The sequence below is a fragment of the Silene latifolia genome, chromosome Y (genome assembly GCF_048544455.1).
Source record: "Silene latifolia isolate original U9 population chromosome Y, ASM4854445v1, whole genome shotgun sequence".
Classification (NCBI taxonomy): domain Eukaryota; kingdom Viridiplantae; phylum Streptophyta; class Magnoliopsida; order Caryophyllales; family Caryophyllaceae; genus Silene; species Silene latifolia.
In genome coordinates, this window is record NC_133538.1 from 192,654,655 (window position 1) to 192,726,743 (window position 72,089).

Below are 72,089 nucleotides of genomic sequence, written 5' to 3' on the forward strand. Positions count from 1 at the left end.
CTCAACCTCCGATTTCTCTTCCGTTTCTTAACCAAATTCGATAATTTTTGCACCAATAGCTTCCTCTCCTCGTCCTCCTTCTTTGTATGTAAGAAAGAGTCAAGCTTTCATCTTGTTTCATTCGACCGTCTTTCAATGGATGCTGATTTTGGGTTAATTTATTCCATTTTTGAGCTTAGAGTCACCCCTGGGCAGTACCTGTGGCGTTTAGGAGAGCAAAAAAAGGTAACGGTGATAGGTTACTCGACAAAATGTCGAAATTCCATCTTATATGTCGATTTATGTGCTCTTGTTGATAAAGTTTGATCCTTTATGTTTTTCTCATTTGTCGATAATTTTAGTCTCAAAATAATGTTTGAACTAGGTTGTTTTTATGCGCTCTTCATTTTGACTAGTTTGGGACGATGTTTATGTTTTTCGGGTCAAAACCGAGTAATCTTAGGACGGTATTGTGCAGTAAATTGGGACTGTTTTTGAGTCCGCTTTGCAGTACTTCGGGATATTTTTTTTGGGATTTGTTAAAATGTGTTGAGCGTGCTATTTTAGGTCTGTTTTAGTTGGACAGTTTCTTTGTGTATTTCGGAAATTTCATTTTTAGTCGGAGAGTGGACTATTTCTGGGTCACTTTGTGCGGGTCGTTCATGGTTGTTTATGGGCGGTGTTGAGACTGTTTTGGGATGCTTTACTCGGAGTTTTGGGATTGTTTTGATGCGACCGAGCGATGTTTTTATAATTTACAAATTGGAAAACCGTGAGTGCAATTGTTGTGTAGGACGTTTTTGAGTGCGATTTCGGCGCCGGCTTTGTTGCTGGTTTGAGTCAGTTCGTTAGCTTCTATCCTGGGTGCATACACATGTGTGAATTGGGTTAGTTGTGAGGGACAAATTCCGTCTTAAGATGGTGAATAAATAGTCTTTTGGGGATGTATATGAATGAGTTTGTGGACTGTTTTGGGAACGGTTTTTATTCAGTTTTGGGATAGCTTAGAAGTAGTTTTACATGTTCATGGGGATTGTTTTGGTACCAGTTGTAGTGCGGCTTGGTGCAGCCTTCAGATCGTTTTGGGACAGTCGAAATGGAGGCCGTATGGACTACTTTTGGGACTCTGTTTTGGGGTCGTGAAGGGGCTGTTGAGCTCGGTTTTGGGTGGTCGTTATGGTGTTTGATGGGTGGCCTGTGACGGCCTGGTTACACCTGTTTTGGGCGGCTGTTTACAGCTATTTCTGGGCAGCCGCAGGTGGTCCCTTGTAGGAGGTATAGAACCTGTGTCGGAGTATTTTTGGTAGTAAAAACGGATTAATAGGTATGGTAGGATGGGTGTATATGTATATGTATAATATCCGTCTTAAGTTTGTCTCGTTTTGGTTGTTACACGATTTTGTTGATGGACACATTTTAGAATTGAATGATGATGCTCATGTTACGATATTGCTCGAATTTCAAAAGTATTGTTTTTGTTCATGTAGCCTGCCATCTATTGTGAAATTCATGTCATTATTGATGAGTTTGAGTACTGACCAGTGACCACTGAGCTTTATAGTTCTATGTTGAGCTCCATAGTTTTGGGAAGTGTTCATACTATAAAGATTTCATATTTCTACAGTTAAGAGTTAGTTATCTCTTACGCAGACTTATGCTTACACTTAAATGTCACATTTGTGTGTGAAATATCCGGTTAAATTTGATAATTGCAGTCTTTTGTTGGAAAAGTTACAATATTTTTCCAACTTGTTATGTAGATCAATTACTTGGTTTCGACAACCTAATTTTGCATTGATGAATCTTTCTACAACTAGATTTTTAACTTTTTTTTTTGTAATTCGTTAAATATCTGATCATTTTTATATCCTTCTCACATGATTTATAATTATGAAATACATTTATTAATCATCCCATTTGTCTAGGAAATGACACGCTTCCATTTTAATATGAGTCCAATTTAATTATTCATGCCTTCTATAAATGGTTTATCCTACAATTGAGTCATTTATAATTGAACGCTTGTTTTGCTTTTTATAAATGGTTCATTTCCGTTTGTTTGCATTTTTATTCAAGTGACAAGTAGTGAAGAAATGAATTACTTGTTTACATTCATGAATATAATATGGCGTGAAATGTCTTATTTAGATTATCATCGGCTCATTTTATTAGTAGTCTCTTTCCAAGTTGATTCGTATCGCTTGGTTGAGTCGTGTTCATTTGATAATGCCTTTATGCTATACCGTATTGCTTGACTTATCTTTACGCCTCTTTCGGACTGTCCTGCCGATTGTGGGTTTAGCTCATATCTTACGCCTCTTTCGGACTGTCCTGCCGATTGTGGGTTCTTGATTTCCGATCTGTCTTCGAGTCTTGGATGCGGACTGTTCAGCCGCATGTCGAATCGGGGACCGTTCTGCCCCGAGAGTCTGGCCAGATTTAGACTAGGACTGAGTCTTGGGAGTACCATTGTCGTCCTACCAGGGGAATTATATTTTTATATATGAGTAGTAAAGGTCTTGCTTGGTTATAGATATTGGTATTTATCTTTCAAGGTAAGAGTTATGCCTTGTGTTGTCTGTCTTGGTCCTATCGGATACTAGGGGTGAGCTATAAGCCCTCTAGTTGCGATATGATCATCGGGATTGATGATCTCATTTGTTCTTATGGTGAGATGCAAGCCATAAGTATGAATGTGACATTAGTAGCCACGTCCCGTGCAATGTTTGCTAAGTGGTTTTCCAAGTAATGGCTACAGTTTCTATCCTTATAATTTGCATTGGTTGATCTCTTACTTAATTGCTTCACATGATTCGGATTCTAATCTTATATCTATGTTGTATTTTCTTGAAATGCGTGCCCTTGTATAAATGTCTGTATTCTCGTCTTTCATATTATTTAATTGTCTCACATGAACCGTTACAATGCTAATGTCGATCTATCTTGTTCCATCTCATTTAATTACCATGTTTAAACATAAACTTGATATCCATATTTTTGTAAGAGTCTTACATGACTTACCTGTTTTAGTCCTTTGTTATGTTCGTTTCGACATTTTGTGGCTGGGAGAACCTTGAGTTACTCCCCACTGACTGTGGCGTTCATGTTTACATGGATGACAGGTATTAGTTGGTGCATTCATGGGGTGAAGACATGTGTGAGCTAGCGAGCACTTTGGCCTTTTAGTCGGTTTATTAGGATTGTTTAGACTCACTTTTTTTTTGTATTGTCATTCGAGGGATATCTTTTCCCTCACCATGACTATCACGTTTGTATAATTTAAACTTTATTTCCGCATTCCTTATTTATGTTCTAGATTTTGGTAAACCCGCGCTTTAAATTTTAAAAGTTTTAAAAATTCCTTAAAATTCCGCATTTTATTAGTTATATTTTCCGCTTTATCGCGGGGTGTCACATAGCCACTCACACCTATTTACCCGTGACAATACGTGAAGACAAACACAACTCCCTCCTCACACTTCACGGCAAAACCGTGTCCAACCCCTCACCAACACCCACCTATCATGACACCTATAGCCACCGTAAATACCACCCAAACCAGCCACGCCCTAGCCTGCACCATGGCACATCCCGACAGCCTCCTAGCACCTGTTAACACACCCCCTGCAACCCGCACATACACGCCCTAGACCATCCCCGAAAACCCGACACACAAAACTCAAACACACCCAACACGCCTACCACCAGCACCACCATGATAGCCGTGGCCACCACCGTGGTCTCCCTTGCCCCACGGTGGAAGCACCACCTACCACCGCTACCCATAAAGTCCCACGACCTGACACGACAAAACGACCCAGTCCAAATCCCCTATTTTACGGTCTTCTGACCACCACCATCACCAACCACCATCCCACTGCCACCTATGGAACCGACTAACCCCCACGAACCCAACCAACCCAGGTTCAAGCCAAGCAAGTCTCGAAAAAGGTATAAAACCGCTAAACAACACCCTTGCCCTAAACTCGTAATTCCGGCAACCATCGCGCAAAACACCAGAAACAACCACCAAAGGCCACCACAAAGTGGTCGACTATCACCCCTGGTGTCAACCCATCCTAGCCCAGGTCCATTTAGACAAGTTTTGTGGGTCAACATCCGTATAACCATATATTGTATACCCTCTTCAACCACCCTCGAAAACCCACCTGAAACCGCCCTCTCCCGTCAGTCAACAGTGGTCAAATAAGGTCAGCGGTGATCCTTGGTCATCCACGGTCACAACGATACTTACGGCCTGATCTATGGTGATCTAGATAACAAGTTATAATATCGCAAAGTATATACATCGGTCTTAAAGAATTACCTTGAGCCGATAATAAAATTAATTCGTTTGCTTTTCTCTTCCTTAATTCTTTTCTTCTTTCTTTTAGATCTCCTCCTTCTTCTTTTATGAATTATTTTCAGATTTATTACGTATTTATAGTCTATGTTTGGGTGTATGAGATACCAATTAGGAAACTATTACTATTACCTTATTACTATTATACAATTATTATTACCATTATAAATTTTATTATTATTATTATTATTATTATTATTATTATTATTATTACATATTATTATATTGGTCTTTCCACAAGTAAGATTAATACATACTTCCTTTACTAATTCTATTATATCACCAATATTATTAGGATAATTAATATTATAATTATTATCACCTTCACATATTATTATTTCCATAATATATTATTATTAATTCCCGACTACTACTCGTACTAAGCAATTAAAATCTATCCATACAATTATAGCACACGGCCCAATGCCTTATTATTAGCTAAGCCCAATTTCCGACCTGCTTACTTATTTAATTATTTAATTAACGTCTTATTCACAACTTATTATTAGAAATGCCATTAATTATTTATTTAAATTACATAAATTATTCTCATAAATTTTTATTAAATTATGGGGTATTACAGTCTTTCCCCCTTAAAATGAACTTCGTCCCGAAGTTCGCCCACAACTATCACCACAACACCTATAAACATTCTCATAACTAAGCACCATCCAAGACAATCATCCATTTACGATTATCACAGAGTATCTGTAACATTCCGTTTGATGTTATGGGTAGTTTGATATTGGATTTGCTAGTGGATGATATATTACGGAGCTAGTTGGTAGTATATGGAGTTAGTGTTAAGAGAGATATAATGGAGTTTATACGATATCGTGAGCCATGTTGTGGAGGTAGGAATAGTTAGTGGAGTTGGTGTTACGAGTTCATGTTTGGTTGGAGTTTTGTTTTGAGTTCTTAGTCACGTTGTTGTGTCTTGATCGAGTTAGTATGGTTGTTTTTTAGTATGGGTTGAACTTCAGGGACAAAGTTCTTTTTAAGGAGGGAAGAATGTAATAGTACGGTTTTATGAGTCTCTGGGTACTCTATCGAGTAGGCCTTACTCTGTCGAGTAAGGGTGAGTTGCGTTTTAAAATAGTTTCTGACCTGTTGGGTACTCGATCGAGTAACTATGATACTCGATCGAGTAAGGGGGCACTCGATCGAGTACCTTAGCTACTCGATCGAGTAGCCGGTTTACGGGGAGTTATTTCTCGGGTTTTGTTAATTATGCGATTAAGGTATATAATCTTTTCCGTCATTGTTCTTAAACACTTTTCAAAACCTAAATTACTGTCAAGAGAGAAAGCAAAGTACGTTCATCACTTTAATCGCATTGTTAGCAAATCCCGGAGTTTGGAAGGTCGGATTTCACCTTTCGTTATACCGTTGAGATCCTTGCGTCGAGGGTAAGATCTATGTACCGTTTTTATAGTTTTTCCTTAAAGTTGGTTAAACCCTAATATGGGGATTTGGGGGGTTTTTGTGTAGATTGTGATTTGGTAATGTCTATGTGTTTGTATGATAGGAGGAGGTTTTGTAGAAGAGGCTTTTTGATACAGTTGTTGATACCGTCTGACTGTTGTGCTTTCCAGGTAGGATTTCCTATTTAGTATTAGTCCCATAATGGGATGATTGTTGATGTGTTGAGATTGATTGTTTAATATCGTAATTGTATTGTGACGACTGTGATTGTGATTGTGATTGTTTGTCTCTGGTTCTCGAGATGCGTTCTCGGCTGAGTGGAGTCACTTGCGGGAGTGGCTTCACGCCCTAGTTTCGCCTCCTGTGGAACCCGCCATAGGAGGGATGTGCATATTAATGGACAGGGTTATCGCTCGATATGATGAGCGGGGCTTAGGTGGGAACGGCTGCGGTCCCCCACTGGCAGGGCTGGTCCAGTGGATAGTCGGTGATTGAGATTGATGGGACTGGTGTGATTGTGTGTGTGACGGTGTGAATATCTGTTTAACGTATTGTGGATATAAATATAGATTGTGTGATTAGTACTGACCCCGTGTTGTTGTTTGTAAAACCTGCGGTGATCCATTCGGGGATGGTGAGCAGTAATTGAGCAGGTTTGAGTTGAGTACTGGGATAGCTAGGATGTGCCACCGTCTGACGATAGAAGTCTTCCGCTGTAGCTTTGCTAGTTTTATAACATTTCAGTTAATTCAATAGACAGTTGGTTTTGAGAACATGTATCGTATTTTGGTATTTGGTTTCATTTGTAACCTTTCACTAAACTTATATTATTTAAAGTTGTTTCGTTATTATCTTATGAATATCATGCCTCGGGTAACCGAGATGGTGGCATCCTTATACCTGAGTGGTCCTGGTAAGGCACTTGGAGTATGGGGGTGTTACAGTATCACAACAAAAACTCAGACATTCGTAGTATTACATTCCTTCCCCCTAAAAATAAACTTCGTCCCCGAAGTTCGGAATATCAGCCATAGGAACAATCAAATCATTATCGTAATGCCATAAAACATAAAGCATACATTGTAATATAAAACAACTTTCATTTCCAGCAATAATTAATGGTTAAATGAATACAAAATCTTTGATCTTCTAAATAGCAAAACCAACCATATACGATATTCGAACTAATTTTAATTTATACTTTAACTAATTACTTCAGCTATCGGCGATTACATTGCCAAACTAAATAATAATCCATAACAAAATACGCATAATTGTTTAGTTTAACCTTTTCTTCATAATGATATCTAACTTAGACATGTTTACATTTAATGTGAACATATATATAGTCTTAAAGAAACACATTCCGCATATCACTAGACATTGTAATCTACTTCACACAATTCACAATATTAAAATATCAAGAAACAAAAACTTTCATTTGTTCAAGATTAAGGAAAACATGTTATAACTAATAATCATAAATAATTAACAACATAATTAGTTGTTGAAACTTATACTTTTTTTTTTGAAAATAAAGAGAGTTACTAAATCATGAGCGAAATAATCAAGTCAAAAACTCATAAGGTCAATTTATAATGCATTTACAAATTGTTTGGTCGAAACATAAATTTTACAGCAACGTCAGAAACTTAGGTCAACTTTTAAAAATCACTATTAATTGTCAAAGATTTACCTTGCAACGTGGATTATCAATTTAGAAACATATACGAGTCTCTTAAACATTGGGGTTGGAATTATAACAAATAATTACGTAGTTTTTAAATGGCAAATTTTACAAAAACATGGCGCAAAATCATCACTGTATAGGAATATTCTGACCAATGTCCACTAAAATATTTATTTCTCCTAAACTGTATATTATTTGAACATGAGACCAGTGGCATATGAAATCTAACTCATAAGGCTATTACAAATAAAAGTTTCAAATACGGATTCTAAACAGGCAGGAAATGGAAGCAAAAACAATCAAGGATAAAATTACGAGAAATCAACCAAGATCACATTCGTCACAATTTCATCAAATTCCATAATACTTCTCATGTTACCCATAAATACACCTCCCACATACATGCCAACATATTTTCTTATACCCACATGCTTATACAAATGCTTAAAATTATCCCTAAAAGCAAAGTTACGTCCCCGTAACCACAATCATTAATGAAACAACATTCAAACAAGGCAACAAAACTTTCAAGACAAAATAAGCAATATTCCTTTTAAATCACCCCATACTCTCAAGTATTCTCTCAAGGTTCCCGGTTCAAAACTGAGAGGGCCATGGTACGAATTAAGGGCGCCTTATTAACCGCACTAAAAGGGGCACCTAACAGTTTCGACCCAGGGTTCATTTTATTAGACACATCCTAAATTCATTATTGTTCATTAGTTAGGCCTGAGGATCGTTTTGCTCTGATACCACTTTGTAACACCCCCATTTACTCGGGAGCCTTTAGCTAGACATTCCCAAGTAAATAAAAGCATTACCATCTCGGTTTCCTGAGGTAGTAGATAACAAAGTCCAACTCACCAAAGTACTTTAAATAAAATTTTAATGATTACATGTGGTTTACAATTTTATTCCACTAAAACTTAATATAAAAATAAATACAACTCGCAGGGGAAATTAAATAAGTGATATAACTATATATGTGATCTAGACTTCTTCTAAGGTTCCAAGTTTGGCTCTCATCCCAATACTCCCAAGTCAGCTAATCTTTGGTACCTGTCAAATCAGCTCCTCATAAAACGGTTCACCGCAGGTGTTCAAGAATACACTGTCAACCACGAGGTTGAGTAGGAATAAATACTAACAACAAAAACATACGATAAATAATCTAATTTCCTTTTTGATATGTTCATTTTATATATACTTTTACCCCTCATTTTAGCTCGGTTTCTATTGATTATCATACTTTAATTAGTATATTTTTGAGCTAATTTTGTTTTCTAGGTGTATCGTTGTGTTTGTTACGGTTTTGTAGGAATCTAAGCATTTAGAGGCTTTTTCCTATGATTTTGTACACCAAGTTCATTAAGCTAAACAAGGTCAAATATTGGACTAAGTGTGTGAAGATTTCTTGGGTTTTGCATGAAGATTAGTGGATTGAAGTAAGGAATTACAAATGAAGCCAAATGCAAAGTCAAGCCCAAAATAAAGGTCCATATCAAGGTGCAAGCATTGGATGCCAAGAGAGCTTAGGATGCTAGGAATTTAGAGCATTAACCGGGTGATTAATCGCACAATTAATCACCAACATTGGATACCCTTTGCAATTAAGAGGGGAATTAAGAGAATTAACCGAGGAGAACACGACCCCGATCGGGGTTGCATGCTCGTTGGTTCTTACGTTTTTATCCTCCTCTCCTATAAATAGAAGAGGTATTCCTAGGTTTTAGGCATCCCATTTTACGTCCAAGTTTACTACATTAAGCCTCAAGCATTATAAGTTTTCTCTCATTAGTTTTCATTCCAAGTTTAAGTTGTTTAACCATTCCTTAGTTAATCTTTCAACAATTTGTATTTCAAGAGATTCTCAAGCATTTGTTATTCAATCCTTTGGTTTTTTGGTTATTTGTTCTTCCATACAAGTCTTCTTTATTAAGGTATTTCTTATTACAAGTTTACAATTTACATCATTGCTTTAGTTATCACATAGTTATTATAATCAAGTATTTCATATTTACTTTAGCTTTGTTCTTTTCGTATGTTATATCACCTAACTAATATAATTCATATAACCATGTTCAACATTCCTTGCAATTTAGTTTACATTTTACATCTTAGTATGAGTAGCTAAATTCTCTAGTCTAAAGGCTAGGGGAGCGATGCAAAATCAAACATATAATATTATTAAATAAAGTTCCTAATAATATTGATCAATTGTTTCCATTACATGCTTGTTTTGTTACGCTTAATCTTTGATTATCGGCCATAGTCGCAGATTATATTTGTTCATTCGTTCTAAAGTCGAGAGGCACGGAATTGAATTAGACTAAGCATGTGTGATAGGACGACCTAGTCATGGACGAGAGTTTCTCTAGGACCCGGTCTATGGTTGACACTAATGCCGTAAGGTGGGTGTCTTTAAGCCTAAGCAATTGACAAGATTATTACTATCAAGTTTATCATGTTATTATGTTTACTTTTGCATGAGTGACCCGACTCCTTTAGACTACCTTTTATCATATTATTTACATTGCATTTTTATTAATCATCAACCAAACAAATCAAACCCAAATCGTAATCGACCTTGATAAAAATCTACCCATAGCAATTCACGACGTAATTCCCGTTTCCTTGTGTTCGACCCCTATTACTACATTAAATTGTGTCTAGGGAAATTATCTTTGTATAGGTACGCGATAAAACCTATCAAATTTTGGCGTCGTGGCCGGGGAAACGGTTTTATTGCTTTTTGAATTGTTGATTTTTATCTTGTTTTCCTTTGTCTTGGGGAACACTTGTTCCTTAAGACCGTTACTTATCACTTCTCTAAAAATTGTTGTCTTATGCCCAGGTCCTCTCGTAGTGGAGAATTGCTTTCACCGGATTCCGATCCCGAGATAACATTTAGGAGAAGACGACGTTTTTGGAGGGAAGTGAAAGAAGCCACTTCTCCCATACAAGTTGAAAGTGCTAAAAGTCTTACTTAGACGATCTAGAGGTTCTTGAAGAGGAGGAGGTTTCTTGTTCATCAACTCCACCACCACCACCATCTACTACCAAAAAGATGGTGAGACTTTCCGATCACTCAAAGCCCACCGCGGCTAAGCTTCCGGCCGGAATCATAACCACTCAAATCACCGCGCCGGACTTCGAGATTAAACCGGCTATCATTAGCCTTGTGGAGAGGAAGCAATTTGGGGGAAGTCCTTTGGAGAATCCCAATTTGCATCTGCAAAACTTTTGTGACTATTGCTCCATGATCCGTCAAACGGGCGTCACCCAAGCCCAAATAAGGGAAATACTTTTCCCTTTCTCTTTGAAGGACAAGGCCAAGTTTTGGATCAATAGCCTTGACCGCACCACCTTGGGAATCACCAATTGGGAGACATTGGCTCTTGCTTTTTACCAAAAGTTTTTTCCACCGGAGAAAACTCAAACTTTGAGGAGCCAAATCACCGGATTCCGTCAACAAGCTCTTGAGAGCTTATATGAAGCTTGGGAGAGGTACAAAGAGCTTCAAAGGCAATGCCCACATCATGGGCTAGATGATTGGTTTCTAGCAATAACATTCTACAATGGATGTTGTGCCGAGTCCCGAAGGATTCTTGATTCCGCCAACAATGGGCGGTTTGATCAAATTGACACCGATCTTGCTCATTCCACGATCGAATCCATGGCGATCCATGATGCCCAATATGTCAATTCCCGAGTTGTGCCATCTAAAGGTAAAGAAGAATCCTCTAACAACTCTGTTTTGCTATCTCAAATTGCTTTGCTCCAACAACCATTGGCGGAGAGGGATGCTAGAGATTCCATTCAACAAGTCAATGTCATGTCCTCAACAAGCCAAATTGTTGTGTGTCAAGATTGCGGAGGTGCGAGTCATTATGCCGCTCATTGCCAAGCTCCCATTGAAGAGGTAAATGCCTTTTTAGCTTTAAGACAAAATGCACAAAATGCTTATCCACCGGGTACATTCTCAAACACGTATAATCCAAACTCAAAATTCCACCCGAATATGTCTTATAGAAGCAACAATGTGCTAAATCCTCAACCACAATCCCCACCACAAGTCAATGCCTATGTCCCTCAACAACAAAAATATATCCCTCCATCGGGGTATCAAAATCAACAAAGGCCCCCACAAAACAATTTTCAACAAACTCAACCTCCACAACAAAATGCCCAACAAAATAACCAAGAGGGAGGTAAGCTTGAGGGCTTGATAATCCGTATGCAAAAGGAATTGTTGGCTCAAATCCAAAAGAATGAGCAAGCTCAAAATGCCGCAATCAAAATGTTGGAGCAATAAATGGCTCAATTGGCCTCATCTAGCTCTTCAAGGAAATCGGGTCAACTACCCCCTCAAGGTGAGCAACCTCATGCTACCCTTAATGCTATCTCCTTAAGAAGTGGTACGAAATATGATGGGCCATCCATGCCCAAAGATGATGAGGAGGTACTTGTTGAGTTGGAGGTCTCTCCAAATGATAAGGAAATTGAAGAAATTCCCAAGAAAGTGGATGACCCACTTGTTATTGTTGAGAAAGTCAAGGAAGTGGAGGATGCTCCTCCAAAGAAAGATGTTGAAGAAAAGATTCCGGAAAAAGTCAAAGTGCCATTTCCTCATAGGTTGGCAAAGCATCAAAAGAATTCTCAATTCTGTAAGTTCATGGAAGTTGTGAAGAATTTTCAGGTAACCGTTCCTTTTACTGAATTAATCTCTCAAATCCCATCTTGCACTAAGTTCATGAAAGACATTTTAACTAAGAAGAGGACTTTTGATGAGGTTGAAACTATAGCTCTCACCGCCGAGGTGAGTGCTCTTTTGCAAAACAAGTCCCCTCCTAAGTTAAAAGATCCTGGTAGCTTTTCTATTCCATGCACAATTGGCACCTACCAAATTGATAAAGCTTTATGCGATTTAGGTGCTAGTGTGAGTGTCATACCTTACTCTATTTGTGCTAAGCTTAATATGGGAGTCTTAAAATGCACTAGTGTCACATTGCAAATGGCGGACCATTCTATAAAACGCCCTTTGGGAGTTTTGGAGGATGTTCCCGTTAAGGTTGGTAAGTTTTTCATTCCGGTTGATTTTATTGTTCTTGACATGGCCGAAGATGCCCAAATCCCAATCATTTTGGGAAGACCATTTTTACACACCGCGGGTGCATTGATTGATGTCAGGAACGGTAAAATTACATTGGAAGTGGGTGACGATAAGATCACATATAATTTGAATAGTGCCATGAACAGTCCTATGATAGAAGAGTCTTGTTATTCTATTGACATTTTGGATGTTGTTGACGTTGTTATAGAAGACTCTACACCTCGATCTTTGTCTAAAGATCCCTTGGAGGCACTCTTACTTTTAGAATCATTTGCAGGTGATGATGAGATTGGAAATGAAGAGATTGATGCTTTGGAGCAAGAATTGGATGGAGAGGAGCTATCATTGGAGGAGAGCTCACACTTTATAGGCTTGGTTGCTACACCCCAAGATGTTGAGGTACAAAAACCCGAGCTTAAGCCCCTTCCTTCCAATTTGAGGTATGCTTTTCTTGATAATGAGGGGATGTGTCCGGTAATCGTTAGTGCTAAATTAGATGAGAGTCAATTGGCTAAATTGCTTCATGTCTTGAGGTCTCACAAGAAAGCCATTGGTTATAAACTTGACGATTTAAAAGGCATAACTCCCGAATTTTGCATGCACCGAATCAATCTTGAGGAAGATCATAAACCATGTGTCCAAGGTCAAAGACGACTAAATCCTAACATGCAAGAAGTGGTCAAAAAGGAAGTGCTTAAATTGTTAGATGTGGGAATTATCTATGCGATTTCCGATTCTAAATGGGTGAGTCCGGTCCAAGTGGTTCCTAAGAAAGGAGGAACCACCGTAGTCAAAAATGATAAAAATGAGTTAATTCCAACTAGAATTGTGACGGGTTGGAGAATGTGCATTGACTATAGGAGGCTAAATCTAGCCACCAAGAAAGACCACTAACCATTACCTTTTATTGACCAAATGTTGGAAAGGTTGGCATGTCACAAATACTTTTGCTACCTAGATGGTTATTCCGGGTTCTTTCAAATACCCATTCACCCGGATGACCAAGAGAAGACCACGTTTACATGTCCCTATGGTACATTTGCCTACCGTAGAATGCCTTTTGGTCTTTGTAATGCTCCCGCCACTTTCCAACGTTGCATGATAAGCATCTTTTTCGACTACATTGAGTCTATTATGGAGGTGTTTATGGATGATTTTAGTGTCTATGGTTCTTCTTTTGATGCTTGTTTGACTAACTTGTCCAAAGTTTTGAAGCGTTGTGAAGAAGTTGATTTGGTGTTGAATTGGGAAAAGTGCCACTTCATGGTAAATGAAGGAGTGGTACTTGGTCATATTGTTTCGGAAAGAGGAATTGAAGTGGATCGTGCTAAGGTCCAAGTTATTGAGCAACTACCCCCACCGGTAAATCTGAAGAGTGTAAGGAGTTTCCTAGGCCATGCGGGTTTCTACCGCCGTTTTATTAAAGATTTTTCTAAGATTGCCAAACCCCTTACGGAGCTTCTTTTAAAAGATGCTCCCTTTGTGTTTACTAACGATTGTCTTGAGTCTTTCAATAGGATCAAGAAGGCTTTGATTTCCGCACCTATCATCCAATCATCGGATTGGAACTTGCCATTCGAGATCATGTGTGATGCAAGTGACTATGCGGTAGGTGCCGTGCTAGGACAAAGAAAGGACAAGGTTCTCCATGCTATCTACTACGCTAGCAAAACCTTGGATGCGGCTCAAATCAATTATGCCATGATGGAGAAAGAGCTACTTGCCATTGTCTATGCCTTAGACAAATTCCGCTCTTACTTGATTGGTTCCAAAGTCATTGTTCATACCGATCATGCCACATTGAAGCATCTCCTAGCCAAACAAGAAGCTAAGCCAAGGTTGATAAGATGGATCTTGCTCTTGCAAGAATTTGATCTTGAGATTAAAGACAAGAAGGGGGCCGAAAATGTTGTTGCCGATCACTTATCCCGTTTGAAGTTCAAGGATGGAGGTATTGAGTTACCTATTGATGATTCGGTCGCCGACGATATTCTAATGATGTTGGAAGCCAATACTCCTTGGTATGCCGACATAGCCAACTACCTAGTTGGAAGAGAATTGCCACCCAACCTTTCATATCAACAAAGGAAGAAGTTCTTACATGATGCCAAGTTCTTCTTATGGGATGATCCACATTTGTTCAAACATTGCTCCGATGGGCTATTCCGGAGATGTATCCCACAATGGGATGTGAAAGGTGTGCTAGAAGGATGACATTCTTCTCCTTATGGTGGTCATCATGGACCATCCAAGACCGTTGCTAAGGTGTTGCAATCCGGCTTCTATTGGCCAACCATGTTCCAAGATGCCAAAAATTTCGTGATGGCTTGTGATGCTTGCCAAAGGACGGGTTCCATATCAAGAAGACACGAGATGCCTCTCAATGGAATCTTGGAAGTAGATGTGTTCGATGTTTGGGGCATAGATTATCAAGGACTGTTTCCTTCCTCAAAAGGGAATCGGTATATTTTGGTTGCCGTTGATTATGTCTCTAAATGGGTAGAGGCCATTGCTACTCCTACCAATGATGCTCGCAACGTGATTAAATTGTTCAAGAAGATCATATTCCCGAGGTTTGGTGTTCCAAGAGCAATCATTAGTGATCGTGGTACTCACTTCGGTGAGAAACAACTTGATGCTTTGTTGGAAAAATATGGAGTCTATCATAGAAGAGGCTTGGCTTATCATCCACAAACTAGTGGCCAAGTGGAGGTTTCCAACCGTGAGATCAAGTCAATACGTGAGAAAGTTGTTGCCAAATCATGAAAGGATTGGAGTATGAAGCTCGATGATACCTTATGGGCCTACCGTACCGCGTTTAAGACACCTATTGGTACCTCACCGTATAGGTTGGTCTATGGAAAGGCGTGCCATCTTCCCGTTGAGATGGAACAAAAGGATTTTTGGGCAATTAAGGAGCTTAACATGGACCCGAAATTGAGTGGAGAGAAGCGGTTGTTGCAACTCAATGAGCTCGATGAATTCCGCTTGCAAGCTTATGAGAGCTCCCGTCTCTACAAGGAGAGAACAAAGAGATGGCATGATAAGAAGATCTTGAACAAAGAATTTCAAATTGGTGATAAGGTCTTGCTATTCGATTCCCGATACAAGCTATTTCCGGGAAATTTACGATCACGGTGGTCCGGTCCATATACCGTCACAAATGTCAACAAGTTCGGTTCCGTTGAAGTAATGACCACCAAGGGCGAAAAATTCAAGGCAAACGGTCATCGTTTGAAGCTCTACCATGAGAATGTGATCGTTGGTGTGATAGAGGAAATGACCGTTCAACCTCTACCAAAGAAAGCTTAAACCGACTCAAGCTTTTTCGTCGTGCGGGACGTTAAACCAGCGCTTCTTGGGAGGCAACCCAAGCTTTTTATTGCTTTTGTTTATTTTCATTTTTAATTTTCTGCAATTAATTGTTTTTCGTAGATTAGTAATAAAAATACTCAACTTAACGTTATTTATTTTGTGATTTCTAGGTGAAAATGAAGAGAGGAGGAATTGGAGTACACTTGACACGCAGCCCCATGCAAAAACCCCGTTCAGGGACGTGGTTTTTGAAAAACGAGAAAACAATTCACGTCCATAAGCGAGGAAGTCAAAAAGCGGATTGGCAGTCAACCCCGATCGGGGTTGGTGGCCCCGATCGGGGTCGTGGTTCTGTAGCTGGGCTGCGTTATTTGACGGGTAAGTAAAAAAAAAAAAAGCTTTTCTATCATTCTCTTCACACCCGACGGTACTCTTTCTTCCCATTCTCCATCATTTTTCTTCACTTTTCTACCTAAAATCACAAGGAAACTTCAAGTTCTTCATTGATTTACAAGCTTTATTCATCCATTAACATCAACTTGGTAAGATCTCTTCTCTTTTCTCTTTAAATTCATCTATTGCAATCAATTAATTGGATTATGCAAACCCTAAATCAATTTGGGGGAATTCGATTTTGTGCTTTTTGGTACTAGAAATTGGTTGTAGATTGTTTATTACATGTTTGTAGTGTGGATTAGTTCACTAATTCATACTATTATGCCTATTGGGATGGATTTTGGTTTGCCTTAAGATGAATTTTGTCTTAAAATTTCAGAAATATGGCACCAAGAAAAGCTCCTTCACAAGGTGCTTCTAAGAGAAGGAGAGGTGAGGCGGAGCCTTCAAATGCAGCGGCGGATGTCCAAATGTAGGAAGTTCCACAATGGCATGACCCGGAATATCCGAATGTGATCTTCAATTCACTAGCTCAATACAACAATTGGTTTATTTTGAAAAGCAAAGGTATGGAACCAACAAAATTCATCAACCAAGCATCTTTAAACAACATTGGAATAGAGAAAAATGTTAAAGCTTTGTTTAAAAATCTTGGCATGAAATCTTGTTATACCATGAATTATAAGACCTTCCCCGAACTCACACTTGAGTTCTTAAGCTCTTTCGAGTTTCATAGGTCTAGGAAACCCGGTTTCATTCTTTTTGTTACCTTTCGCTTATTTAATGAAAATCATAAGATGGACTTAGCGGATTTCGCCGCTATCTTTGATTTGCCTAGCAAAGACTTTCCGACCAAATCACCCGATGATTATAACCCCGTTTTAACTTGGGATGCCATTTCTCACTTGACTTTTCCGGGTTTTGATCATACACCTCATCAATTTATTCATTATCCCGACATAAGGATTTGGCAAAGGTTTATGGGATGGACTTTTTTTGGTAGAAATGAACCTCCGGTGAGGAAGATTGAGTTAGAAATCTTGGGTGCTTTCTTGAATGTTAATGGTGATGAGAAGTGGGGAATCAATATCCCCTACCACTTTGCGGTCCACTTGACCAAACAAACTAACACCAAGAATAGTTGCATTGTCTTAGGTGGTTTGGTCACCAAAATTGATCACCATTTGTGTAGGTTTAACCAAGAGACTACCGGTTTGAGACCTTTACTTGAGTCTAGGGCTAAGGGGGTTGGTCTTGATTATGAATACTTTCTTTCTTGTAATTGGTTTAAAGATGCTCATCCCAACATGATTTGGAAGATAGGTAGGCAAGACTCCATTCGTCTACCCGAGGAAAAGAAAGAAATAAAGGCTTTGGTTCATACTAAGCCTCGTCGTGGAAGTGACCCCTTTATTAGACCGACCTACCATTTAGCCCTTAGAGGTGAGTCAACTACCACCGTTGAGAGACGTGTGGGAGGTTCATCCTCCCAAGCACGTCACTCCACCTGTAGCCTTGAGTCACCATCTAGCATAGAAATGATGAACATGATGCGAGAAATGAACTTAGGTGTTAATCAAATTCGTGATGACCAACGGCTTGCATTACATCCTATTTATGATCATTTTGCTAGGCAAGGAGTTATCCAACCCGAGGGGCCACACCCTTCATTCTATACTTATCCTCCGGGTGGATTTCCTCCTCCATCTCCTATTCCCCCTCCCGCTCCTCACCATGATGCAGGTACATTTGCTCACTATGAACCCGGCCCGGACTGTGGTTCGGATTATGGGGTTGAGGTATTGCAAGGAGGATATGGTGGCTATGGAGGATATGGTGGCTATGGTGGGATTAGTAGTTATGGTGATAGTCTTGGTAGTGGCCAAGATATTGGTGAGTATGTCACTCCTCTTCAAGGGGATGACTCAAGTGGAAGTGGCCAACAAGGAGAATCAAGTGGTAGTGGAAAGAAGAAGAAGAAAGGATGGAAGGGGTTCAATTTTTGGCCCTTTTCTTAGTTGATCAATGAAGAAATCCCCCGAATTCATGCTAGCTTGGGGGGGGGGGGGGCTAGCAAGTTGAGTAAGTTTTTAATTGCTTTGCATATTAGTTTAGATCTTGCAACCCATTAAACATAACCTCTAGTCCTTCTTGTTTTGTGCTTTGAGCCATTTTTATGGTTTGATTGGGTGATTTGGATAGTTGGCACATTGAGGACAATGTGATGTTTAGCTTGGGGGGAGATTGCATTTGCATATAGTGTAGTTTGCATGTAGTGTAGAAAATCTGAAATTTTTTGAGAGAAATTTTTGCTTTGTGCTTGGTTGTTGCCTACTCTCCTCTTTGCTTATCCTAACAATAGCTTGTTGCTAATGATTTATTCTTTAATGATGGGATATTAGCTACATGGGGATGTCTTGACATAGTAGGTGGGAGATGGAGAATGAACCGAATAGGCTTGATCTTGACTTTTGGCAAGCTACAAAATTGATAAGGTAGAACCTTCTTTAAGGCCATTTCATCTTTATTTGGTCTCACTTAGGTGAGTGTAGGTGTCTCCTTATAATGTGTGTTACATCAAAACGCACAAGTATGGTCTTCATGTCATTTCTTGGTAAGCATGCATTCATTTATTTTAGCATTTTGGAGTCATTCACATGATATTTTAACCTTTTTGACCTCTTCACAAAATTTATCCTTAGCTACATCATTGAAATTGCCTACCCTTATTGAGCTAGTAGCTTAGTTGGATAGTGTTTGGGTGCTCATTGGGATATATTTGGTTGTTTGAAGTCATGTGAGCTTGGTCTTAATGCTCAAAAAAAAAAAGAGAGAAAAAAAAGAAGAGATGGAAAAATTGGAAAATGAAAGAAAATGAAAAAAATGAAGAAAGAAAAAACGAATGAATGATAAAAAGCATGAAAAAAAAAGTATGCATTGAAAAAGAAAAGAAAGAGAAGAAGAAGAAGAAGAAGAAGAAAGAAGAAGAAGAAGAAGAAGAAGAAGAAGAAGAAGAAGAAGAAGAAGAAGAAGAAGAAGAAGAAGAAGAAGAAAAGAATTGAGAAATTCTCAAGCATTATTCATCATATTTTGGAGAAATTTCTTATGGTTTGAATTGCAAAATTGGGTTAGAATTGGGATTGAGCATCCTTACATTTTGGTAGTTGCTAGCTTGACTTAGCTCCACATTACCATAATTCTTTTGTTTCCCCTTCTTACCCATGTTTATTCGCCTTCTTCCTACCCATTTGGCTTCTTTATCATGCTTACATGTGATTATCTTTGCTTGCTAGTTTTGACATGTTTACCATATTAGATTGCGAGCACATTATTATAAGTTGAGGATAGTTGAGTGTTCACTCACAAAAATTGTCCTTTCACATATAAAAGAGTTTGAGTGTCCCGTGAGAGTCCATAAGTCAAAAGATCATGCAAGAGGTTAAAGGTTCATTCAAAGTTTTCTATGCTACGCCGTCGTGTAAATCTCATCCATGTCTTGCTTTATTCCTTGCCCATGTTGTTTCGGGTTTTTAAATCGTTATGCTTAGCTTGTTTAGGATATAGCAATTGATGGGATTTGGTTTCTTGCTTGAGGACAAGCAAGGGTTTAGCTTAGGGGAGTTTGATATGTTCATTTTATATATACTTTTACCCCTCATTTTAACTAAGTTTCTATTGATTATCATACTTTAATTAGTATATTTTTGAGCTAATTTTGTGTTCTAGGTGTATCGTTGTGTTTGTTACGGTTTTGTAGGAATCTAAGCATTTAGAGGCTTTTTCCTATGATTTTGTACACCAAGTTCATTAACCTAAACAAGGCCAAATATTGGACTAAGTGTGTGAAGATTTCTTGGGTTTTGCATGAAGATTAGTGGATTGAAGTAAGGAATTACAAATGAAGCCAAATGTAAAGTCAAGCCCAAAATGAAGGTCCATATCAAGGTGCAAGCATTGGATGCCAAGAGAGCTTAGGATGCTAGGAATTTAGAGCATTAACCGGGTGATTAATCGCACAATTAATCACCAACATTGGATACCCTTTGCAATTAAGAGGAGAATTAAGAGAATTAACCGAGGAGCACACGACCCCAATCGGGGTTGCATGCTCGTTGGTTCTTACGTTTTTCTCCTCCTATAGGAGAGGTATTCCTAGGTTTTAGGCATCCCATTTTACATCCAAGTTTACTACATTAAGCCTCAAGCATTATAAGTTTTCTCTCATTAGTTTTCATTCCAAGTTTAAGTTGTTTAAGTATTCCTTAGTTAATCTTTCAATAATTTGTATTTCAAGAGATTCTCAAGCATTTGTTATTCAATCCTTTGGTTTTTTGGTTATTTGTTCTTCCATACAAGTCTTCCTTCTTAAGGTATTTCTTATTACAAGCTTACAATTTACATCATTGCTTTAGTTATCACATAGTTATTATAATCAAGTATTTCATATTTACTTTAGCTTTGTTCTTTTCGTATGTTATATCACCTAACTAATATAATTCATATAACCATGTTCAACATTCCTTGCAATTTAGTTTACATTTTACATCTTAGTATGAGTAGCTAAATTCTCTAGTCTAAAGGCTAGGGAAGCGATGCAAAATCAAACATATAATATGATTAAATAAAGTTCCTAATAATATTGATCAATTGTTTCCATCACATGCTTGTTTTGTTACGCTTAATATTTGATTATCGGCCGTAGTCGTAAATTATATTTGTTCATTCGTTCTAAAGTCGAGAGGCACGGAATTGAATTAGACTAAGCATGTGTGGTAGGACGACCTAGTCATGGACGAGAGTTTCTCTAGGACCCGGTCTATGGTTGACACTAATGCCGTAAGGTGGGTGTCTTAAGCCTAAGCAATTGACAAGATTATTACTATCAAGTTTATCATGTTATTATGTTTACCTTTGCATGAGTGACCCGACCCCTTTAGACTACCTTTTATCATATTATTTACATTGCATTTTTATTAATCATCAACCAAACAAATCAAACCCAAATCGTAATCGACCTTGATAAAAATCTACCCATAGCAATTCACGACGTAATTCCCGTTTCCTTGTGTTCGACCCCTATTACTACATTAAATTGTGTCTAGGGAAATTATCTTTGCATAGGTACGCGATAAAACCTATCACTTTTTCATTGCACAACCCCTGACAACGTGCTCCTTTCCTTTACTTACTCGTTACACTAATCATCCCGCCAATCCCTGGCCGGGGCAGCCTCAACCCGAAGGTGAGTAAACACACACTACATTACCAAAAGGTAATGTCTGCCTCAACATATAGTTGATTGAATATCCACCAGATGGCCTGCAGACCAATCTGGGGCCTGCCTCGAGTAATCACGATTTAAAATCGTCTGCCATAATAAATCTGAAATACGTCACCCGAAGGCTCTTACCATGACGTCTGTCAATATAACCTCAATAATAATCTACATCACCACGAAGGGATGTCTATCAGTATTAAACTGAATAATCAATGCAATAACAGTAACTCCATCATAACTAATCCAACCAACATATACAATATAATTCTTCCTTCCAACAATTTCAATGATATCAACCAACACAATTCTCATATGATCAATTCACTTTAATATAAATCATCCAACAAACATTATCGAGTAAAAGTTGAGTAGGATTTATCCCTACCGGATAAGCAATTCCAATTAAGCAGTTCAAGCAATCCAATAAATAAAGCAAATCCGATCCGATTATAATTCTTCACAACCGTCACCTAATCAAAATATTATAATTCAATTCAATTATTTATTATCACACTTTAATTATTATTTATTCAATTTAATTCTTTATTTACTATTACTATGTTCAAACCCGCTTCAATTACAAAACCCGACTGCAACACGACACAATCACCCAAACTAATTACTTTATTAATTATTCAAATTATAATTTAATTAATTAATTCCGTATGAATTAGCATTACATAAAAACCCGTCTCAATAAACAAATAGAATTAGGCACTCACATCTATTTACCCGTGACAATACGTGAAGACAAACACAACTCCCTCCTCACACTTTACGGCAAAACCGTGTCCAACCCCTCACCAACACCCACCTATCATGACACCTATAGCCACCGTAAATACCACCCAAACCAGCCATGCCCTAGCCTGCACCATGGCAAATCCCGACAGCCTCCTAGCACCTGTTAACACACCCCCTGCAACCCGCACATACACGCCCTAGACCATCCCCGAAAACCCGACACACACAACTCAAACACATCCAACACGCCTACCACCAACACCACCATGATAGCCGTGGCCACCACCGTGGTCTCCCTTGCCCACGGTGGAAGCACCACCTACCACCGCTACCCAGAAAGTCCCACGACCTGACACGACAAAACGACCCAGTCCAAATCCCCTGTTTTACGGTCTTCTGACCACCACCATCACCAACCACCATCCCAGACCATCCCACTGCCACCTATGGAACCGACTAACCCCCCACGAACCCAACCAACTCAGGTTCAAGCCAAGAAAGTCTCAAAAAAGGTATAAAACCGCTAAACAACACCATTGCCTGAACTCGTAATTCCGGCAACCACCGCGCAAAACACCAGAAACAACCACCAAAGGCCACCACAAAGTGGTCGACTATCACCCCTGGTATCAACCCATCCTAGCCCAGGTCCATTTAGACGAGTTTCGTTGGTCAAAATCCGTATAACCATATATTGTATACCCTCTTCAACCACCCTCGAAAACCCGCCTGAAACCGCCCTCTCCCGTCAGTCAACAGTGGTCAAATAAGGTCAACGGTGATTCTTGGTCATCCACGGTCACAACGATACTTACGGCCTGATCTATGGTGATCTAGATAACAAGTTATAATATCGCAAAGTATATACATAAGACGGTCTTAAAGAATTACCTTGAACCGATAATAAAATTAATTCCTTTGCTTTTCTCTTCCTTAATTCTTTTCTTCTTTCTTTTAGATCTCTTCCTTCTTCTTTTATGAATTATTTTCAGATTTATTACGTATTTATAGTCTATGTTTGGGTGTATGAGATACCAATTAGGAAACTATTACTATTACCTTATTACTATTATACAATTATTATTACCATTATAAATTTTATTATTATTATTATTATTATTATTATTATTATTATTATTACATATTATTATATTGGTCTTTCCACAAGTAAGATTAATACATACTTCCTTTACTAATTCTATTATATCACCAATATTATTAGGATAATTAATATTATAATTATTATCACCTTCACATATTATTATTTTCATAATATATTATTATTAATTCCCGACTACTACTCGTACTAAGCAATTAAAATCTATCCATACAATTATAGAACACGGCCCAATGCCTTATTATTAGCTAAGCCCAATTTCGACCTGCTTACTTATTTAATTATTTAATTAACGTCTTATTCACAACTTATTATTAGAAATGCCATTAATTATTTATTTAAATTACATAAATTATTCTCATAAATTTTTATTAAATTACGGGGTATTACACTTTCCTCTCACCATTTTTATTAAAACTAAAGATGAAGATTGATGTCCAAGATTGCCAACTACCCAGGTTTCAAACTTGATTTCAAAGTTTCGGATTTTAAAACTAAAACTCAATACTTCTAAATTTTAACTAATTGTTTTAAGTTAAATATTTATGTTTTATATTGAAAACTTCCAATTTAAAGTTGAAAACTATGGGTTTCAAATTAAGTTGAAATATTTACATAATTACACAATTAACTCACACTTTTAACTGACTATATGCATAATTAAACTTCTAAAAAACTTAATTTTAAAACTCACCATCTTAGCTTGAAAACTTCAAGTTTAGAATATTGCTTAGTTCAAGCATATATGGTTTTTAAATTAATAACTAGCAACTTAAGTTTGAAAACCAAATGTTTGATTAACAAATTCATCAGCGTGAGATAAATATTTGAGGATTATTGTAGTCGGTAAATCTAAGAGGTTAGAGTATAGGGCCATCGATGGCTTTTAATGGTTGCCTGGTTGATACTTGTGGAAGACAGAAAGGGAGATGCGATGAGTGAAGGCATGAGCTAGTTAAGGCTTCTTTTATTTTCCTGGTAGTTATGTGTTAGTTTTTGGTATGATTTGGGCTTTTTTTCTTATAATGGACTAGTCTTATGTTAAAAGACCGTCCTATTAAACAATTTGTGATGTTTATTATGTTTGCTATGTTTTGAATATAGACACATCTATACTTGATGGGGCATATTCTGCACCCGCTGACCGAGTCAACATATTGAGCAAGGTCAAAGATATCCACGTACAGCAAGTCAACGTATTAGACAGCGAAGACCGACGCAGCCTGTCGGCCTGTCACTTGGGTCTCGGCTAGGCAAACCATCCAGACGGGAGACATATCCGCGTACTCACATCCAAGACCTCTCGGCATGGAGTCGGCTCGGCCACCCGGCCCGCCATGGGTCCCTCGGCCGAGGGTAGAACGATCTTTCCACCGCTTCGCCACTTGGCACTACGTGACAAAAGGTGAAAGTCTATAAATACTCCACTTCTCTCATTGAGAAAAGGATCCGAAAATAATCCACAATTCATCTCACAATACACTAATCTGGTATAAACTCCCTTATCTCTCTACAAGATACTTTGTGCCAAGTAACACACAACTTAATCCCTTTTAAGTTTACTGACTTGAGCGTCGGAGTGAGTTCGCTCGGTACCAAGCCGAGCCCTCAGTTTGTTCATTGTTTCAGGAGAGGCCGAAAGGAAGAGTCAAGCAAGGTCATCATTCTACAAGCTTACGTGGTAACAAATCCTGCTCCGGAATTACACCCGGAACAATATTAAATAATAAAACAGAAACCAATACATGATTTTTACCGCTTGATACTTTCACTCTCATACTGAGTATAACTTTTATGATCCACTATAGATAAGCCCAGTAATCCAATACACAATTATTTACAACAATTTATCCTAAAAGCCTACAAAACAAACCTTGCTTTTGGTTTTCTTCCCTTTACTTTAATAACCCATTTTGTCTTTCATTGCTCTTCTTAATTTATTTTAACAAGAAAATTCCAAATCTTTTTTCAGGGCTAATTATTTACTGCGTAATAATTTGTTTCACTATATGAACTTTACCATTGTAATTTGGTTGAAAACGACAACCTTTTATTGTAACTGATGTACAAACGATAAGTGATTAAGATATTTCACCAAAATAATTGATTTTCGATTAAGTAAATGAAAGAATTGACGATAAGAATTATAAGTATATGGAAGAACCCTTTTTTTGTAATTCCTATGATGCAATTGGAGCTTATTGTCAGAAAAGAATCAATTTAGATAGTCCTTTGTGGCTTCGGTGGCGACTATATCAACGTATTATTGCTTCAAGAGAAGCTCCTGTCGAAGTTCACTATGAATCCTTGGGCACATATCATGAGATTTATGCACACTATCTAATAATAAGAAATACTCCCTCCTATTCTATATTTTCTTCCCTATTTCCTAAAATGGATTATTCAGGTTTTCTTCTCATTTCTTATTTTGGTAAATTTTTACTATTATTTTATTCATCTCTCTCTCCTATCACCAAACCCCGCCCAACTCTTTTACTCATATTTTATTACTTTTTTTTTATGTTTTGGCCCCACAATTCTTTATTTAACTCCTAATTATTCATCTCTCTCCTATCACCAAACCCCACCCAACTATTTTACTCTTATTTTATTTTCCTCCTTAATATCCGTGCCCACTAACAAAGGGAAGAAAATATGGAATTGGAGGGAGTATAAAAAAAGATTATTTTTGTATATATTCGAAATACTGTTGGTCATATTTATCTTTTTCGAGAGATTGAAGAAGCTATACAATCTTTGTTCCCAAACACAACATTAATCAATGGTTTCTTAATTTTTACAAAATCGGAGTACTGAAGTAGTGATTTTCACTTGCAAGCCGGCATCATTGTTTTATTTTTTTATTTTTTTTTTGGGCGCGCAGATCATTCTCACGGGTTATAACATTGAACCCTTACCATTGCAAACATTTTTTCGCTCCTTTTCGACTTTGTTTTGTTTGGCAAATGTCCTTTTCGACTTTTTTTTTTGTAGAAGCAATTTATGACCTCAACAGATGAGTATAATTTGCTAACATTCCAAATTATCAACGTGTTATGAGACAAAGTATAAGCATGGTGGCTCATTTGTGAGACACAAGTGTAAACATGATACGACTTACGAGACACGGGCGCGAGCATGTCTTGACTACAACTAATTTATCGATTACTGAAACAATTAGAACATATTATATGCTCTAGATCCATCACATGCGATAGCAATTAGAGGTGGTAAATGGGTCATTCGGGTCGGGTCAGTTTGGGTCGGGTCAATTCGGGTTTGTCGTACATTTTGGGTCGGGTCGGGTCACTTTCGGGTATGGGTCATGTTGGGTCGGATTGCTTTCGGGTTAATGGTTAAAGTACTTTAGTTAGTACTATCTTGATTAAAAAATGTTATTTTGCAAATTTAACTATTTATTAGGGACGGTTGTAACTATAAAACTCTATTTTGATGTATATAACATTAATATGATTTAGTATCAACGTTTCGGGTCATTTTCGGTCACTTCAAGTCATTTTGGATCGTCTCAGTTATGAGTCGGGTCTTTTCGGGCCGGGTCAACATTACGTCAATCAAAGTTCGGGTCAGTTCGAGTTTCGGGTTAAGCAAGTTCGGATCACTTCGGGTCTCGGGTCAGCCTTATCGAATCGGGTCAGTTTTGCCAGGTCTAATAACAATGTTACAAGTTGTTTGGATTTGTTCATTATAATTCTTTTACTTTGATTTTGGAGCGATTACCTTTTCCTAAATTGTAAACCACTTGCTTAATATGTTCATCCGAACTAATATAGTGTTATAATTATACATATTTTAAGACTAATTTATATATGTATTTTATGTATGTCCGTGCAATTTTGCACGGGTCTATGCTAGTTATTAATATTGCCATATTATAGATAGATCTTTCATGCACAAGCTCGCTAAGAGAGTGTCTGACAACAAGAATCTTATCTTTATTAATTCAGAAGACAATACTCAATCCAGGACGTGCCACGTCATTAATACAACCTTTTTTTTTGGAAATTCATGTTATGTGGGACCCGTTAGTGTGCAAAGTATTTATTTCTTCAGAATTCCGTCAATACAAACATGCGACAAATTCCGTCTTAGAACAATTACTATGAAATAATTTTATACATTCCGAATAAATGAAATTAATGGCATATAAACGGTATGAATTACAAATCGGAATAAATGAAACTAATTACAAATTATAGAATTTACATAATTTTACAAAAAAAATTGAATAACAATAAAATTACATAATTACGAGAAGGATTTATATTTAATTATGTGATTGAATTACATATAATGCGAATAAATTACAAGCATAGAATGGAAGGCAATGACTATGGTATTCAATGTTTATCTTTATATGATATGGCATCAGAGAAACATCACCAGACTCCATCAGTCTGTTGTGAGGCCTGAACTGTTAGTTGCTCAGATAGAGGAGATGGCAGGAAGAAGAGGGTGCAGCAAAGTCGCCCTGGGATGTCTAATGACACTAATGGGTGGTTACGTTGCTTGCAATGAGGCTTGGTTATCTGTTGTTATCTTTGTCAGACGTTTTTTTTTTTTTTTGTTTGATTTTGAGCTTACCAGGGTTTGAACCCCTAACCTTGTATATGTATCTTGGTTCCTTGATATAATATATATACTCACATTTCACCTAAAAATAAATAAATTACAAGCATACTTTTTTAAAACTAGATAGTGCGATATATTTGAAAAAAAAAAATCATGACGGAGTATTTACTTACAGTTAAAAACTCGGCAACTTAACTACTAGCCGCGCACATCGAAAATGATAGGTGACAATGATAGGCTACCGAGTAAATTTACTCTTCAACAAACGTCGGGAATGTTCATTTCCAATTAGATCACTGATCTACATTAAACATGTAGATCACTGATATAGAACTATTAGATAATTACAGTAGAAATATAAAAATTAAATATTCATCAAAAAAGATTCATACCGTCCTAAATACATACCCGTGCAATTTTGCACGGGTTTAAAACTAGTTTAATTTGAAATGTCTCATTTTAAATTTACCAAAGTGAAATAAAGATTTGAAATGAGGGGGTTAGAGAGTGGATTTCAAATGAGTTTATTTTAGCCTTACTTGAATTTGGTAGGGATTTGGAAATCCAAATCTAATAGGTTTGTCAAACATGCAAATTGGTCCAAATCTGAATTTGAGAATACAATATTTGTTCCCGAACACACCATAATTGCAAATGAATTAATAACTCAAATCAAGAATATTAAATATGATTCTCTAGAAACTTAACTATGATTTTTACATTATTACTCCATGATCTATTTACCTAGCACGAGTTTATTAAAGCAAATTGGATCATTCAAAAGCCCACAATCTTTGGCAGTACGTAAGAGAGTATTGTTTGGGAGTATTCATTTGACTATATTAAGGATTTAAGGTAATAGCATTAGATAAAATTGATAGTGGCCTATGAGAAACAGGGGGGATTTCAGGTCGTAAAAATGTTTAATATAGCTATATTTTTGTTGTATAAATATTCAAAAATTATTTCTGATATTACCCGGCCATGAAATCTAGTAGTCTATGAACTGAACAATTTATACCCCATACCGACCTACCTTCAAGATCTACTTGTAATTTATCATCATCCCTTTCAATTCAATTCAATTAAGTGAAGTAGACAACATCAAATGTCGGGAGCGGCCTCAGCGCTGTTCCTTCTCGACATTAAAGGTAGGGTTCTTATTTGGCGCGATTACCGTGGCGATGTTACCGCTGCTCAAGCCGAGCGTTTCTTCACCAAGCTCATCGAGAAAGAGGTTTTGCTTCTTTTTTATATTGATCTCATTCATTCAGCTTGTAATTCATGTTCATTGTTTACTTTTGAGTTGCTATAGGGTTTCATTTTCGCTGATTTAGCTAATCATTCCTGATATAGCTACTGCCTTGAGAGATTAATTGACCCTGATTAGTTAGATCCGATTAGTACTTTGCAATTCGAGCTTCAGTCTGATTAATGCTTTTGTCGAATAATACGAGTGTGCGTAGTTTGGGATCTGATGTAATTTCGCTTCTCAGTATAGTCAAAGACTCATTATTTGGTTCCGTACTAGGATGGAAGGAATTAGGCAACATAGATCAATAAACGGGCCGAGCTTCTTTATGTGTCCATGATTTCTTTTTTTTGCTTGATTCATTATTCAGGGTGATCCTCAGTCTCAAAATCCTGTCGCTTATGATAATGGAGTTACATACATGTATATGCAACACAACAATGTGTATTTGATGGCAGCTGCCAGGCAAAACTGCAATGCTGCAAGTATTCTTCTCTTTCTCCATCGTCTAGTTGATGTAAGCTTCATTGGTAATCATTGTACTTGCCTTACGTATCACGTCTTGGTTTCGCTGTAACGTGTCATTTATGTTGAAAGAATTTATATTCGCTATAGAGGCTTTATTGGGGACGTTGGTGCAGGTTTTCAAGCATTATTTTGAGGAACTTGAAGAGGAGTCACTTAGGGATAACTTTGTTGTAGTGGTAAGAGAGATTTTTTACTTTTAATTTATTTATGCTAACCTTCATATAACCGCTATTGACATGATGTTCTGATATGTTACTTGCAGTATGAGTTACTTGATGAAATCATGGACTTTGGCTACCCTCAATTTACAGAAGCAAAAATTTTGAGCGAGTTCATTAAAACTGATGCTTATAGGATGGAAGTCACACAAAGGCCTCCAATGGCTGTAACCAACGCAGTATCATGGCGTAGTGAGGGAATAGCTTACAAAAAGAATGAAGTAAGTCTGACTTTGTTAAACTTTTACTAGATGGTGAACCATGAAATGCTAAGGTGGTCCTCTCTGGTGTAGGTATTCTTGGATGTTGTTGAGAGTGTTAATATACTCGTAAACAGCAACGGGCAAATAATTAGGTCCGATGTGGTCGGGGCACTGAAAATGAGAACATATTTGAGGTATACTGAACTACCTGCTCTGTATTTTTACTTGTGCTTTCTTTGCATAGCTTAATTGTTGTCCCCTCTTACTTTGGAGTTGTGTATATCTATAGAACAAGTTAACATTTTACTCTACTGTAATGCTTTGAGTAGATGTATTAGCTTGCTTAGTGTGTGTATATACAACCCTTCCCCTCTCCATTAGTGGGATCCTTTAGGCATCGGAATTATGCTGTTGTATGTAACCAATGAATAACTTAATTGGGTCAGCTTAAGAGCCTTTATGATTTGTGGTTCTACGGAATATATTTGAAAACAGTAACGTGAATATTAATTTCATTTACATGTTCGTTTTTGCTATTCCTTTAAACGGTTGTTAGATGTGAAACTCCTAATAATTGCTACATTCGTTAATCGTTATAGTTCATGCGGTCTTATATCCGATAAAAATTTAGGACCTGTTAGCCACTTTTGAATTGATATTTTCTGTCGCAGTGGTATGCCTGAGTGTAAATTAGGCCTGAATGATAGAGTATTACTTGAAGCTCAAGGGCGGACAACTAAAGGAAAAGCCATTGATTTGGACGACATCAAATTTCATCAGTAAGTCATATAGCTACATTTGTTGCTAGTAATAGACTGATCGTCAATGAAAGTCAGATTTATTCCATTGATAGTGTTCTTACTGCGGGATTGTTTATGTTTTTTTTAATTTTTTTGCAACAGGTGTGTGCGTTTAGCACGCTTTGAAAATGATAGGACAATATCATTCATACCACCTGATGGAGCCTTTGATCTCATGACATATAGACTCAGCACTCAGGTTCTTTTCTTCTCTTTAGTTGTATAGCCTCTACCTCTTACGTTAAATTGTCTGTTTCGTGAAGGCTGGTAATTATTTGGCATCAGGTAAAGCCTTTAATTTGGGTGGAAGCCCAGATTGAGAGACACTCAAGAAGTCGTATTGAGATTATGGTGAAAGCCCGAAGTCAGTTTAAGGAGCGAAGGTATAATGTTGTTTGTTACTGGTTTTACCCACTGCAGTTGCCTGTTTCTGGTCGCGATCACTAAATACCCTTTGTGATTTAATATTGACAGCACTGCAACAAATGTTGAGATTGAACTGCCTGTGCCATCTGATGCAACCAATCCAAATATTCGCACATCAATGGGTTCTGCTTCGTATGCACCCGAGAAGGATGCTTTAGTCTGGAAAATCAAATCTTTTCCAGGTGGCAAGGTTGTATTTTGCTATATTTGGCATTGAGTTTTGACTATACCTGGAGAATGGATAATAAGTAATTAACCTATTGTATCTGAAACATATCCTAAAGCTCTTTTTATTTGGCAATTTTCAGGAATACATGCTGAGGGCCGAGTTTAGCCTTCCTAGTATCCAAAGTGACGAAGCAACTCCTGAAAGAAAAGCACCTATTCGTGTGAAGTTCGAGATTCCCTATTTTACTGTGTCAGGAATTCAGGTAATTTGGTATCTAGAAGACATGAAGTTCGGTGATTTTTTTTTTTTTTTTTTTTTTTTTTTTTTTTTTTTTGCTTCGTGTCACGCTTTATTTAATCTAGAATAATGATTTAATTCTAATAAAAAAAGTTGCTACTGTTCCCGATTCTGCTTGTGTAGGCATTTTTTATCTATATATTACTCCCTCCTATTCTAAATAAACTTCCCAATTTCTTTTTTCGTCTATTCACAATAACTTCCCTATTTCCTTTTTTGGGAAGTGTTTGTGTGGTTCAAATTTAATTGTATGATGAGGTAGTGTATTTGTGTGGTCCAAATTTAATTATATGGTGGGGTAATGTGTTTCCTACTTTCCTTAGTTTTTGTGCGAAAATGAAAGGGGAAGTTTATTTAGAATAGGAGGGAGTATGTCATAAGACTCGTAACTAAAACCTTCACAAAGAGAAGAAGTGTCTGTTTGTGCACACCCATGAATTTTAGTTTGGTACTGCAGAAAAAACCTACATAATCGAGAAATAATTTTTCTCCTTCTCTGATGCATTATCGTTGTCTTCATTCAAGCACCAATGCACCATCTGTTTTCTCATTCCACTAAACTTGTCCGTATTTGAAATCTTTTCGTCTTTAAATTTGTAACATCCAGCTAGAACATTGGTGGGTATCTTGTAGCTCTTAAGTATTTCTAGTAAATTCATGTTGGTTTAATGCTATAAAATGTGGAACTTCTTCTGATTATTTTTAGGAGGTATACTTCTGTGAATTTGTGGATTAGTGAGACTCAGCTGTATCACCTTCTGTTGTAGGGAGTCCTTTGCTAATGAGTAATGACTTGGTGTGTTGTTGATTTATGTGAAGAAAGAAAAGTTGTGGTGGTGTGATCTTTATAAACTTTGATTTAGGATGGCCACCATTTCCATTAGTTTGTTTGAAAGGGAGCCCTGATAGCAAATGCTAGTGATAATGTTGCTATCACTGTTCTTGGCAGCATATAATCATTTTAGAATTTAGAATATATTATTCGTGGTTTATACACCTTTATTAGATAAGTAATAAAGTAAGTAGCTCAAAAGATTAAATGCCCGAGGATTCCTAATGAAAATAAGTAACACTTTGCTGTGCAAATGATATTAGTTGTGGGACTTGAGGCTAAGCAAGGGTGAAACCTTTCTTTCCTATGCCTGTTCCCTAAGGAATCACCATTGTGCATTGTCGTCCAAGATGCTAACTATTCTTCTAAACTTCAAGTTAGTGCGCAACGACTTCTTATGAAGAAAGGATTCACCATTGTCCATTGGTACATACTCGTGAGATTAAGAAAGATCGAATCACAAGTGAAGGATTCAGATTTTTTTTTTCCTGCCAGAAGAGAAAAAGGATAAAAAAGTATTTCCCTCTCGGCCATTCAAGATTATCAGAAGAAATTCTGGACGGAATAAAATATTTGACTTTACCTTTGTCTACGCAATAAACTTCACGAGAGTGAGTGAAAAAAGCAAAGAGCTATTTTAGGAAACCTAGGAAGAAATGGAATGGGGATATACTCATTAACCAACCTTTGGAGAGCTGGACCTCGATACAACCCCGTGGTGGTGCTAGGGTGACTAGTAGTTATTGTCGGCCGTCTTAGTTCATAAATGTATCCATTGCCAAAGGAAGTGCTGAAGTAAAACACTCAAGACTCGGTTTTTGGACGATTAAGACTCGATTTTAACAGTGAAACGGACTGTTTAATTGTGAATAAAATGACTAGATTTTGGACAGAAACTCTAGAACTCGTTTTGAACACTCAAACGGACTGGTTATGACCACGACTCTGATTTGGAAAACACTCGAATTTTGGATTGCAAGTATGATTAGAATTGAGTGACTTGGGATATGACTTAATCTAAGCACTAAGCCACTAGATTAAGCTTAAGAGGGATCCAAGCACTAAGCAATGGAATCACTCAACTCTAAGCACAAAGCAAAAGAGAGTTTTCTTGCACTAAGCAAAGAAGATTAGTAGAAAGCAAAGCTTCTAACTTGTGTTTTTCATTCATCAATTCTGAATTTTGCTAAAGGTAAGCTTTGCTTTTATAGACCAAGCAAAGTAATCCTCACCTTACATTCAAATACTAATCTAAGGGCTCATAGAGACCCACAAAAAAACCGTGCAAGCTTGGTCCCAAGGACCTTACACAAGTTGAAAATCAAAAGCTAAAAACAAGGAAAGTAAACTAATAAGACAATGATTATTTAAACATAGAGTAAACTCTTTTGGAAGCATCAAGGGGTCCGGCCAAGCTTGTATAAGAGTAGTAGAGCAGCAAAAAGAAGCCTTGGTGGTGTCTTGGTTAGTTTAGGAAGGTTGAAAGTGACTTGAAAGCGACCTTGTACCTTCCTCTTGCAAACCGTGTAAGCTAGGGCCACCCGGTTTTGTTTCATGCCTTTCTCTATGATTATCACCTTTCCAAGACACAAGCTCCTAGACAAAAATACTCTAAACTCATCATAGAAGAGTCCTAGGCCATAAAATGCCCCATGTTCTTAGACGGATTTCGAATTGGACCCTATTTCGGTCAAGGGACCAAAACCGGGTTCAAGCTTGCTTGTTGTGGATTGTTTTGCTTCAAGTGCAACTGTGCAAGAGGCTAAATTTGAAGTCGTTAATTCACGCCCCATGAATGATCTAGACCAATATGGAATCACTCCAAACATTATGGAAAGCTTTCGTAGGTTTATGTATTGTGTACACAAAGTCTTGTTTTATCCTATATGACTGTCAAATATGCTAGTCATGCAGTCATTAATATTTTCTGTTTCTGTGTCAAACTACCCTCTTTTTTTTTTTGGCAAAAATGTCTCAATAAGAGGCCATGGTGGTCTAGTGTTCTAGGTATTGACAATTTTAAAACCAACCGTCATTCACTTGGTATTGGTAATGTATAGTTAAAGTAGATTGTTACACACTCCAGATGTCTTCTTGTGGCACTATGGTGCGAGGGAATGAAAATTGTCGTAGAGCATTCTACAGGCTACAGGTGTACATTGATTGTGGGGATGACAATTTTAATCAGTATCAACAATAAAATGGAGTTCCATGTCGCCTGCAATCAAGTATCCGCGTGACACAAAAGTAGTCATCGTTGTCAACCTGAAATTTTTCTGATACTATCGCCCGTAATGGTCTTGAAACGATAGAAATGAAGGTGACTTCCCGTGGCCGAAATGCGGAATCGCTTGATATCTATCGAATATCTCTTTTGGGCATGTGTTGTCTCTATTTCTAGATTTCTTCGATGGCTAAAATGACACATTACTTAAGAAAATAATAAATAATTCAAAAATAGCGAGGAGAAAAGTAGGTGGGTCATTGACATGGGAGAGAAAAGAAAGACCAAAAGTGAAAGTAGAAGAAATCAAAGAAATGGACCAAAATAAAATAGTGGAAAAATTAGTGACAAAGGAGGGAGTAGTTATCCTTCTAAATCATAATTAAATTGATATGATGTATACTGTCATGTGGCCTTATATATTATACCTTAGTGATCATTGATGATAAGAAGCCATTTTCTTGAGCATCCTAATAGTGTTAACTAATCTTAGTGCTTTGGTATCCAAACGATCTAAGGTGTGGACGTGTGGGTCTCTTGGCCAAGTGAAGGCCATAAATGATCTTAGGTAGTTACCTGAAAAGGCCAAATTTGAAGGTGATAATTAAGTTCGGGATGGTTTCCAGGGAAACTATTGTTGAATCACTTTGAATATACGTGAAGCTTTCTAAGAGTTTCACTTTATCCAAGATGACTAAACATCGGCTAATTTTGCCATAGAAGAGGAGTTAGGAGAGCTATGAGTCAAATTACCATTTTTTTTTTTTTTTGCAAAAATAAGCCTCGAGTAAGGGTAAGGTGGTTAAGAGTGTCATTCTAGCGTAGCAAATTCCGGGAATGGTAACAACTTTAGTAGTATTACCCTAGTGTCTCAAAGTTTCTTACAAATAATAGGGTAAAGGAGGTCGAATGTACGAAATCTTTCATGGTTATACCCTTTTTGGATGAGCATTATGAAAATTATGTAAAATCGAATGACCGCTACTTTACATTAATAGTGAGGACAACTAAATTACTGACCCCTTTGACTTAATTCTACCATTAAGACTTAAGAACCCATGGTTCCGAATTGAATGAAAATAATTGTGAAGCATTTTACGGTGCACATTGTCTGGGCGCTTATTGGTAGTAATAACAATTGATCTAATATCATGCAATAAAATGGTGTACACCGTAAGTTGGGAGTTGGTAAATCCCATGTGATAGGGCATGATGGATTGAAACGCCGCTAGATAGCTTACCAAGCTCCATGCGACACAAAGGTAGTCATTTTGTGGATATGAGTAAGTGTTCTTCAATCCTTTCTGCCCCGGTCATCCGAAAGAGTTCTGAAAGGTTAAATTTTAAGAATGTAAGTCATGCCTGACACGGCTTCCCAGGCCTGTGTGATGAAATACTTGAAGATTGTTAGATGTCTTATGAAACAAATTTGAGCCCTTTTCAATTACAACGGCCTTAGATGTCATATCTTACTATTATTGTTCTGTTTGAGTACATCATATGTATCAGTGCATCAGTGTCTTTTCTTCCCCTACCCCTTGCCTTGCACAAATGGTCACGAACAGCCAACCTTGTGTTATTTTTTGTGGTGTGCCATGTGCATCCTCTCTTGTCTGCCTGATAGAGTGGTGGTTTGCTCTGAACTATGTTGAAATTTGAATTTTTGTAATTTATACCCTCCATTGGATATGCAGGTTCGTTATCTGAAGATCATCGAAAAAAGTGGATACCAGGCTTTGCCTTGGGTGAGGTACATAACTATGGCCGGGGAATATGAGCTGAGGCTAATGTAAGCACCAACAGTGAATCAAGTGCTCCATCTGGGTTCAAGACTGGAGAGTCTGTTAGGACACTTCCCAGAAAAATTGGTTTCATTACTTTGGAGAAGTCTCATAAATCACTTCACCTTGACCCTATCAGAATCCCTGATAGTTGCGGCATGTATGAATTAATTGTGAAGGAAAGCCTCCGGGACGATAATACTGCGTTCTAGTCCTCTTGCTAGGTTATTGATTGAGTTTTTGCTCGTTGGTTTTGTTCATTTTATTCTACAGGTGGTGCTTGCAAGAGGGTTTTTGCTTTATAGGAGTATTATGTTTGTAACTACATCTGTTTGTCTCCATACTCGTGTATTTTGCATAAACTCCAATTTTTAACGTTTATGAACAAAAAAGATCAAAAATTGTATTGAAGTGTTGCCCAGAGATAATTGTTGATTGATTTTCGGAATCGCAGATGAAAATAGAGGATAGGGCCTTCACCCTTTTTGTTAGAGTTCAAGCGTTATAGGGATAATTGGACACTTCCAAAGGACTCAATTAGTTTTACACCGATGAGAATTTTATGGCCTGCCTTCTCAGTTCTCACTATGAGAATTTTACTGCTATAAGCATTTTATGTCTATTTAGTATTTACGTATGGCTGTCATCATGTGACTCGTTGAGTCGTTGGTTGAGACTTGAGAACTTGGTGCATGAACCACAAATCCATGGTTCCAAGGCTTGGTATGCACATTTATGTTCAGGTGATAGTAATGATATGATGATGACCAACAAAAAAAGTATGGCCTCCCTTTCCACTTAGAAGTGCTTTCTCATTTCTTTTGAAAAAAATGAAAGGTCTATAAAATAGACGATAGTCTGGACTCTAGAATGAATTAGGTAAGAGCAAGTCTCTTGTAAAATCCAATGGTCATGAGAAACACATAGAAAGGTACAAATTATTCCCGCTCTTTCACACATAAAAAAACAGATTTGTTTTATGTTGATTTTAGAAAAATCGATTCATTTTACATCAATTAATTTAACGTTTTTTGATTCGTGAATCAAATCAAAGGTTCTTCAATTGCTTGTTATTCGATATTAGTAGTTAGTTTCGATGAGTCGAATAAATTGCTTATCGATAGTTGAATTGAAATATTTGGGGTGAGACGGTGAGACTTGAGAGGGATTTTGGGAAAATTCATTAAATATTGCGGACATTCGGAGTGATATGTGAACGACGAATATGAAGCAGAAGTCCATAGAATTGGGCTCAATTTTAATACGGTAATAGCAGTATTGACTATTGCGTATTGAGGATCGACCCACCCTATTGGCTATTTGAAAGAAACCCCCGTAGAACCCTAATAACCACCACCATCTTCCAATTTTTCCCAGATTCGAAAAATGGCGACAACATCTTCTAAGGTTCCCCAGATTGGAAAAATGGCGACAATCACACTGAAAGGGAGGACCAAAAACATCGTTGCAAACAGATCAAACAAGTACGTTGAAGAAGCTTTGTTCCTCAAGCTTTTTAGACAAGGCGGTGATGAGGTCACCGTGCGTCATCAATTGAACCTATTTCTCAAGTCTAGAAAAAGGGCTTTTAAATGGGAAGTTGGTGATACCATCAAGAAGCTTCGTGATCGCAAACATTATTATGCTGCTCTCAAGGTTCCGACTATTTCTTATTCTCTTTTCATTTTATTTTTAAACTTATACGGATTCGGATGATGATTCATGTTCGCCGACTCCGACCTATGTTTAGGTGGTCACTGTTGTTGTTGTCGTCGTATGCTAGGTGGTCACAATTTAGGGGTGGAAATGCCAAATGTTGTCTCACATAATTCAAGTGAAATGCCAGTTTTAGGGACATTTTTCATCGCTGTATAGATTTTTTATGCTGCAAAAAGATAATTGTTTCAAAAGAGGAGACTTAAGTTTACACTTTATGTAGGGGTTATGCTGGTTAGTTGTAATTATAATTTGGAGCCTTTTTGGGTTTATTCTGTTCAACCTAATAGTGTCGGTGCTCCAACATTCATTCTGGACACTGTTCCGCAGATTGGCTGTTAATTGGAGTGTATTTTTGGAATTAGCAGTTTAGAAGGGAGGAAACATGCATATATTGGAGTGGTTTAGAGTGCTATATAACATAAAATTAAGCTTCTCGATTTAATGAGCTATGCTGCATCGTTCTTACACTTATGGGGTTATGAATTATCTAGACTGAGATGAAGCTAATTGAGAATATGTTGAACTGTAGCTAATTAAGGATATGTTTCAATTTTATATTTTCTTCTGAAGATTTACTCTCAGAGCTCAAATGTAATGATTTTTAGATTATTCTTTGCAAGAATTATATTTGCTAATTCGATCTTCATCTTTCTGTGGGCCTTTTCATTGACTCTCCCAATTGTTGTATTTGGTATTGTGAGTAGATCTGTGGCTCTTGTGATTTATCGGCGATAGTAATTAAACTCTGTAAGTGTGTAGTATTGATTGAGAATAAAGAGTTTCAGCCCCTACTGGAGTGTTCTAACTTTTTAAACGGGATTGAGGGATGTTTGGACTGCCTCTTCAGATCCCTCCAATGTGGAACTACATCATATTGGTGATACTCAAGGCTATTTTATCTTCTTATCTCTCCCGTGTTTCTGTCTTAGGCTCTGGTTGATGGAAATGTTTTCAGCCAACAAGTTATTTTCCATGAACCTGATATTTCAGTAGAAAATAGAGCTATAAGCAAAATTTGCGCTAATTTTCCCACAAAACAGCTATAACCTGATAGTCCAGCACTTGTACATGCACCCATGTCAAATACTTCTGACTGAGACTGCGTAACATTGGTTGACACCCATTTACAGATGAGGCTTTCCACAAAAATAACAAATAGAAACACCTTACAAAACTTTCTTTTCCAAAATAAAGAAATGATAAGTGCCATTAACATTAGCGTGCCTGTCTCTATCTATGAAGTAAGCTTCAACAAGCTGAAGTTGGACTCCTGAGATAGTGGCTTTGGCAGTTTCCTATTAATTCAAAGATTCCTGGTGCTTGATCAATCAGACATCAGATGTTGCAATCTATTGCCACAACCCAACTCTACTTTATGCTTCATGAGATTGGTGGAGGAGTCTCCCACTTCCCCACTGTTTTTTTTTGCCCCTGTTAATGGTTCCTTCTGCATGATTCTGAGGGATTTTTTTAGGTGTGGTCTGAATGAAGTGTCTGCGATGTATATTTTGTGTTATGTAGGGTATGGCAGCATATATCTATAGGATGTCGCTTGTGCCGTCTTTTTCTAGAATGAGGAACAAGTTAGAGCAATAATGTAAGGTGTACTTCTAAAAGTTCTAACATTTATTTTCCCTTGAGTGATTTTGTGCCATGATGAATTTTTCTATCTGGTAGGTACTGTGGGTCAAATGGGCTGCACACATCAAAGTATTGGTGGCACTTTATTATTTAGCATACTTTGCTTGATGACCTATGAAAAAGGAAGACATGACTAAGAAACACTCTTTTTAGGACTCATAAAGAACTCACTTCTGCTGGTTGACAAATGCTTGTGAAGTCCTTAAAATAAACAAAATTTTGCTAATATGATTGCATGCTTTCTTGGTACTTTATGCGGGCACATTATTTTTCTCGTTTTCTCCCTTGACAAAAAATTCTTCCCAAAAAATTTTGAGACCGAATTATTGTTGTTCCATCTCTTGACAAATAACAGATGCAGTAAGTTTATATGCAGCTTTCTGATACCATGGCTGGAAGGGGCATGAATATGACTATCAGTGATCAAGCTATCCATCTGGATCTCATTGGCAAAACTCATGGAGTTGCTGCTGCAGAGAATTACTTTATTGACCTTCCTGAATCATCAAAAAACATAGAGTGCTATGGTGCTCTCCTTAACATATACTGTAAGGAGTTGATTCCGGACAAAGCTGAAGCACTCATGGAAAAGATGAAGGAACTAGGCCTCCCTATTACAGCCATGTCTTATAATAGCTTGATGACTCTCTACTCGAAAACAGGACTACCAGAAAAAGTACCAGCCCTGGTACAAGAAATGAAAGCCTCTGATATTATGCTACAAACTTACACATACAATGTTTGGATGAGGGCTTTAGCAGCTGTTAAAGATATCTATGGCGTCGAGAGGGTACTCGATGAGATGAAACGGGATGGACGAGTGGCTGAAGATTGGACAACTTACAGCAATTTAGCTTCAATATACGTTGAATCCAAGATGTTTGATAAGGCTGAAAATGCTCTTAAGGAGCTTGAAAAGAGGAACACCTCTCGAGAGCTTTCCCCATACCAATTCCTCCTCACACTGTATGGAAAAACTGGCAATCTAATTGAGGTTTATCGTTTATGGCGCTCTTTAAGGCTTGCATTTCCTAAAACTCCCAATGTGGCATATTTGAACATGATTCAGCGTTTGGTAACCTTGAAAGACCTAAAAGGTGCGGAGAAATGCTTTGCTGATTGGGAATCCAGTTGTACAAATTATGACATTCGTATAGCCAATGTACTCATGGGAGCTTACATCAAAGATGGTTCGCTCCAACAGGCTAAAGAGCTCAGAAAACGGGCTTGTAAGAGAGGGGCTAAACCCAATGCTAAAACTTGGGAAATCTTTTTGGAGCATTATTTGAAGGCAGGAGAAGTTAAACTAGCGGTCGACTGTGTTGAGCGGGCAGTTGCAATTGGCAGGGGCGATGGAAGCAAGTGGGTTCCGTCTACGAATGTAGTTAATTCAATAATGGGACACTTTGAACAGAGCAAGGATGTTGACGGGGCAGAAGGGTTTCTGGAGATTGTGAAGAAAGCCGAGGATAAAGTGGAGGTAGAGGTGTTTGAATCATTGATTAGGACCTATAAAGCTGCCGGAAAGACTAGTCCTTCCATGACTCGTCGTTTGAAGATGGAAAACATTGAGGCAAGTGATGAATGTAAGAAATTGCTTGAAGTGGTTAGCACAGAATGAGTTTGCACTTCTTTCTGAAATTTGTCAACGCCATTTTCATGAACAAATGCTTGTGGTTTTGCCGATATCATCTCAATAATGTACGTGATCCGTCTTTTACCATCTTGTTATCCATGTTCTTAAGCTGATATGGTCATGTTTGTGTATTGAGGCAGATGGAAAACTCCGTCTGCACAAGTAGTGTAGCTGTGGCTAGCATAGTCAGATGGTTATAAATCTATCGACTTATTTTTATTTTTTTTGTGGCGTGTTGTATTTTACCTGTTTTTTATTTAATATCTCCTATGCAAATTTTGTTATACCCCTTTTCTTTGAAAATCTATTAGGGGGCGTTTGGTTAGAGAAAGGGAAAGAGAAAGGAAATCAAAAAGGGTAAGAGGGGGAAAGGTAAAGGATTACCTAAAATTTAACTAGTTATTTGGTTACGTCAAGAAAGGGAAATAATGGTCCACTCACTCTCATTCCTACCAATAACACACACCACCACAAACAACCATTTATCTACTCAAAAATGGCTGCAGCCACCGTCTCCCGCCCCACTACGTCGCCCCACCTGACACTGTCGCCCACTTATCGTCGTCGCCCCACCCTACCCCAACATCATAACCATCACTCTTCACCCTAAAAGAACCCTCCCCTACCCTCGAAATCCCCTTCCCCACCCCCAAAAACACTAGGATCTTGTAGTGTTCCGTCGGTATGGGTAGTGGGGTGGACAGTAGGCTGCCGGCGGTCTGGGGGTACTTGGGGAGAAGATTGGTGGGGTGTGATTTGTTTTGGTGTGCGGGTGGTGGTTTAGGTGGGGTGGCTGTGGTGGTGGTGGCGTCGTGGTGGTGGTGGTGATGGCAGCCAGGTGGTGCTTTGGTGTTGGCTGGTGTGGTGGTAGGTGAATAATGTGGTTGAAGGTTAATATGGGTAATCAAATCTCATACATTGGGGGGATGTGGGGTAAGGAATTAGATAGATTGAGGGGTAAGGAAAGGAATTTCATTCCCTTTGTTTGTGTCAAACAAACACCAACAAAGGAAATCAATATGTTTGTTTCCCTTTCCCTTTTTTATAGACCCCCAATCAAACGCTCCCTTAAAATAAATGTGTGGGATATCATAAAATGCATTTTCATATGGAACCATTTTTTCCCTTGAAATCTAAATATTTGATGGTTGAAGTTTCATATTTTACTCAACAATGTATTATTTTTTATTGAAATTCTTTTGGGGAAAATTGTTGCTTACCACTAGATTTGACAAAACCAACCCAACCCCGATCGACCCATGACCCGAAACCCGAATGTGACCCGACATGACCCAAAGGCTTTGTTGGCCCAGAATTGACCAGACCCGATTCAAAGCCACCCGACCCTAAAATGACCCGACAAAACATAACTCTTATTGAACAAAAAAAAAACTTGAAATGACTAATTTAAAAGCACACTTAATATTATTTATGTTAAAATAAAGAATCAATTATCAAAACTAAACTAAAAATAGGTAATTATACTAAATGTACTTTAAAAATGACTGATCAACATAACACAAAAACACCCTAAACAACCTGACCCAACCCGATAATGAATAGACCCGACCTTTTTTTTTTTTTGATAAGGAAACTAGGTCAATCGAAATTGACCCATAACATCCTCCTCACGGATGAGAGCGGTAATCAAAAATCAAAAAATTTCAAATTACCCGAAGTAACATAAGAAAACATGGGAAACAAAGGCACAAAAAGAGGACTTTCAAAGAAAGCAGTGCTGTGAAATCCCAAGGAAAAGAAAAAAAAACTCAGTCACAAAGCAAGAAGAAAAAAAGAGAGGCTAAAACAATGCAAGAATGAAGGCTAGCAAAGGGAACCTGAACTCCATTCTAACGTACAAACATTCTGAGTTTCGAAAAAACTTTAAGAATGGATTTAGATCTCCATTTTAAGATACCCAAAAAGCTAAATACTCCCAACACGATTGCTAATTGTATTTTGCTAAAATCAAATTATGAGATAAATCTCATAACGATGTTTCTGTTTAAATTCTTATTCTTTTAAACCTTCAAGACTAAAGATATATGACCGAAATTTAACTCTCCGATGCTAAAATGAAAAGTAAAAACAGTCAAATCTTAAAGAAGGTAAAAGAAGAAACATGAAAATAGACTGAGAAAACAATTTCTTAGAGAAGAGGGTGCAAACAATCTAGGGGAGAAAGGGAGAAGAAACCCAAACTCATTTTCAGAAACTTTTTTGGCTTTTTAAAGGACTCTCTAAAAACATTTGAACAGACCCGACTTGAACCAGGCCCGATTGATCCGTTTGCCAAGTCTACTTACCACCTTGTATTTACCGTATTATGGAATGAAAAAATTTACCGTATATCTTAGAAGAATGGTTATCAATTGGAAAACATTGAGATTATGGAAGGAGAAAAGGATAGGGCAAATGACTCTTCGACTTGGTATTTGATGCTACACCCACCCTTATTTCTTTTCTGCCTAAATAAGGGTGGATTGTGTTTTATTTGTGTTGTTATTATTTTCTGTAAAATTTTGTGGGACCCTACTCGTTGTAGTTCTTGAGATGTACCCCTTCTTATTAATCAACCAGAAAAAAAAAAAAAAAAATCTCTCAAGAGAACCAACAATTGGTTTATTTACTTAATGCGTCCACCGTTGGAAAATAAGTAAAATGATGATCGAAATGAAATAAGTGGAAAGTGAGAGTTTAGATGTATAAGGTAGCTGGTTGTTACTAATAAACAAAATACTACTCATTATTTATTTACCTATTTTATTTTAGACGGTCTCAGTCATTCCCTTTCTATATTTTGAAGGTTTTTTTATAGGTAATTTGATATTGTCCCACTTCTCATCCATCAATTACAATCATAAATGGTGTCCTCCACCTTCCTTGGTGTTTGAACTAAAAGCAAAGGTCAACAAATTGTCGAGATGGAGAGAGCATATAGTAGTTACAAATACTGTAAATAGTAAGTTGGTAAATAACAATTTTCCGTGTTTTTACATTGGCCGTTAATTCGACTTCATTCAACTCCACTCTACCACTTTACTTTATCACGTTTGTCAACGCGTATTTTACGCGGCAAATATTGTTAGCTATATATTTGCAAAAATTATAAAAGTTAGATATTTTTAATGTACTCGTAAAGACGAATCAAACAAGATCCCACATGAATATATTTTCACTTACGTATTGAGAGAAAATTAAAATTAAATGTTTATTTGTGAATAGTGTAGAAAATTGAAAGTGATAGAGTGAAGTTAAATGGAGAAAGTAATTTTTAAGATCAATATTTCATATTCTAATGTACAGAATAGAAATAGATTAACATTTGTAAAAAAAAAAACAAGTCATAATATGATGTACTTCTAGGATGACAATTCATCATTCTACACACCGAACTTAATGGTGGTAATAATATTTGGGAGATTATTGATGCAGGCTTTACAGTAAAATATTAATGATAAAATATGCTTTGTTCATTCTATAATGCACATTTTGGTTTGACACAATACACTTTTTATTTCTTTCCTCTCACTTTTCTCCCTTCACCACTTTACCTACCACTAGGGATGGCAGTGGGTCGGGGACCCGACCCAGACCCTGAGGGTCGGACCCTAATGGGTCGGGTATGGGTCTCATTTTTTCAGACCCAATGGGTATGGGTCGGGTATGGGTCTTAAGAAAATATTTGGTCCGGTCCGGGTCTAAGTTATGAGACCCATACCCGACCCTTAGACCCTTTATTAAAGAAAAAAAATCAAAATTATAACTTTTCTGAATTTATACTAGCAGACGGTAGAAACGCAACTAAAGTCTCTTTCTCTTCCCCCATCCCATAAAGTGGTAAAACTCAACCAAACACTTCTGACAATACTACCACTCCACCACTGACACAAGAAAATCACCACCACAGCACTGATGCGCGATTGGCAACCACCTCTCTAATAGGCGGCGACCGACAACCACCATTAACGGCAGATTAATAAACTCATAATGTTAAAGTAGTATGATTTTTTTTTTTTAATATTATAGACCCTATAGCTGTTAATCTTGTTACTAAAGTGGCCGAAACTCGAACCCGCGGGTAGACCCAGACCCTACCCTTACCCATAGGGTCCGGGTATGGGTCCTCAAATTTTAGACCCTTACGGGTCTGGGTCGGGTACGGGTCCAAAGGGAAAATCTCGGGTCGGGTCCGGGTCTAGGCGGACCCTACCCAGACCCTACCCATTGCCATCCCTACCTACCACCACCCACCAATACCCACCACTATCTTCCACTACTTACCACCCTTCACCACAACCAGGGGCGGCCGACAACTTTTGGTGGCCCTGTTCAAAATGTAAGACGGAGGCCCCAAAATTTATAAAATATATATAAAAAATTCACATTTTCTAATAGAACCAATATAAAATGATTGTTTTTTGGCAAAACATTAAATAGAAATAGACAATAAAATTAATCTCGCTTGAATATAGCCGACCTCCTTGCGTTTTGAGAAGCAAACACATTAACTATATCTTTATATTTCAATTGTTCTAAAATATCATTCTCGATCGCAATCAACGCCAAACCATTGAGCCTTTCTTGTGACATTGTAGTTCGCAAATAAAATTTCAACAATTTGAGTTTCGAAAAGCTTCTTTCCGCACTTGCAACAGTTGCTGAAATAGTGAACATGACTCTATATGAAATAATCACATTAGGAAAACAACTACAATTCTTCAAGAAGTTTAACACCTCAACCGCTCCCAGTTTCTCCTTAGACAAGACCCCCCTCAAAAACTTTAACTCCATGTATAAATTAGTTCCATTAATGTCAGCTTGTTCATCTTTCTTAAGGGCATCTTCAAGACCAATGCAATATAATTTTAAGCGCATGTCTTCCATGGAGAGAAGTCTTTTAGAAGTAAATAAGAAGCCAAAGACATTCTCAGACTCTTGATATTTTTCAAACCTTCATTTTGAAGTAATGACTTGATCAACAATGAATAAAAAATAAGTAACCCTGAAGGATTCTTCAGCACATTGATTATTAACCACTGATGGGTCATTTTGATTTTCATCAAATTGCCTCTTTCTTCGAATTACTCGTATGTGAGGAAATACGGGGTTGATAATTATTTCAAGAGCAATCTTTTTAGCTTCTTCAATAGCGTTCTCAAGACCATTTCTCTGAATTCCTCAAAGAAAGTAACTAAACCCTTCCTCTTTAATTGCAACATCTATAAACATATCCTTTGATTGCAAACTCTTGCTCACCAAATTAACATGATATAACATTTCATACCAAATAATAATTGCCACTAAAAACTCAAAATCACCATGTTCATTCAATGCAAGAGATTTTGCTTCACACCTTACTTTGGAATCATTATCTTTTTCGGCTACATCAAGCAAAGCTTCTCGTAGGTGATGCAGGAGCACTTGGGGAAAATGAAAATGAAGTCTTAATTAGTCGAAATGTAATTCACATTTCTGAAGGTTTCAAAATGGGCTCAAGTATCGTGAATATGATAGCATGGAGAAGCAAGGGTGACGGGTTGGAATCCGTCTAAGTCAACACGCCAACCAAGAGGGTCAAGGTCGGTGCCGATGGTCGTGTTTAAGATTATTAGTTTCCTTATTTTTGCTTTCCTAATTCTAGTCAATAAATTTAAGGTAGTATTGTTATTTCCTTATAGTTTCTTTCCTAATCTTAGCAAGATTGTAATAAGGCAGTTTGCCATACTATGGGTCGGTTTCCTAATCTGTTTAGGACGAGTTAAGGAAGTTTAGGGAAGGGAGGTCGGTTTCCTACTTAGCATAAATAGGGTCTTTTGTATTCAGTTTTTAATATACACAAAACATTGAGTTTGAGAATTAATACAAGTTTTCTTGTTGCTTATTGCTTGCGAGCTTTGAGTGTCTTATTTCTTTCTTGCGAGGGAGAGATTAGAGTGTGGTTGATCCTCGCGAGGTGAGAGTCACAAAAAACAGTCGTGTGTTACAAACAAATTCCTTGCGAGGGAGGAGGGAGTGATCACGTCATATCTTTTAATTTTCGTTTAAAAACATATAAAAATCAAATAAACAGTTTAATATTCCGCTGCGTATTTTACTATATAATTCGAACAGACCAACGAACTGTTCATATCTTTAAAATCGACCAGATTTTACATCAATTTGGTTACCAGAGCAAGGTTATTAATTTGTTTCTTAACAAGTTAATCTTGGGAAGTAAAGATGCCAGGAGATGCCGATTCCAGCAAGGCTACCGGTGATGGTTCAAGCGCACTTCAAGAACAGTTAGACCAGATGAAGCAAGATATGGCTGAGCTAAAATATATGATGAAGAATCTTGGACGAGGAGGTAGAGAACGAAGTCCAAGTCGTAGTAGGTCTCGTGGATCATATTCTGATGATGCGACTTCCAAGTCCAAAAAGGAGAACAAGAACGATGATGATCGAGGTCTAAAGCTTGACATACCTGATTTCAATGGAGATTTGGATCCCGAAATTTTTTTGGATTGGATTAGGCAAGCTGAACGAGTTTTCGAGTACAAGGAGTATGATGAGCATAAACAATTCAAGGTAGCTATTCTAAAACTCACTAAATATGCATCTTTGTGGTATGAAAACTTAAAAAAACAGAGAAAGCGAGATAAGAAGAACAAGATTGATACTTGGGAGAAACTTAAGAAGCATCTTATAAGGAGATTCTTACCAAGAGATTATGAGCAAGAAAATTACCTAAAGTTGCAATCTTTATCACAAGAAAATCTGTCCGTGGCCGAGTACATTAAAGAATTCGAAACGATGATGATTGTTTGTGATCTTGAAGAGAAGGAAGAACTTAGAGTTGCAAGATTCATCAAGGGTCTACTACCGTCATTTGCTTTAAAAGTTGAGGTTTAGATTTACAATGGATTTGATGATGTGTGTCGTTTGGCTCTAAAATTTGAAAAGCAAGACAAAACAAAGAAATCCTATACTTATTCAAAGGAGCAAGTTCTGGTGCGGGTTCTTATTCTAAAACAACAACTAGCAAGCCAAAGGAAGTTGTGAAAGAAGAAGTGAAGGACAAAGGTAAGGCTATCATGGAGCCTTAAGGTAACTCGTTGAGACGATGTTTTAAATGCCAAGGCTATGGTCACATAGCTAATGAATGTCAACAAAAGCGAGCACTCACCGCTTACGAATTGCGCAACATAGTTCCAGAATTCGTTCAAATTGAACAGTCCACAAAACTGTCTGATATTGAGGAGGACGAAGAAGAAGGTGTGGCCTATAATGTTGATCCGTTAAGTGAAGAGGAGTGTTTGGTAATTCGTAATCTTCATGTGGAAACAACTCCAGTTGAAGCTGAACAAAGGGAGCAAATATTTCACACTCGTTGCAAGGTACATTCTAAAATTTGCAATCTAATCATTGATAGTGGTTCATGTACCAACGTTGTATCAAGGGAGTTAGCTGATGAGCTGAAATTACAAACCAAGAATCATGATAAACCGTATAAATTGCATTGGTTGAATGGAGACAATGGAATTCCAGTAAGGAAGCAAGCATTGGTTTCTTTGAGTTTGGGACCTTATAATGATGATATTTGGTGCGACGTGATTCCTATGAGTGCCTGCTATATTCTATTGGGACGACCATGGCAGTTTGATCGAAAGGTTGAACAAGATGGAAGAACTAACATATATAGTGTGACCAAGGGCAAAACAACATTCAATTTGAAGCCTTTATCACCTAATAAAATCAAGGAGCTGAAATCAAAGAAGGGGAGCTTATTCATGGAGGCTTGTGAGGTTGAAGAGGTTCTAGCTCGTGGAGAACAAGCCTATGTTCTTATGGTTCGAGATTTGGAGGTCAATGGTGAAAGTAGTAGCCGTGAAGTTCAAGGTCTGTTAAAAGAGTTTTGCGATGTATTTCCCAAAGAATTACCAGTTGGATTACCTCCTTTAAGAGGTATTGAACATCAAATTGACTTAATTCCAGGAGCTCAATTGCCAAATAAACCAGCCTATCGTTGTAATCCCGAAGAAGCAAAAGAATTACAAAGGCAAGTGCAAGAATTAATTGATAGGGGTTATGTTCAAGAAAGTTTGAGTCCTTGTGCCGTACTAGCTCTATTGGTGCCAAAGAAAGATGGGACATGGAGAATGTGTATTGATAGTAGAGTCGTTAACAATATCACAATAAAATATCGATTTCCTATGCCGAGATTGGATGATATGTTAGACGAGTTGAGTGGGTCACGAGTATTTTCGAAGCTTGATTTACGAAGTGGTTATCATCAAATGAGAATTCGTGAAGGTGACGAATGGAAAACAGCGTTCAAGACTAAGCAAGGGTTGTATGAGTGGCTCGTTATGCCATTTGGTCTTTGCAATGCTCCTAGTTCGTTTATGAGGTTGATGCATGAAGTGTTGAGGCCGTTCTTAAACAAGTTTGTTGTGGTTTATCTCGATGACATTCTTATTTTTAGAAAGAGCAAGGAGGAACATATTGAACATCTCCGTGAAGTGTTTAAAATGCTACGAAAACAGAAACTATATGGCAAGATGGAGAAGTGCACGTTCATGGTGTCAAGCGTGGTGTTCCTAGGTTATATTGTTGGTGAAAATGGTGTGAGCATGGATCCGTCCAAGGTGGAGGCAATCAAGGCATGGCCGGTTCCTAAATCAACAACTGAGGTTCGTAGTTTCCATGGTTTGGCTTCGTTTTATCGAAGATTTATTCAAAATTTCAGTACAATAATGGCACCTATAACCGAGTTGACGAAGAAAGGTGAATTTGTATGGACTCCTAGTGCAGAGAAGGCATTCGAAGAGGTAAAATCTAAACTAAGCTCCGCACCTGTTTTAACACTTCCTAATTTTGATAAATTATTCGAAGTTGAGTGTGATGCGAGTGGAGTTGGGATTGGGGCTGTTTTGGTGCAAGATAAGCGGCCAGTGGCATACTTTAGTGAAAATTTAGGTGGTGCGCGATTGAATTACTCGACTTATGATAAGGAGTTCTATGCAACTGTGAGAGCATTGGATCATTGGGGTCATTATTTGCGACCTAAACCATTTGTGTTACATTCGGATCATGAAGCATATTCATGGGCAACAAAAGTTAAATCCAAGACATGCCAAGTGGGTTGAGTTTCTATAATCTTTTACTTTCTCATCAAAGTATAAGACGGGAGCTTCTAATGTTGTTGCTGATGCGTTGTCTCGAAGACATACTTTATTGACCGAGTTGGACGCGAGAATGCTTGGATTTGAACATATCAAAGAACTATATAAAACTGATCCAGAGTTTGCTAAGGAGATTATTAAGCCAACGGGGTTATATACTGTTCAAGACGGTTATCTATTCAAAGGCAATCGATTGTGTATTCCGAACGGTTCAATTCGAGAGCTTTTGATTTGTAAAGCTCATGGTGGTGCAATAACTGGACACTTTGGAGTAAATAAGACTAATGATATTGTAAGTGAGCATTTTTATTGGCCAAAGATGTGCAAGAGATCGTGGCTAAGTGTGTGATGTGCCAAAAGGCAAAGAGTACGTTCAACAAGGGACTTTATACGCCCCTGCCCATATCAACACAACCGTGGACTGAGGTAAGTATGGACTTTATACTTGGTTTACCTAGAACTCAAAGAGGGAAGGATTCGATTATGGTTGTTGTGGATCGATTTTCAAAGATGGCGCATTTTATCCCATGTCATAAAACCGATGATGCTACCAATATTGCCGAACTTTATTACAAAGAGATTGTTCGATTACATGGTATTCCACTTACTATAGTATCGGATCGAGATGTTAAGTTCTTAAGCTACTTTTGGAAGACATTATGGAGATTGGTTGGAACGAAGTTATTATTTAGTACTTCTCATCATCCACAAACAGATGGACAAACCGAGGTGACTAATAGAACTTTGGGAAGCTTGTTACGAGGTTTGGTTAGCAAAAGTACGAAAGATTGGGATGTTAAGTTAGCTCATGCTGAGTTTGCATACAACCGAACGCCGTCAATGACTACGGGAAGATCACCATTCGAGATTGTTTATGGGGTGAATCCTTATCTTCCTATTGATTTGGTTCCTATACCAAAGAAGGATGTGATGAGTTTCGAAGCAAAGGAAAGACAAGCTGCATTTTTTTGAGTTTGTGAGCAAGTTAAAGCACAAATCCAGAAAGCTAATGCTAGATACAAGGAGAAATCAAATAAACATCGAAAACAACCCGTTTTCAAAGTTGGAGACTTAGTATGGTTACACTTGAGGAAGGAACATTTTCCATCCAAGAGGAAGAATAAGTTGATGCCAAGAGCCGATGGACCATTCAAGATACTTGAAAGCTATGGAACTAATGCCTACAAGTTAGAATTGCCGAGCGAGTATGGAGGTGTAAGTGCGACATTCAATGTTGGAGATTTGTCACCGTACTTAGATGACGAAAATTTGAGGTCAAATTCTCAAAAATAAGGGGAGAATGATGCAGGAGCACTTGAGGAAAATGAAAATGAAGTCTTAATTAGTCGAAATGTAACTCGCATTTCTGAAGGTTTCAAAATGGGCTCAAGTATCGTGAATATGATAGCATGGAGAAGCAAGGGTGAAGGGTTGGAATCCGTCTAAGTCAACACGCCAACCAAGAGGGTCAAGGTCGGTGCTGATGGTGGTGTTTAAGATTATTAGTTTCCTTATTTTTGCTTTCCTAATTCTAGTCAATAAATTTAAGGTAGTATTGTTATTTCCTTATAGTTTATTTTCTAATCTTAGCAAGATTGTAATAAGGCAGTTTGCCATACTATGGATCGGTTTCCTAATCTGTTTAGGACGAGTTAAGGAAGTTTAGGGAAGGGAGGTCGGTTTCCTACTTAGTATAAATAGGGTCTTTTGTATTCAGTTTTTAATATACACAAAACATTGAGTTTGAGAATTAATACAAGTTTTCTTGTTGCTTATTGCTTGCGAGCTTTGAGTGTCTTATTTCTTTCTTGCGAGGGAGAGATTAGAGTGTGGTTGATCCTCGCGAGGTGAGAGTGACAAAAACCAGTCGTGTGTTACAAACAAATTCCTTGCGAGGGAGGAGGCAATGATCACGTCATATCTTTTAATTTTCGTTTAAAAACATATAAAAATCAAATAAACAGTTTAATATTCCGCTGCGTATTTTACAATATAATTCGTACAGACCAATGAACTCTTCGTATCTTTAAAATTGACCAGATTTTACATCAGTAGGTCCCCAATTTGGAATCTTATACCCTTTATACTTTCAATACGACTCTCCCAACGAGTGACTGATAATGGTTTAAGAGTTAACTTTTTTTTACATTATTCTGTAAAATCTTCCATCTTTTATTTGAATTCGCAAATATCGTGTATATGCGTTGAATAATTCAAAAAAAAGTCTCTAGCTTTACCACAGGTTTCAGCCATATCACACAATATCAAAATAAGGTTATGACAACCATAAGGCATATAATAAGCCCGAGGATTTATATCTATCAATTTCTTTTGAACTCCTTGGTGCTTCCCTTTCATATTTGAGCCATTATCATAACCTTGTCCCCTTACATCATCTATGTCAAGATCCATATTTTTTAGCTCAACTTGGAGAACATAAAAAAGGCCATGACCTGTTGTATCATCAACATTCAAAAATCCCAGAAACGATTCCTCGATGGTAGCACATTTTGAAGAAACATCAACATATCTTAATATAATAGTCATTTGTTCTTGATGGCTGCTATCAGGAGTACAAACAAGTATCACAGAGAAACACTTTACTTGTTTTACTTTTCTTACGATTTCAGATTTAATTTGAGAGGCAAGCAAAAGGATTAATTCATTTTGAATTCTGTGACCAAGATAGTGAACATGAGTATCATGATTTGTGATTCTTCGAACATGCTCATAAACAATAGGATCAAACTCAGCTAACATTTCTATTAAACCAAAAACGTTTCCATTACTACCCTCGTACAAACGCTCCTTGTGACCTCGAAATGCTAAATTATGCTTAGTAAGAAACTTCACAATTGAAATTATTCTCAATAAAACTTGATTCCAATGCTTCTTTTCCTTTTTAATTTGAGATTGATTTATACTATCAATTGTTTGATTATTCCGAAGTCTCAGACGCAAATCATACTATGTGATCATATTTTGAATATGCTCTAAACTTGATTCATGTTCTTTAAGCCTATCACTAAGATGTACCCAACTATCGAAACCTTCCATCGCTAATCTACCTCTTCTTGCACAACCTTTACTAAAAACTTTACAACAAAAACAAAAGACTCTATCAAGTTCCTTTGAATAAACAAGCCAATCTCTGTCACATTTGTTTCCATTCGGTAAAATTCTAGTATAAGATGTGGATGAGAAAAATCTATTTAAATTATCCTTCGGACCTTGATCAATAGTCATATCCCTTTTAAGGCCCTCCTCGACTATAACATCAACCATCTTAGAATCTAAAGCATCCCAAATTCTAGGGTCAAATATATCAAATCCAAATTTTTCCATATAATCGGTAGCCTTTTGAGTTTCACTATCACTCACAACATGATTATCAGTATTACCACCATCGCTTTGAATATCGTTGTTTTCCCCTATGATACCTTCTTCAACAAAGGGGTTGGGATCATCAAAATTCCCATCACAATCAATCGTCTCATTTAAAGGGGTACTATAAGATGGGTTCAAAAAAAATTTATCAAGAGCTTTTTGAGATTGATTCAATTCTTCAATCCTTTTCCTTTTTTTTTGATTTTCATACCCGGATTCGTGTTTTCTAAGTCTAGAAGACATGATTGACAATTTAAAAATAGCAGAATGAATACCCAAACAAATCAGCAAATAAGCATTAAGTAACTAAGTGGAATAAAACTACTAAGACTCGATTTTGGACAGAATTAGACTCGAAAATGGGTTGTATTAGTGACTGAAATGGACACGAAAAACAATGAATGAAACAAGGATATGACTTAGACGAGATCACGAAGCAAGTCTAAGACTAGGAATCTCGTCCAAGATCACGAAGCAAGGACTAAATTCCGCCCCAAAGCACTAAGCAAATGGAGGGTTTTCTGCACTAAGCAAGAAGACTTTTAAGTAGAAAACGCAGTTTTCAAACTTAGCTTTTTTTCATCAACTTAAATCTGAATGTTTACAATAGGTTTGCTTGGTTTATATAGACCAAGGCAATACAATCTCCACCATTCATTCTAGATCTAAGGGCCACGAAAGAGCCTTACAAAAGCATAAAATAACAGCTATTTTATCTTACAAAAACTGAATATAAAGACTAGAAAACAATAAAGCATAAAGTATAAAGTAATAAAGTGAGTTCAGATTTGTTTGCTTGCTAAAGGTCAAATAAGATGTGTAAGCCTTAGGAGAATGGCCCTTGGCAGCTGCAAATCTTCAAGCACAAGAGGTTAGGAGGAGTCCCAAGTCGTGCCCAGCTCTTGTTTAGCCAAAAGAAGGAAGTTGAAAGCGACATTTCACCCATTCTCTAAAACAGCCCAATTTCTGATAGACAAAATGTGTCCTTAAGCTACTTCTTTAATCCTGCATTTTTAGGACCAATGACTCTAGATAAAGTTGCTCCAAACTCTCTAAATTATCCATTCTAGGCTTTGCTTTCATGACTTTGACATCTACAAAGCTCCTGGACCTCAAAACAGAAGACGGACCAAAACCGGGTTGGAGAACAACTCAGGAATTCAAACGCATCTTTTAGAAGCCATATCTGTTAGCTGCGGATGAATTTTAAGGCCTATGATAGCTCATTGGAAAGCTAATGAAGTTAAATTTCACCTCAGAAAAGAATCACCCTAAAATATGGAGTAAATCTTGAGTTATTCAATGTTTAGTTCACATAGGTTATGGGCTGTCCAATAATGCGTAGTCTGTTTGCATCGGCCATAACTCAAGCTATAGACCTGATATAGAGGTGATTCAAAATCCATGATTTGTCTAAGATCCCAAGCTTTCCAATGAAATAAGAATCATCGTATTTTCATGAGTAAAACTTGAGATATAGAGCTTGGAAGTTAGGCTTGCTGTAATGACACTTCAAAAAGCGATGAAATGAATTCAATTGTGAACCGTTCCTTGGACTGTTTCTTTTGGCTTAAAAATGAATCACAATGTAACAAATTTTATTGCACTAAGTTAGAACAATTCACCCGGAATATCTTAAGTCACAAATCACAATTCACAATCACAGCAAGTTAGCAAGTTAGCAAGTCTTCAAACTTCAAATTTTGTAACCTAAATAGAATCAATGAGGATAAACATTACAATTAACTAAAGAAAGTTAGAAAACCAAGTATATTTACAATAAAAAAGCAAAGAAAACAGTAGATTGAAAAAACAATGATAGTTAATTAATAAAAGAAAATCTTACCATGACAATCAATTAAAGATGAATATTAAATCAAGAGAGGACAAGATTATGAATTAATTAAGACAATAAAGTTTGATTTTTCAGTTTTTAATTATTTTGGGGATTTGGGGTAAGATTAATAGAGTAATCGTTTTTTATTTGTTTATCGATGTAAAGTAGTAAAGGGAGAAGTTGGAGTAGCGTTAAAGCGTCGTCGTCTTTGGGTGCAACTTTTCTTTTTCTATGTTTTTTTTAATTAAACAATGTAATGACCAAGTTTGGGCCCCTTTATTTTTGGGTCCCTATGCAGAGGATTGAACTACACAGGTCTTGGGCCGCCCCTAACCACAACCTTTTGATCACATAACTCTTACGCAAATTCTTGTTGTAGACGGTCCCTTCACCACAATGGTACAACCGGTGATACAACTTATGGTAACTTGCTTTTCAATAGTTATAAAATGGTTATAAAATTCCGTCTTATTGCTTTAACCAAAACGGTCCGTCCGAAACAAGACCAACTGTAACTCATAATATATAACACTTCAAATATGCTTCGTACGAATTTTTTCAATATCTACATCGATGAATGTCATCTATTCACCAATCTTAAAAACTAAATTGAATTTATTTTCTTTTACCTAATCTATAATTCTATAAATGAAATTTCCTTCACAGGTAACGTATTAACGTCTAAGAAATATACATAGATACAAAAATATTTACTACAAATTGTTCTAATAATTAAAGTAGTTGGGATTATTGAAAAAAATTTATACACTGTCTAAATAATTCGTTTCATCCTCACATTACTTTAGCGTGAAATTCATGATCAGCTAATCACCTCTTTGATTTGTAAGAGGAAAGAAAGTTCAAAGAAATAGTTTCTATTGTTCTCAATTAAAGTTGTTAGGATTGTTGAACAAATTTTATGCACCATCTAAATAATTTGTTTCATCTTCACATTACTTTAGCATGAAATTCACGATCAACTAATTACCTCTTGGATTTGTAAGAGAAGAGAAAGTTCAAGAAAATAGTATTCTACAAGAATTGAAGGTGTGCTATATTTGGAGTAAATCTTTTGTAAAACGATGTACAATTAAACATTATAAAACCATATACTCTATTAAAAACTTTAATGCCCTTATTATGAAAGGTAGTAAAGTATTTTAGTGAGGTATTTAGATAAAATATTACTACTTGATTTTACACTGTAAAGCAGTTTTATATAAAAACTATTTTTAAAACTAACAATGCAAAAATGTAAGAGGTGTTATAAAATAAGGAAGAGAAGAAACTATAAGAGAGAATTCAAGGAAAAATAGATTAAGAGGGAGGTGAGAGTTAAATATTATTCATCTTAAATGGAGTATATATAGTACATAGATAATGGGTTTACAACACCCTAGTTACATGTATAATGTGATGCGGGAGTATTAGAGTATAATGAAAATGAAGTCGAAATGTGTCCCAAATATTTTGAAGGATTCAAAAATGTTCTCAATTCCAGTGAAATATGATAAATATTCAAGTGAATATGATAACTTGGAAAAACAATGGAAACAAGCTAGAGTTGGTTTAGTTTAAACAGTTTTCAAAACTGTTCAAGGCTCTTAGACGAGATCAAGGGCTGAAGTCGGTTGAGTCTGTTTTAGAAAAATTGCTCTATAATTTAGGTGCCTAAATTCAGCTTTCCTTATTCTAGCAAATAAACTTTAGGCAGTTGTGTTTATTTCCTAGATATTTATTTCCTAATCTTAACAAGTTTGTAATAAGGCAATTTTGCCATCATAAAGTCAGTTTCTATAAGTTGTCTTAGTCGAGTTTAGGAAAGGAAATTCGGTCAGTTTAAGGAGAGCTAGGTCGGTTTTATTTAGTATAAATAAGGGTCATTGTACAAGCCCACGAAACCAATAGCCTTAGAAATGCTTACTCAATTCCAAGCCCGTAAAGACAAAGGAATCCAAATGCGATCCTATCTCCCTACCCTAAATGGATACTTCGTCAGGGAGGGGAGTCATGAATACTTTCATGGATTTCCCGAACCTTGGCGTTATAGAGGAACAAAACTAGATGGAATCGAGGTCTTCCACGATTGCTATTTCATCCCTTCAAAAATGGTTCCTACCGTCAAAACTCGTCAAACACTTTGTCTAGACGAACAAGCCATTAGCCTTCTATTTGGAGAAGACCGATTCGTCAGAGCTGCGCAGGATGAGATCATTACCATGATACTTCAAGATGACCGTTTCAACCCCACATCATTGATCACTGACACCAGCTCAAATCAGCAAAAAGGATGGAGAAAGTCAATCAAATGGACCAACAACCAAGGAAAGCTCTTCAAAGTCACTACTGGAGAAGGAGGGATGTTTAAAGGAGAACCTGAAGACGATGAATTCGAGTCAGAATTGGAGTCAAAGTCGGAATCAGAGTCTGAGTCTAGAGAAGTTGCTAGAGAGTCTTCCTCTGTCGTCACTCCCCATCCCTTTGTTTCTCCTAGCATAGCATCACATAGTAACAACAACTTGGGAAATGTCCCAGCAGCTGTCCCTTTACCGCCACTGACTACTAAACAGATTGCTTCTTTGTTTCAGCTCTTTTCAAAATTTAATATAAATAAATATGATTCTGCTTACTCCTTATGTTTTTCTGAATGCAATTCTATTTACGATGATAATGAGGATGACCATGACTCAGACTCCATCGAATTACCTCCCTTTATAATCAAAGAGATACTACAAGAGGGGGAAGGGGCGCCAGTTATAGAAAACACCGAACCCATCAACGTAGGGACCGAACTAGAACCCCAAGAACTTAGGATAGGGACGACCTTAGACCCAACTGAAAGGGCCAACTTCATCGACCTCCTACACGAGTTCAAGGACGTTTTCGCTTGGTCTTACAAGGACATGCCGGGGATCGACATGGATATTGCAGAACATCGCATTCCAATCAAACCAGGTTTCGACCCTGTAAAACAGAAGCTCCGTCGGATGAGGACTGAGTGAGCTCTTAAGATCAAAGAAAAAGTCGATAAGCAATTCAAAGTCGGGTTCATCAAAGTTTCCGAGTACTCAGACTGGGTGGCTAACATAGTCTCCGTACCCAAAAAGGATGGGCGAATCCGGGTTTGTGTTGATTTCAGAGACTTGAACAAAGCGAGTCCCAAGGACGACTTCCCTCTACCACACATCGACATACTGGTAGATAATATAGAAGATCACGCGTTGTTATCCTTCATGGACGGGTATGAAGGGTATAACCAGATCAAAATGGCCATAGAAGATATGCATAAAACAGCCTTCGTCACTCAGTAGGGCACATATTGTTATACTGTTATGCCATTTGGGCTAACCAATGCTGGAGCTACATACTAACGCACTGCGACCACTTTACTACATGACATGATGCATAAAGAAGTGGAAGTATATGTAGATGATATGATTGTTAAATCCAAGGATAGAAAAGGGCGCATCAATAACCTTCGCAAATTCTTCCTGAGGTTGCGCAAGTACAACATGAGGCTCAATCCTCAGAAATGCGCGTTCGGAGTCACATCAGGCAAGCTTTTAGGATATGTAGTCAGCCAAAGAAGGATAGAAATTGATCCATCCAAGATCAAAGCTTTGATCGAAATGCCACAACCCCAAACAGAAAAAGAGGTTAGAGAATTTCTAGGCAAAGTGCGGTACATAAGCCGATTCATATCGAAGCTCACTATGATCTGCGAACCTATTTTCAAAAAGTTAAAGAAACCAGATCATACCATATGGGACGACGACTGTCGAAAGGTGTTTGACAAGATTAAGGAGATATTGGCCAAACCACCAGTGCTAATGCCTCCCCAACGAGATCAACCTCTTGGTTTATATCTCACAATCACCGAAACAACCATGGGGGTTATGCTCGCGCAGACCATTGGAAAAGAAGAAAGACCTATCTACTACCTTAGTAAGAAGTTCTTGGAGTACTAGTATAAGTATACACTTCTCGAAAAGACATTCCTCGCTCTTATGTGGGCAACCAAGAAGCTACGCCACTACATGCTTAGCTACTCTGTCAAGGTGTATTCTAAAATGGATCCCGCCAAATATCTCTTTGAGAAACCCGTCCTCAACGGACGTTTGGCGAGATGGACCTTAATGCTCTCAGAGTTTGACCTCAAATACGTACCTTTGAAAGTCATCAAGGGGCGCGCCGTTGCTGAGTTCTTCGCAGATAATCCTATCAACGACACCCAAGAAATAGACACATGGTCATTTCCAGATGAGGATATCCTACAAACCAGTATAGACTCTTGGGATCTTTATTTTGATGGGGCGTCGAATTTAGGAGGATTTGGAATAGGATTGTTGCTCATTTCTCCTGAAGGCGAGCATACACCACTTTCTGTAAAACTCGACTTCGAGGTGACAAATAATGCAGCAGAGTATGAAGCTTGCCTTATTGGTTTACAAGCAGCACTAAGTTTAGGCATTACGAATCTTCGAGTTCACGGAGACTCATCCTTGATCATTAACCAAGTTATCGGATCTTGGAAAATTCGAAGTGAAAGTCTAGCACCCTATCAGGCTAGGATAGATCAAATCGCCCAATTCTTCGATCAGGTCACTTATCTACACCTACCTCGTGAAGAGAATCAATTTGCAGATGCTCTTGCAAAGCTTGCATCTTTGATCAATATGCCAGACAACATGGTTGAAATGCCTTTATGCATCGAACGACGGTCAGAACCGGCCTACGTAGACCTCCTTACATACGAAGAGGAAAGCCCAGAGGAATCTTGGTTCCAAGCCATTCTAAACTTCAAACTTAATGGTACATACCCACCAGATCTGGAGAAGAGGAGACAACGCGCCATACGCCTACTCGCCTCTCAGTATCTCCTTATGCAAGGAGAGTTATACAAAAGAACGCCTCTTGGTGTCCTCTTACGTTGCCTTGATCATTCACAGGCACAGAAAGTAATAGAAGAAGTTCACGATGGAGAATGCGGTCCTCACGTGAGTGGACCCATGATGGCAAATAAAATCACAAGTCTAGGATATTACTGGACAACAATGGAGTCCGATTGTATTAAATACGTCAGGCATTGCCATAACTGCTAGATTTTCGAAAATGTACAACATGTTCCTCTCTCAATGCTCTACACCATGACATCTCCTTGGCCATTTTACGCTTGGGGAATAGACATCATTGGGAAAATCACTCCAGCTGGAATAGGAGGTCACTGTTTCATTTTGGTAGCTATCGACTATTTTACCAAATGGGTCAAAGCAGCATCTTAGACTAGTCTTACAACTAAGAACGTGGTAAAGTTCATACAAACTAATATCATCTGTCGATATGGTTGCCCACATGAAATCATCAGTGACAATGGATCACATTTCCAGGCCGAGACTGAGCAATTGCTAGCCAAATATAAGATCAAGCATCACCATTCCTCGCCGTATAAACCTCAAACTAATGGCGCCGTAGAAGCAGCTAACAAAAATGTCGTCACAATCCTCAAGAAAATGATCGACAATTATTGCGATTGGCCTAGCAAAATACCCTTTGCGTTATGGGGATATCGCACATCAATTAGGACGCCAACTGGAGCTACTCCTTTCAATTTGACTTACGGCATGGAAGCTGTACAGCCAGTGGAGCTAGAGATCCCGCCTCTACGCATTCTATTAGTAAGTCAAATTCCAGAAGTTGATTGGAAGAAAGATAGATATGATGAACTTGTCCTCTTGGACGAACGCAGGTTGCGCGCATTACATAATGTATAGACATATCAGGCGCGTATCAAACGAGCCGTTAATAAACAGGTTAAGCCCAGGAACATCAAGGAAGGAGATTTGCTGCTCAAATCAGTCAGAGCTCTCCTACCTGTCGATCCACGAGGAAAGTTTAAACCTAACTGGGCCTGACCGTTCTTAGTCAAGTCCATACTCTCAGGGGGAGCGGTTAGGATTACAGACCTAGATGGGAATGAATTTGCTAACCCAACCAACCTAGACCAACTGAAACGATACTACCCTTAGCATAGGACAAAAATACGCCTCGTGTAACAGTCATGTGTCGCTCTTGCGACACGAACTAAAAATGGCCCTCGGCCCGCTGAAATAAAAGCTTATGTCATCTTGTTCTTGCGTTTTGACATTTTGTCATCCTCACATCATCAAAATTAAATTCCACTTCTTTTGGAGTAAGTAAAGCACATGCTTATTTTTCTAACGTTCATTACAAGCTCTTGATTTTAACAATTATTCTTTTACATTTACTCGAACTACGCACAGGGTTTGATTTCATTTTTTCTAATGAATACGTAGGCAATCCTTCACAGGATACAACCCGTTATTTTAAAATGTAAATAGAAGGACATTTGCATTTGCATTTGAAATTCGACAAGAATAAGTAAAAGAAAAATCATAACAGTTTTTTAACTGATAAATCTTTTATTAATTTTTGTTCCATAAATAGTAATAATATGCCAAATACATATAAAATAACAACGCTGGAAATAAATGCTAGGCTAGGTTCTAAAAACCCGCCGTTTATTACACTTTAAACAATAATAATAAATAATACTATAATAAATGACTAAGGCTATGTAACACTACGGATTTTCTTTGGAGCCTACTCGACCGAGTAGAGCCTACTCGACCGAGTAGTGCTCTGAGTGCGTGTTATTTCGGTTCTGCCGAGGAATACTCGGCCGAGTATAGTGAATACTCGACCGAGTATTGGACACTCGACCGAGTATGCACTTACTCGACCGAGTGTCCGGTTTGGCGAAGTTATATTTCGACGGTTTGATTAAGGAGTGATTAGGGTATTTTATATTTCGCGTCGTTTCTAATATCATTTTTCACAAAGATTATCATTTCTACGTTACCCTAATCATACCCAAATCATTCCCTAATCCTTCCATTGAGCATTTCGTAGCATCTTTGTGTGGATAATTGCGGTGATTCTTGCGTATAAGTTCTTGTTGCACTGTTGGTAAGTTCTATCTTTGTAATTATTGCATCTTTTTGGGTTACTGTACATTTATATGGGAAGGGGATGTTGGGAATTGTACAAAGTGTAATTGTGTTGTATGATCATTGTATAGGAGAAGACTTCGTAGAGGAGCCTTTTTGATTGTCCGTGTTGCATACTGCTGTGATTGCTAAGGTAGGGTTTCCCTACTCAGTTTACTGTGCTTTACATGACATGTTGTTGTAATTATCGTTGTCTGTTGATCATCGTAGTATGGAGATTGTTGTGACAGTGTTGGTGTGAGGGGATTGAGATGACAGTAATGTCATGTGATTGTGATTGTGGTGGAGTCACTTGCGGGAGTGGCTTCACACCCTAGTTCGCCCTCCGTGGAACCCGCCACGGGAGGGGATGTGCACATTAAGGGACAGGGATCGTTGTCGCTCGTTGAGGAGCTGGACTAGGTGGGATCGGCTGCGGTCACCCACTGGCGGCGAGGATTACCTGTTGCGATGGGTAATGCAGCGGGGGCTACACACTTTAGTGTGTAGTCGGTTACTATGTGAGCTTGGGTGATTGGGAGTTGATGATGATCAGACGAGTATTGCATTTGTTTGTCTTGTTTGTTGCATAATACTGACCCCGTTGTTGTTTGTGGAATCTGCGGGGATCCATTCGGGGATGGTGAGCAGGCTTGACAGGTTTTGCTAGTGAGAGCTTGGGGATTATCTTGGGAGATTTGCCACCACGAGTCATAGCATCACCGTCGGAGTCTTAGCGAGTTTCTTTTATTATTAAGACTTTGAAGTTGTATTTCGTTAGACAGTATTTGGGTTTTGGATATTGTAAACCTTGCATTTTACATTACTTTAATAATGATGCTCAATTCAGACGCTTTGGTATATACTAACCTCGGGAAACCGAGATGGTAACGCACTTTCATGGTAGGGTGGTCCTGGTAAGGCACCTTGGTATGAGGGGGTGTTACAAAGTGGTATCAGAGCCGAAGATTCCGGCACCTAAACAAATGAATTTAATGAACCTAGGGAGTCTAAATAAAATGAACCCGGGGAGAGTTGTTTGGAGCTACCGCAAAGACTCGGGAGACGTCCCGGAGTCGCACATTGGCCCTTACTAACTCGAGCCGGTAACATGGGGGAAAGTGTGATGAGGACTAGGCTTTGTATGTGCACGTATGTGAAGATACATGTTGGTAAAAGTCGATAGTCGCATATATGTGTGATGAAGTTCTTAATCTGTTGTGATGGGAGAAGTAATAGATGAAACGGGTTGTGATTTCAACGTTGGATTTAGCATATGTGCAAATTGGATGTTGATATGGTTACAATATGGTGTTAAAGTTTTAATATATGCATTACATGCCGACGTGATTATAACGGTTTTAAATCCTTAAGTATTTTTTCGGGAATAGTGAGCATGATAGGGGAATCGTAATCAGTAAATCTTTTTATAGCGTAACTCGGCCGAAAGGTAGGCACTCGACCGAGTATGGAGTACTCGGCCGAGTAGCCAAAACTCGACCGAGTGCTATTTGATAAGAAGTAGCAATTGCTACTGTTTGTGATAACTCGACCGAGTATGAGTGTATACTCGACCGAGTAGCGTCCACTCGGCCGAGTGTTGTTGCACTCGACCGAGTGTTCTTATTGGTGTTTTGGCGTTTGTCTCTGGAGTCGATACTCGACCGAGTATCTGGGAAGGTACTCGACCGAGTTATCTTTACTCGACCGAGTATGATGTATACTCGGCCGAGTGTTCTTATGGCGGAAGGGTGTTAAATTTTGAGCATGTGTTTACGTTTCTTTCTTTCTTATCACCAAAATGCCGCCCAAAAGAACTCCCGCGCAGATCCAAGCTTCGAGAGATGTCTCTTGATGAGGTTGCTCGCATGATTGAGCAACAAGAGGCTCTCCTTGAAGCTCTCAAAAATGTGGGAAAAGGAAACGAGAAGACGATGGATGCAACCAGACTTAGCATCAACATTGCTCGTTTCCACCCTCCCACATATGACGGGGTAGGTGAACCAAAGCTGCTCGAGAAGTGGCACCGTGAGATTGAGGCTCTCATGGAAATGGTTAAGTGCCCCGAGGACATGATTGTTGAGCAGGTAGTGTACTACCTAAGGGGAGAAGCTGCAGTTTGGTGGCAGAACGTCAAGGATGATGCTAGAGCTTACTACCAGGAGGAAGGGGCTATTCCGTGGTCTGGGTTGAAGAGTGCTATGAGAGAGAAGCGATTTGTCTTTGGAGCATATCCTACACAAGATGAGATCCGACTTTGAATCTTTCACTATGTCTGAGGAGATGACAGTCATTGATTACTATCATCGGTTTTTGGAGCTATCTCGTTATGTGGAAGATTTGCAGCTCGGACAAAGAGGTTTGGCTCTCCGTTTTGAGAGGGGTTTGTCTGCTAAGATCGTGAGTCGTATGCCGGCTGGGGTTGCTACTGACCTCAAGGAAGTGTATCTGAGAGCGGGTCAAGCTGAGAGAATGGTGGATCTCTCAAGGGAGATCGAAGAGAGAACTGCTACAGAAAAGAGGAAGGCTGATAGCGGGAACAACAATCAGCCAACCAACAAGAAAGGGAATTTCAACCATGCCAAGGCTTTCTCTAGTGGAGCGGGTTTCTCTGGAGGTTCTCGTGGCTGGGGAAAGAATGGAGGTCGGGCTGTAAGTGACAACACCAACCTTACGTACTTCAACTGTGGTGGGATAGGTCACAAAAGGCGAGAATGCACGAGCTACAAGCCCGACAATGGTTCAGGAGCTAGATCAGGAAATTTTTCTCAGGGGCCGACTCAGAGTTTTGCTAGTAACCGACCGGGAGGTTCATGGGGCAACGAGAGGTGGACGGGGTAACCGGGGGCGGTTACAACCGCGGTGGTGGTGGATCTTACCGGCGCGGAATAACGGTGTCACCCAGGATTCGGCGGCTAAGCCTAGTACCTCCAATGCTTGATTCGGGGTGGAGGACAGAAGAATAGTGGAAAGCTCTTCATGATGGATAAGCAGGAAGCACAAGATGATGCTCATGTAGTTACCGGTACTTTTCTTGTTAATAATGTACCGTCCTTTGTTTTGTTTGATTCCGGGGCTACACATTCTTTTGTGTCTAAAAGTCATGCTGTGTCTATGGGTTTGGGACAGTTTGAGGTTGAAAAAGATGATGTGTTCATACCTTCGGGGAGTCGTGTCGTGTCTCAAGTTATATAAGGGTATATCTATGGTGATTGGAGGGGTAGATTTACCGAAGAAACCTGTTAGAGTTTCCTAAGGATGGGTTTGAGGTGATTGTCGGGATGGATTGGCTAGGTAGGTATGACGCCGGGGATAGATTGTAGACAAAAGAGAGTGTCTTTAAAGGGTCCCAAGGGTGTTAAGGTGTCCTATAGAGGGTTTGTGGTAAAGCCTAAGTGTAGGTTTATAGCGGTTATGACTTTAAAGTCATGTTTAAGGAGGAAGTGTCCCTTAATTCTTTGTCATGTGAGAGATCACCGAGTAGAGCCGCCGACAACTTCTGTGATTTCCGTGGTGAAAGAATTTGAAGATGTATTTCCTGAGGAAATACCGAGTTTGCCTCCCAAGAGGGATGTCGATTTCAGCGTGGAGCTTAAGCCGGGAACGGGTCCTATATCCAAAGCACCTTATCGTATGGCACCTAAAGAGTTGGCTGAGTTGAAGAAGCAGATACATGAGTTGTTAGACAAGGGTTATATCAGGCTTAGCGTGTCACCGTGGGGAGCTCCAGTTCTTTTTGTCAAGAAGAAAGATGGGAGTATGAGCGTGCATTGATTACGAGAGCTCAATCGGGTCACAAGTGAAGAATAAGTATCCGTTGCCAAGGATTGATGATTTGTTCGATCGGCTAAGTGGAGTGGTGTGTTCTCTAAGATTGATCCGAGGTCGGGGTATCATCAATCGAGGATAGCGGATGAGGACATTCCTAAAACAGCGTTCCGATCTCGTTATGGTCACTACGAGTACGTAGTGATGCCTTTTGGGTTGACCAATGCGCCAATGACTTTCATGGATTTGATGAACCGGATCTTCACACCGTTTTTGGATAGGTTTGTGGTTGTTTTCATCGACGATATCCTAGTTTATTCCAAGACTAAGGAAGAGCACGAAGAGCACTTGAGGATAGTTTTGCAGACTTTGAGAGAAAATCAGCTCTATGCCAAGTTATCCAAGTGTGAGTTCTGGTTAGAGGACGTGGCTTTTCTAGGCCATGTAATATCCAAGAAGGGGGTATCTGTGGATCCTAGTAAGATTGAGGCCGTTACCAGGTGGGAATCGCCGAAGAACGTTGCTGAGATTCGGAGTTTCTTAGGTCTTGCCGGCTACTACAGGAGATTTGTGAAAGATTTCTCTACCATAGCGCGGCCTATGACATCTTTGATGAGGAAGGAAGCCAGATTTGTTTGGGATAAGAGTTGTGAAACGGCGTTTCAGACCTTAAAGGAACGCTTGACCACAGCCCCTATCCTAGCCTTGCCAGAGGGTTGTGAGAACTTTGAGGTCTATACCGACGCTTCAAAGAACGGTCTAGGTTGTGTCTTGATGCGGGGAGGAGAGTGATAGCTTATGCTTCGAGGCGTTGAAGCAATATGAGGAGAACTACCCTACTCATGATTTGGAGTGGGTGCGATTGTGTTCGCTCTTAAGATTTGGAGGCACTACCTTTATGGCGCAACTTTTAAGGTGTTCTCTGATCATAAGAGTCTAAAGTATATCTACACTCAGAAGGAGCTTAACATGCGACAGAGGCGGTGGATGGAGCTGATTGGAGATTATGATATGGAGATCATCTATCACGAGGGTAAAGCTAATGTTGTCGCGAGATGCATTGAGTAGGAAGAGCGTTCATTCGCTATGTACAGCCATGTCCTTCTTGAAGTTGAGAGATGAGATGTCTAGATTGGGGATCTTTATGATTCGAGAGGGGAATACCATCGGGGATTTGACGATCGAGCCAGAGTTGTATGAAAACATCAAAAGTAAGCAAGAGCTTGATCCTAAGATCCAGGAGTGGAAGTCAAAGGTAGAGAGTGGAACGACTTCCAGGTTCTCTATACATCCGGATGGGAGTGTTCGTTTTGATGGGAGATGGTGTGTTCTGACGATGCGAGTTAAGGAGAATGATCTTGTATGAGGCTCATTGCACTCCTTATTCAGTTCACCCGGGTGGTGACAAGCTTTGAGAGACCTTAAGAAGACTTTTGGTGGCCGAACATAAAGAGAGATGTAGCTGAGTTTGTGGCTAGATGTTTGACCTGCCAAAGGGTCAAAGGTGAAAAAAGGAGACCTCAAGGTAAGATTCGGTCTCTGGCGGTGCCGAGTGGAAGTGGGAGTCGATCTCCATGGACTTTATTGTGGGGTTACCTAGGTCACAACAAGGTAACAACATGATTTGGGTGATTGTGGATCGGTTAACCAAATCAGCCCATTTCGTCCCCATGAAGGATACTTGGTCTAAGATGCAGCTGGCTTTGGGTTACAGAAAGCATGTGGTTCGGTTACATGGTATTCCGAAAGATATTGTTTCTGATCGTGATGCGAGGTTCATATCAAAGTTTTGGCAAGAACTGCAAGAGTTGATGGGTACAACGCTGAAGATGAGTACTGACTTTTCATCCAAGCAACCGATGGTCGACGGTGAACGGACCATCAAGACCTTAGAAGACATGCTAAGGGCATGTGTTATGGACTTTGGAGGCAGTTGGGAAGACAGACTTGATTTGATCGAGTTTTCATACAATAATAGTTATCATACAAGCATTGGGATGACACCTTTTGAAGCTTTGTATGGCCGGAAATGCCGAAGTCCAGTTTGTTGGGATGATAGTTCCGAGACAGTGGTTTTAGGGCCACAATTGGTTCAAGATATGGTTGAGCAAATCCAGTTGATTCGCCAAAAGATGAGAGCAAGCTCAAGATCGTCAGAAGAGCTACGCCGACTTACACCATGCAGGACATTGAGTTCGCGGTAGGTGACAAGGTGCTTTTGAAAGTATCACCTATGCGAGGTGTTATGAGGTTTGGGAAAAAGGGTAAGCTAAGCCAAAAGTTTATAGGTCCTTATGAAATTCTGGACCGTGTTGGCGAGGTAGCCTACAGGTTAGCTTTACCACCAGCTTTGGATAGAGTGCACAATGTCTTTCATGTGTCTCAACTCCGGAAATATGTGAGTGATCCGTCGCACATCCTCGAGATGGAGAACATCGAACTCGATGAATCCTTGTCCTATGCCGAGATTCCTAAGGAGATTCTTGATCGCAAGGTTCGTAAGACCCGGAATGGTGAGACGGTCTTACTCAAGGTCCTTTGGTCTAATCATAATGTGGAGGAAGCCACATGGGAACCCGAGGAAGCTATGCGAGACCGTTTTCCTAACCTTTTTGATCAGGTATGTTTGGTTACGGGGACGTAACCGTTGTCTTTTTAGGGGGGGTAGGAGATGGTCGCGATGGTGTTTTGTTGTTTCTTTTGCTTTGTTTGGTTCGAGTCGGGAGATGCGTTTGGGGTAACTTGTTGTGATGCTTGTATAGTTCCTTTGAGTTGTCTCATGTGATTGTTAGAGTCTTATGTCGTGGTGTTGTGCTTGCTTGTAGTAGAGTGTGAACTTCGGGACGAAGTTCTTTTTAGGGGGAAAGATTGTAACACTACGGATTTTCTTTGGAGCCTACTCGACCGAGTAGAGCCTACTCGGCCGAGTAGTGCTCTGAGTGCGTGTTATTTCGGTTCTGCCGAGGAATACTCGGCCGAGTATAGTGAATACTCGACCGAGTATTGGACACTCGGCCGAGTATGCACTTACTCGACCGAGTGTCCGGTTTGGCGAAGTTATATTTCGACGGTTTGATTAAGGAGTGATTAGGGTATTTTATATTTCCGCGTCAGTTTCTAATATCATTTTTCACAGCATTATCATTTCTACGTTACCCTAATCATACCCAAATCATTCCCTAATCCTTCCATTGAGCATTTCGTAGCATCTTTGTGTGGATAATTGCGGTGATTCTTGCGTATAAGTTCTTGTTGCACTGTTGGTAAGTTCTATCTTTGTAATTATTGCATCTTTTTGGAGTTCTTGTACATTTATATGGGAAGGGGATGTTGGGAATTGTACAAAGTGTAATTGTGTTGTATGATCATTGTATAGGAGAAGACTTCGTAGAGGAGCCTTTTTGATTGTCCGTGTTGCATACTGCTGTGATTGCTAAAGGTAGGGTTTCCCTACTCGGTTCCTGTGCTTTACATGACATGTTGTTGTAATTATCGTTGTCTGTTGATCATCGTAGTATGGAGATTGTTGTGACAATGTTGGTGTGAGGGGATTGAGATGACAGTAATGTCATGTGATTGTGATTGTGGTGGAGTCACTTGCGGGAGTGGCTTCACACCCTAGTTCGCCCTCCGTGGAACCCGCCACGGGAGGGGATGTGCACATTAAGGGACAGGGATCGTTGTCGCTCGTTGAGGAGCTGGACTAGGTGGGATCGGCTGCGGTCACCCACTGGCGGCGAGGATTACCTGTTGCGATGGGTAATCTGGCAGGGCTACACACTTTAGTGTGTAGTCGGTTACTATGTGAGCTTGGGTGATTGGGAGTTGATGATGATCAGACGAGTATTGCATTTGTTTGTCTTGTTTGTTGCATATCGACCCGTTGTTGTTTGTGGAATCTCGGGGATCCATTCGGGGATGGTGAGCAGGCTTGACAGGTTTTGCTAGTGAGAGCTTGGGGATTATCTTGGGAGATTTGCCACCACGAGTCATAGCATCACCGTCTGAGTCTTAGCGAGTTTTCTTTTATTATTAAGACTTTGAAGTTGTATTTCGTTAGACAGTATTTGGGTTTTGGATATTGTAAACCTTGCATTTTACATTACTTTAATAATGATGCTCAATTCAGACGCTTTGGTATATACTAACCTCGGGAAACCGAGATGGTAACGCACTTTCATGGTAGGGTGGTCCTGGTAAGGCACCTTGGTATGAGGGGGTGTTACAAAGTGGTATCAGAGCCGAAGATTCCGGCACCTAAACAAATTAATTTAATGAACCTAGGGAGTCTAAATAAAATGAACCCGGGAGAGTTGTTTGGAGCTACCGCAAAGACTCGGGAGACGTCCCAGAGTCGCACATTGGCCCTTACTAACTCGAGCCGGTAACATGGGGGAAAGTGTGATGAGGACTAGGCTTTGTATGTGCACGTATGTGAAGATACATGTTGGTAAAAGTCGATAGTCGCATATATGTGTGATGAAGTTCTTAACTGTTGTGATGGGAGAAGTAATAGATGAAACGGGTTGTGATTTCAACGTTGGATTTAGCATATGTGCAAATTGGATGTTGATATGGTTACAATATGGTGTTAAAGTTTTAATATATGCATTACATGCTGACGTGATTATAACGGTTTTAAATCCTTAAGTATTTCTTTGCGGGAATAGTGAGCATGATAGGGGAATCGTAATCAGTAAATCTTTTTATAGCGTAACTCGGCCGAGCAGGTAGGCACTCGGACCGAGTATGGAGTACTCGGCCGAGTAGCCAAAACTCGACCGAGTGCTATTTGATAAGAAGTAGCAATTGCTATTGTTTGTGATAACTCGACCGAGTATGAGTGTATACTCGACCGAGTAGCGTCCACTCGGCCGAGTGTTGTTGCACTCGACCGAGTGTTCTTATTGGTGTTTTGGCGTTTGTCTCTGGAGTCGATACTCGACCGAGTATCTGGGAAGGTACTCGACCGAGTTATCTTTACTCGACCGAGTATGATGTATACTCGGCCGAGTGTTCTTATGGCGGAAGGGTGTTAAATTTTGAGCATGTGTTTACGTTTCTTTCTTTCTTATCAGCTCAAAATGCCGCCCAAAAGAACTCCCGCGCAGATCCAAGCTTCAGAGATGTCTCTTGATGAGGTTGCTCGCATGATTGAGCAACAAGAGGCTCTCCTTGAAGCTC

General features: G+C 38.6%; 2 protein-coding genes and 1 non-coding gene across 3 annotated transcripts; 2 read left to right on the top strand and 1 right to left on the bottom strand.

Annotated features, from left to right (window-relative positions):
* Positions 1–10,896: 10,896 nt before the first annotated feature.
* On the bottom strand, positions 10,897–11,003 carry LOC141634986 (small nucleolar RNA R71). The gene has a single exon (XR_012539699.1). It is a non-coding gene; the product is annotated as a small nucleolar RNA R71 (small nucleolar RNA).
* Positions 11,004–28,895: 17,892 nt separating this feature from the next.
* Positions 28,896–37,191, top strand: LOC141633833 (AP-1 complex subunit mu-2). Its single transcript, XM_074446224.1, has 11 exons — positions 28,896–29,250; positions 29,636–29,782; positions 29,907–29,969; positions 30,056–30,232; positions 30,305–30,408; positions 30,886–30,993; positions 31,117–31,213; positions 31,300–31,397; positions 31,489–31,630; positions 31,749–31,871; positions 36,657–37,191. The coding sequence occupies exons 1-11, from the start codon at positions 29,122–29,124 to the stop codon at positions 36,753–36,755; spliced, it is 1,287 nt and encodes a 428-aa protein (XP_074302325.1). The 5' UTR covers positions 28,896–29,121; the 3' UTR covers positions 36,756–37,191.
* Positions 37,192–38,013: 822 nt separating this feature from the next.
* Positions 38,014–41,964, top strand: LOC141634104 (large ribosomal subunit protein mL101 (rPPR4)-like). The gene is made up of 2 exons (XM_074446404.1): positions 38,014–38,399; positions 40,480–41,964. The coding sequence occupies exons 1-2, from the start codon at positions 38,130–38,132 to the stop codon at positions 41,722–41,724; spliced, it is 1,515 nt and encodes a 504-aa protein (XP_074302505.1). The 5' UTR covers positions 38,014–38,129; the 3' UTR covers positions 41,725–41,964.
* Positions 41,965–72,089: the final 30,125 nt, after the last annotated feature.

What these genes read in the sequence shown, in the direction of transcription:
- LOC141633833 (XM_074446224.1), top strand. Translation starts at nt 29,122, where the DNA reads ATGTCGGGAGCGGCCTCAGCGCTGTTCCTTCTCGACATTAAAGGTAGG. An exon ending in GACGACATCAAATTTCATCA is followed by an intron (nt 30,994 to 31,116) that starts GTAAGTCATATA and finishes TTTTTGCAACAG; the next exon opens with GTGTGTGCGTTTAGCACGCT. An exon ending in TTACTGTGTCAGGAATTCAG is followed by an intron (nt 31,872 to 36,656) that starts GTAATTTGGTAT and finishes TTGGATATGCAG; the next exon opens with GTTCGTTATCTGAAGATCAT.
- LOC141634104 (XM_074446404.1), top strand. Translation starts at nt 38,130, where the DNA reads ATGGCGACAACATCTTCTAAGGTTCCCCAGATTGGAAAAATGGCGACA. An exon ending in ATTATTATGCTGCTCTCAAG is followed by an intron (nt 38,400 to 40,479) that starts GTTCCGACTATT and finishes GTTTATATGCAG; the next exon opens with CTTTCTGATACCATGGCTGG.